Source organism: Quercus robur, chromosome 7 (assembly GCF_932294415.1).
Source record: "Quercus robur chromosome 7, dhQueRobu3.1, whole genome shotgun sequence".
Taxonomy (NCBI): Eukaryota; Viridiplantae; Streptophyta; class Magnoliopsida; order Fagales; family Fagaceae; genus Quercus; species Quercus robur.
In genome coordinates, this window is record NC_065540.1 from 38227870 (window position 1) to 38294924 (window position 67055).

Below are 67055 nucleotides of genomic sequence, written 5' to 3' on the forward strand. Positions count from 1 at the left end.
GCAATGCCCGACTTATAGCATCCAAAGCGACATTTCGGGGTCTCCGCCCTTCAGAGGAAACCGAGTCTCTGTCTACGTATTCTCGAGATTGATCCCTAGACCGATGGGAGCCAGACTGACGAGATGCTTCTCCATGACTACCCCTTACACTTGCTGACCCTTCAGCATGCTCTTCACAGTTTCTCGTTAGCGCCTACCTTGTACTTCTAACTCCAAATCCCTCACCATTCTACATAGGCTAGGCTATCATGACGCTCATGTTTGGAAGCACTTGACATTGATTGATATGTCTAGGACGATCCCTCCCCTGGACCAGCATGTTCTCCTTCCCATTTGTATCTTTGGTCTTCATCTCTCTTGTGCCTCCTTTCTCACCAACTGGAGGCCTAAGAAGACCCTCCAGAGCCGCTAGTAGCGTAACTTGTTGAATGCCTCTCAGACATCTTCCTCACTTGAACCTCAGCAGAACTACGGCTACGTAGGAGATTCTCATAGACGGCGCAAATTGTACATACCCAATTTTCGTTATTAGATCGGACTTAGGGTTGGGCACACAATTTACTTATATAGTGGGTAATGGGTTTCCTACTTTGGGTAGCTCCTAGCCAAGCTTTAAGAAAGAATTGCCTCGCATAGCCTAGCCTCCCTCTTTCCCTCCTTCTGCTCTCTCAAGCTACAGATGTGTTCTCTCTCTCTCTCTCTCTCTCTCTCTCTCTCTCTTCCTCTCTCTAGTATCCAACCCCATTACCTCATTGCTTTCTTTTATTTATAGCTTAAGGTTAGTGGGGGAATCATGATCACCTCTGATTCCGCTCGTGTGGGTGGCAAAGGCAGAATCAAAGGTAATCACGATTCCCTCACTAACCTTAAGCTATAAATAAAAGAAAGCAAGGAGGTAATTATGGTCCTATTGAGCTGCCGAGGAATTTCTGCCAAATTTTCAAGCACGATTCCCCATGGAAATCCCGAGCTACCAAGGCATTTCTACCCATCACACGAATACCTACCGACCATTCTACATGTGGATGGCCTTCACATGCTAAGCTTATGAATAATGAGCCGGTCATGACACTAGGCCTGGGCTTGACAATATTTATGGTCCTATTTTGGCCTGGGCCCAAGATAAATGGGCCTGTGGTAGTATGCCATACAATTACTATTGGAGAATATCCTTAGAGGGGTATGATTCCCTCGACTAGACCATGGTCATCTCTTGAAAAGAGGCAGAGGTTGTTTTCTAGGAGCTCTCACAATGATGAATGGGACCGAGAAACCATAACCCTACTTGAAATCCATGGAAAGAGTATAAGCTCGGATCCCACACTTGAGCTCAGTTTGGGAAGTTGGGTTCAAACAACCGAACATAGGGCAACATAGTAGCCATTGAGAGTGAGTTGAATTTTCCATTTTATATCTTACATGTTCTCTAGGTTGGGGATCCACTGGAAAATTTATTAATAATTTTCCCTTTATAATTGTTTAAAAGTATTTTCCCTCCCCCAACAAAACCCAAATATTGTACGAATTTATTAATAATTTTAGGCTAAAATATTATTTTAATTTCGTTTTCGTCCCTAACGGTTCATTTTTTATCCCTAAATTATTGAAAATGTTACACTTATTAATTTTCAATTATAAAAATTTATTATTTCATCTCTAAACTATTGTTAAAAAAAAATTTATTTTCGTTCTTATTGTTCCTAAATTATTGAAAAAATTTCTTAAAAAATTTTAGTAACAAATTTTTTTTTTTTTTTTTTAAAGTTTAGGGATGAAAAACGAAATTTATACAAAGTTTAGGGATAACAAATAGTATTTTAGCCATAATTTTAATTCATATCCAAATGTCAAATTGAAAAATTATTTTATGAAACTGTTTTATGAGACATTTATATGAATCCCGCATATTACGAGAAGGTCTCCCTTTTCCTTCTTTGCAAATCACCATTCAAAAAATTTCTCATTCCAAATGCTCCATTATGGACAGATATATTTTACTTAAAAACCAGGCATGTTAACCAAACCTTTAAAAGTTACCCACCGAAAATTTGAAAAATTTCAACAATCTTCTATTCATTTATCTTGTTTCCTTCACTTTTTCATTTATATGTCAAGTGACAATTAGATTTTATCCTTCTATGGGATTATATGATTGTTGACGAATCTTGATTCAATATTGTTGCAAGAAAATTCAAAAGCAAATGGTAGGACCAATTCAAGATAAAAGAAACTGAATGGCAATGTCCTTTTAAAAAACAATATAAGTCTTTAATTGAAAATGCCTAAGTATTTCATAAATAAAGACGTTGTTTGCACACCACAAAACATTTGCCAACACCTCCAAATCAAGCACATTTCCATAGCTTAGATTTCTCTAAAACTTTGAAGCCAGAAATAACTTCAAACAATGTGAACAAAAATAGCAAATGCCAAATTTGGGTCCGCTAAAAGAAATCCTTGCCATTTTTTGTTTAATAAATTTTTGTCTGAAAAACTTTTTATCTAATCTCAACTAAACCCATTTTCCATCACAATTTATAGGTGTAATTAAATATCAGAAGACTTGTGAAGAGAGGATGCAATTTGGCTGAATGAGCAAATTACAGATTCCTTCTAATGCTTACCATTGTACTCTAACAAACAAAAATAATACATACACTAGAAACGTCAACTCTGCATGATATCTTGAGCTTTTCTCGAGTTCAAGGCTGGATGATATGGTCTTTACCTCTTGTCCAGTTAATGGTTGTATATGGCCTATAAGTCAACAAATTTATTTTTCAGATAACTAGGCCTTTTAACAACAATAACAAAGCTTTAGTCCTAAAACTTGGGGCATGCTATGAATCCACAACAAATTAGTTAGGGTCGACCATATGTATTCTTTTTGTCAATTCTATTTTTATCTGAAGTCATATTTTTTGTTATTTCTTTAGTTGACAAATTGACATTTTTTTTTAATTACTTCTACTAATGTTATTTTTGTCTTTTTCTACCTTTTTTTATTCCCTCAACTTGGACAACTTGCTCTTTTAACTGGTGCATTGACACTCTCATTTGAACTTGTTCATACCATCTCAAATGACTCTCCTTCATTTTTTTCATCAATAAGAATTATCCATATCTTTAAACATATTTACTCATTTCAAATCTTATTTATTTTTTTTTGTATATTTCCACTTATTCATCTATAGCTTGGCCTTTTATTACAAGATCAAAAAAGTTCTTTTGCTCTATGAAGAAATAGTGCAAAACTAACAGGTGCATATACACGGGCACCCCCAACCCACACACAAGCACGGAGCAGTGACCGAGTGATCAATGGAATTCAATGGTAGCCATAGAACCATTTTTCAAACTCCCAATTTCACATCTCACCCTAACAAACAAGTGGTGGTTGTGTGAAAGAGTAAATTTACAACTAGTTTGACCCTTTTATATCCATTTGCTTTGGCATGGAGTGGTTTTAAGACCCCCTTCTTTTTTTTTTTTTTGCTGCAACTCTAAAATAGCAAATTGTAAGTGATTACCTATCACTTTCACATAAACTTTTTTTTTTCACCACTCATTACAATTGTGACAAACATAATTGTGGTCCTAGATTTTCTCTTTGGCATAAGATTGTTGCAGGTGACAGAACATCATATGTGGCAGACCAAACGACTATAAATAGAAAATTCTACACCACGCTCATGGTGATCATAATTCATAAGTGCCATAGAAGGATAATTGGCCTTTATGAAAATAGATGTTGCAGCCACATTGTATCAACAAAAATTAAGATGCTTCTCTGAAAGTCCAAATCAAATCACCAAGTTAAAATCATAGATAAAAGTAAAAAATGGCAGGCAGCAGTGTACAGAACTCAATAGTAGCATTAAAAAGAAATTATAATACCATAAGTTCCAGAAACTATGAATATCTCACATATAAAACTATAAAGTAAACTGAGTTGGTAATTGGTTTGTTTTCGCATATCCGTCAACCAGTTTAGATGTGATTTTTAAAATTCAAAGGAAAAAAAAAAAAAGTAGTTCCTAGGAAATTCTGCAAACGTTAAGAAACCAAAAATAATAATGTAGGTAGAATATTATTGCTTGTACTAATAAGCATTCATTTGGAAATTGCTTATTTCCAGTAGTTTATTTACAATTTATGAGACAAAAAGCTAAAAATTAGCTTATTTTCAAAAAATTGAAAATTAGATTATTTGAAATAAAACTGAGATAAAAAAATAGCGCGGAACCCACAAACATTAAATAATTTAAGCTAGCTTTTAAGACAGTTCTATGACTATCTCATTACATTACATAGCTTTCAAAGGGAAGAATAAATAGGGACACCTGGTAAGGTGGCACCAGCATCAACAATGAACAGGTTGCCCGAAACATATTCAGAAGAGTCATGTATTAAGTATCGAATAAGTGATGTCAATGCTGGATCTGCGGTGCCAGTGTCTCTTAAAGGGATAGATTTCATTGTCACATTATGCAGCCACTCTTTTTGCATAAGACCCTCAGTAATTTCAGACTTAAAAAGGCCAGGTGATATAGAATTCACTCTAATTTTGAATACACCCAATTCCACAGCCATGCCCTGTTATAAGTAGAACCAACATTATATGGAGAAATAGTGACAAGAAGAACAAAATTAACAAACACACGCATATATATATATATATGCAGCACTCTTATATAAAAGCAGTAGGGACAAAAGTTGAAAAAAATAAAAGACAAACTAGTCTGATAATTGATAAGAATACATTTCCTATGGGCAAAGGCTTAAAAAAGACTGGCTCCTACTATCTCCAAATAAGTTCAGAGTAGCATAGTTATGATATGTTCATCATATAGTTACAGAGAAAGGTAGCATCCTACTCTAAAATGACAACCCAAGTGATAGCATAGTGGTCAGGGATGATGCCTCAAGAAGTAGATGTCATCAGTCCGAAAGTACTCATATAAAAAATATAAATAAAAATAAAAGAAAAACAAACACACATCTAGGCAAACAGAGTAAATATTATACATCTGTCCCAACTTCATGAAAATGCAGTATGGTGGAGTTCGGAGATGGTAATTATATCTGTTTTGGCACTCAGTTCCAAAGGGGACTAATATGAGAAGCTTTAGAACTTGCAGTTGAAAGTGCCTGACCTGAAGGGAATTTCTAGTCTTCATTTGAGTGTCTACTCTCTAGGTGTCGCTCTTGGATTTTTTTTCCCCTTTTAAATGGTAAAAAAGAAGCATACTGATGAGTGCCTATCTGAAGCCCACTGACCTTCCTCTTGAAAAAAATTCTTTTTGGTGATATAATTTTTCCTCTTCTTTTTAATAAAATAGGAAATGTACTTAAGTTGACCTTTTCTTGAATCAAAAGAAGTAAGCTCCATTCATTTACCTATTGCTAAAATAATTGAAGCGAACTTTTTCTTTTTAGTGAGAGGTTTTCTTTCCTCTGTAGTGCATTCTTCTATGAAGATACTATGATTTTTCATCTTATAGTAATTATTATGTTTCCAAACAATTACAAAAAATGACAGTGGTATTACACCTATAATTTGGAAGAGTTGCATGGCAATCGACATTACCTTTGTCAAGACGTTTACGCCTGTCTTTGAGGCAGCATAGGCGTGCCCTCCGGGCAATTGCCCACGGTCAAGACCAGCAATTGAAGATATGTTTATGATTGATCCTCCCTGCTTCGCATCACGCATGTGCCTGCCGACGTATTTTGACACCAACCAGGTTCCTGTTAAGTTTGTTCTGATAGCCTGATTCCATTCCTCCTCGGACAAATCTAATGGAGATTGCACAGTACCTAATGTACATCACATAAGAGTTAGAAATATCTATCAACAATAACCTTCAACAATTAACTAACAAAAAACACGCAGATAGACATCCAGCTTACAGAACACTTTAAAAAGCTCATGAATTAAAAGACAAAGAAGCCCATGTTAACAATACACTCAAAAAACTCCAAGAAGCACAACTGGTCTTGTGAATAGAAGAATGAAAAGTGAAAACTCCAAGATATAAGTCTTAAATAACCAACTGTGGGATGGTCCAAGTCATCTAAAGCAGATTTGTCCATGTATGGATATTATTGCTTTACAAACCTGTGTCTGCCCCAAACATACACAAAGTTTACCTCTATGAGCAAGACAATGTAGTCAAATGTGAAAAGAAGGTGTTTAGAGAATAGGAAGCTAGAAGTAAAAGGGCTCAATTCTAGAGAGAAAAAGAATGATCAACAGTTGTGCCCTTACTAGTGACTATTGGATTAGATGATTACATTCACCATTTCCTAATAGCTTAAGTTTTTGGAAATGTTGGTATTTTATCACTGTATCAAAACAGGAGGTTTTGGGTTTAATCCATATTTCCACCTTGCTTCTTATTTAAAATATTTCCATGTGTTAGACCCTATTTAATAAGGATTGTTCAGGCCTACACGTGAAAGGAAGTGTTGGATTTAAATTAATAAATTTCAATTTCCTAATAGCTCAAGTTTTTGGGACAATCGGTAATTTATTATTGACAAACATGGGGCAACCTCTACTTTCATTTCAAACTAACAAAATAAGCCATCAGTACAAGAACACAGTCAGACAAACAGTCATTGGACTGCAAACACAGAAACAAAACACAAAATCTGCTTTCCTTGAGTACTGACAATGACAATCTACATTTACAAATATTTTTTATGTAATTGGGAAACTATTGATAATCTCCAAGTTCCAACACAAGCACAAACATCATCTCAATTGCCTTGAACAGCTCAGACTTCACTGGACCATTATAGATCCAGGCAATTTTTTGAAGTCAAAACATGGTAAACTAGTAGCAGAAAAGGCAAACATGCACAAATTCACAGTTCCACCATTCAACCCTCAAACACCCCAATGCGATCAACAAACATTGTATATAAGGATATGCTGGATAGCTAAAACTATTCTGCAATGTTGACTTTTGGCATTGTTGACTCACCAAAGAACTAAGTCACAAGTTAAAATTGAGTTTTAGGCAAATTACAGTAAACCCACCTGTAGTTTAGCCCGTTTGCACTTTATCTATCCGTGGTTTAAAACTTAACATTTTGCCCACTTGTGCTTAACTCTATTTGCTCCCCGTTACCCACCTTACCCTTAGACTTTAGAAAAACACCTTTTTATATAAAATTATAACATAACACAGATCAAAAGTTCTTTCCCTTAGAAAACTCCTCACGAAACCTAGAAACTTCGAAATCCCCTCTTTGAATCTGATCTTGTTACATTTTCTAGAAATTGTGATTTTTTCCCAGCTGCTGTTGGGAATGGGAGTTATTTTCAGGATCTCCTCAGGCGGATTTGAAGACCTCAATTGATACTACTGGAGATCTTACATGAATTCAAGTCAAAAGTCAGTTAAGTGGCACTCAATTTGGAGTGAAACCACCTGGGATTCCAATGCCTAAAACAATAAGGCTTGTTAATGATGGATACAAGTGCCCAGCACCAACTTGTAGTAGTAAGTACTTGATTGCTCTTGTTTCTTTTATGCCTCTAATTTCTGTTACCAATCTAAATTTATTATATATATTTCTGCAGAGACCTCGATGTATGTATGTTGTGCTAGGAACCCAAAATTTAGGGTCAAAGTTCTAAAAACAAAGTTCTTACCGCGCCAGAATGGAGATCTTACCATATCCTATGATGTTCTTCAAGCCTATGGAAAATAACTATATTGCCCAATTGACCATGGAGGGGATGAGAGGGGAATTTATAAGCACAGTGAAAGGAGCTTACACGCATAAAATGGACTATGCAGATTGCATTTATGGGGTGCCTGGAGAAATTTACACAGACATGGATTTTTCTGAAGTCATGAATTTTGAAAAGAAGCCAATCTCATCAGTGACTTGCCTCCCGAGAAAGCAAACGATACAATAGTCGGAAAAATACTCTATTGTTGCAGAAAAGGAAGTCTTTCTAGAAAACGTAACACGATTTCTAGAAAATTGAACAAGATCAGATTCAAAGATGGGATTTCGAAGTTTCTAGGTCCTGTTTGATACACGAGTTCAAATACATGTTTTCAGTTTTTAAACAATATTGTACGTGTTTCTACACATTTTTTCACTTACACATATTTTTAAAAAAACTGAAAACTGTTGTTTAAACACACGTATCAAATGGACCCCAAGTCTCATGAGAAGTTTTCTAATGAGAAGAACTTTTGATCTTTTTATGTTATAATTTTGTATAAAAATATGTTTTTCTATCGTTTAAAGGTGAGATGGATAATGGGAGCAAACGGAGTTAAGCATAAGTGGACAAAATGTTATTAAACTTTCAACTTTTGCAAAACACGATTTCAGTCTAAAATTTGAAATTTCAAAACTTATAAAAACACAATTTTCAGTAAAAATGCTATTTTTATTAATAATAAAATCGTTAAAGGGTTATTTATTTATTAACTTTTGTAACTTTTTAATATAATAATACCTTTTCAATATAATAGTCCCGCTTGATTTTTCCTTGGCCAGTACAATCGAGAACATGTTTCTAATTTTGAGTCCGTTTGGATGCAACTTATTTTTGTTGAAATTGAAAACTTAAAACTGAAAATACTATAGCAAAATAATTTTTAAATGTGTGAATAGTGTTGTGGAACCTGTGAATAATGCGTATACAGTATGTGAAAAGAAAAAAAAAAAAAAAAAAAAACATGCAAACATGAAAACGTGCCGATCCAAACACTCACTTATTAGTTTCTAAAATAAAACCCAAATATACAAAAAAAAGTTTTGTAATTTGAAGAAAACAAAATAAAAGGAAAAGTTGGGTTTGAAGATAGTAAGTAAAACCTCGAAATCCGGCATTGTTAATCAAGGCATGAATATGACCAAACACGTCCCAAGCCTTCTGAACAGACTTTTCGATGGTGGGTCCATCAGCGGTGAGGTCGAGCTCCACAGCCACGGCTCTTGGGTAGCTTGTCGAAGCCAAACCCGAAGCCGAACCCGATAGCTGATTGAGTTCATGACAGAGTGATTGGAGTCGATCGACACGTCGAGCCGCAGCAAGAATCTTGCAGCCAGCTTTAGCCAAGTTGATACAGAAGTCTCGACCAATGCCTGATGAAGCTCCAGTCACCATCACCACTTTTCCCTCCAGCCCTTCCCATGACTCCAACAACTTAGCCATTTTTTTTTTTTCTGACTCTTTTTCTTGCTTTGCTCTAAGGATTGAGTTTTGAATGTATAAGGAGAGTTGTGTTTACCGTTTTTAAGGAAAGAAGCTGGCAGTGTTGATCGAAAGATCGATGCAATGGGTGAGAGAGCGAGAGAAGAGGAAGCTGCTAAGGTAGGTGGTCGAGGACAGAATTAGTTAACTACTATTATAAGCATTAACTGATTTTGCTGGGTTTCTCTTATTTTGGGCAAGTCTAGTCAGCCTACCAAACCAATAGAAAACATAGTCCAGTCAGGTACAGCTTTTTTCAACTGGTTCTTGCTCTGTATCTCTTCTTATTTAGTTGGTGCGTTTGAAATCAGTTTATTCAGTTCAAATTGAATTTATTTTTTTATTTTCCTGAAAATACCATAAATAAAGTTAAAAGTTTGCTAAAAATAATACTAAAAAATACTAAAAACTACAATGAGATCTATAAATAGTTGATTTGTAAAAATGTTCTTTTTCTCCGCACACACAAAGGAAAAAAAAAAGGTTAGGTATAGCTTTAATATGAGAAAGTCCAACATTTTCGAAGAAAATATTGCTTATCTTTTTCTCCTATTTTGAATTGACTAATATAGTCAATTATCTAAAAAAGAAAAAAAGATTATCAAAAGATTGACCAATATAATTAATAAAATTAAAAAATTATGCAAAATGTGATTTTGTTACGGTGTTTATGTAAATTTACTATAACTAATCAAAACAGTTTTCTATTTATTTTTTTGTGATTCTCAAGTGAAGGAAGAGAATAAATAATAATTGTTGTATGTGAAGAGAGAAAACAATTTTAAAAAATTAAGAAAAATTAATATTTTAATCAAATAGATTATTAAACATGGATGTTTTGAAAAATGGTTTGCTAAAATAAAAAATGTTAGTTCTTATTTTAAAATAGACAATACTTTTTTTATAAGATAATGAAGTTAATTAGATTTTTAGTTTTCAATTAAATTCAAATATATCATTTGATTGACCCAATATGAATTGATGGTGTTTTCTTTTTAAGATTAATTAAATTAAATATAATTATTGGATTGAATTTAATTGAGAAACCTACTTTGAGTGTTCCATTTTACACCCTACAATCTATTACATGTTTTTTTTTTTTTTTTTTTCCTTATAGATTAACCATAGTATAAAATGAGAAAAATTATTCCATAAAAACGATTGAAAAAAGTAGACACGTGACATTGTATAATTGTTAGAGCAAAAAGTGAAATACTAAAATATGGGAAGAAGATTTTGTATTTACCCCATTATGATAAGAGTGGGTCCTTTTATTTTTATTTTTAATACGGAAAAGATAGAAAAGGGCAATAATGTGCTGTAAATTTTAGCATATATCCCTTCTTCTTTTTTTCATAAAGAAGAGTAAAGAAAAAAAAAAATAATATGGCATCAATTATTTTCTTGACATTAAATTTTATATAATAACATTGATGATATTTTAATAATATTTCATAAAATTTTTCACTCCTTGATAAGTTGTAACAAGCTATTAATGCATTTAAGGACATAATTTTATTTTTAAAATTTTCTAATATAGTTTGTTGTCATTGACACATGACATAAGTAATATCAATAATAAACTCACACGAAAGTATATTAATTTTAACAGTAATATATTGACATTTTTTTTGTGGTGTCCTATGTCTTGATTCTAATCCTCCTATCCCATTATCTACTTATAAAAAAAAATTACAATACCCACAAATTTTGCAAGCAAGTATTTGACTAGAATTATAAAAAGCAAATTCAGCATGAGATTCATATAGAAAATGTTTATTAATGAATCAAATTACAAATAATTAAAAAAAATTATAGAATGAGATTGATCAAGACTTCAAGGTTTATTTTCTAACTAAGACTAAATTTTAAGGTTTATTATGTACCTTTTTTTAATAAAATTTAAAAAAAAAAATTCTTTTGGGTTGGTGGGTGATTAAAGTAGTATAAAAAGTGAGCCAGCAAATGTGGAACTCTATAAATAATTTAATAGGTGGGTTGTTGGGACTTGGGTGGGAACTGGTACTAGTATGAAAGGGAACTCTATAAATCAAGTAGAGCATGATTAGGGGGACCGGACTAAAAAAGAGCATCATTAGGGGGACCGTACTATTTTAGTCCGGTCCAATTGAACCTGGGTGGTACACGGAACTTTCTTCTGTGTGCTTTCGTTGTCAAAGCCCAGTCAAGTCTAATTTTTAAATGTCTTAATGGGTAAAAAATCGGTAGAATAGGCAATGGTCGGGTTTGGGCCAAAAAATAATAATAATAATAATAATAAAACCCAAAATTTTCAATCCATTTTATATATCAAACCATATTAAAGTTTAGGAAGTTTATTCTAAACTCATCTCATTTATATTTGATAAACGGGTAAAATATAGTTAACACCTTTGAGGTTTGGGCTAATGCCAATTAAGTTCAAAATTTTTCAAAACTGACTAACTTAATTCTTAATTACCATAAGAGATGAGAGAAAAATAAGTAATGGTATAGGGTCCAAGGGAAAATTATTAGGTACTCTCGGAGTATCATAAATGCGTACTCTCCCTCATTTTACATGAATAATAGATCCTACCATGAATTTAATTAGTAAGACTTACCATCTATGTGAGAAGAGGGAGTACGCATTTATGGTACTCTGGAAGTACACAGTAATTTCTCAGCGTCCAAGATGGGTTTACCAATTTAAGGACCAAGTTCAATTAATCCAAACCTCAAAGGTGTTTAGAGATTCAAAAAAACAAAAAAATGAGGGATCAAAATTTTTAAATTCTAATATTTTAGAGATTCCAACGTTTAAGAAAACAAATGTATTATCCTAAATAAGAATAAAAATATAAGTATATTATAAATACAATATATTATAGTTTTTATTCATTTTCTTTTAGTAAAAATTTAAAAATTTAAAATTCACAACTTTATATGACAATTTCCTATTAAATGTCATCACTAAAAATTGCATATTAGTGATGATATTGTTTGTTGTCACTGATGATATGATAAAATATTAGTGACGACATTGTATTTTACATTTTTTTGGATTTTTCTTTAAAATTTACATTCTGAATTTTACATGGCTACCTAATGAGAAATAATAAACCACAATCCCACACATCACAAATTTTCAATCACAAATACTCATATAATCATAACAACTGCTCAATAAATAACTACTAATAAGGAAAAACAATACACAAGTTCAATATCATATACATAATTTAAATTCAAATCTACTCTCTCAAATATTAATCAAATAATAACAAATTTTTCAAAAAGATATACAACCAAGCTTGCAATGAAATGTATCTCCCCTCAACATCATCAGTAGCCCAAGACATGCGACATTTTAACTTGAAATAAAAAGAATAAACCAACATAAAGGTCAACTAAAGTAAATGACAAAAATGTGTACAAAATAGTTTTAATATCTAAGTAAAACTTTAACATTTTTAATTTTCAAAAATACCATAGCTAAGAAGATATGAAGGCTTTATGTACTTAACAAAACTTAACCTGCATCAAAACTCAACTTAATCTTCATCCCTAAGATCTCCAATAGATTCATCATTGCTAGATAAATCTTTTTCCTGATCTAAGCTTAAAACATCATCATCACTATATATTTCTTCTTCACAGTTGGAGTCTGTATCCCATTCCTCATTAGACAAGTCATCATTGATGAACATACTTTTATCAAGTTGTTCATATACATCATCAACAGCTATTAAGCCTCCCAAATCTATTACTAGCACATCATCTCTATGTAACATAGTTGAGTCTTCATCATTTTCTTGGGGAAAAAAATGACAACAACTAATATATATTGATAGAGAAAAATAATCATTGTAAAGAAATTAAAGTAAAAGAATTTAAAGCAAATGAAAAGTCATTAATACATACGAAATATCACTCATCTAAAAAACATATCAAGAAGTTAAAGCAAAAGAATTTAAATGGAGACACAAACAGATTGTTAATTAAACAAAAAAATAAATAGAAAAAAAGCCTAATTCTTTCTTCTACTTCCCAAGCCAAAAAGACAATAGTCTAGCATCATGGGAGAATCTTTCTTTTGGAGATTAATAGAAAGACAATAGACATGTTGAGTCCCAATATCCCAGACAAAAAAAGAAAGAAAAAAGAGACAATTAATCTACAATACACAATTCAATATACAATTTAAGTCCTTTATTATTCGTGGGTTCCAGTTAGCTCAACTGGTAAAGTCTTTGATAGTTGAATAAGTGATCTGGGGTTCATTTCCCATCTATACCAAAAACCGATTAGTATCTTAGTTTGATGATAAAGAGTTATCATTAGAAGTGGACGTCATAGGTTGAAACTTTCTAAAAAAAAGTACTTTATTGTTCATAGTATGCTACAAAAAAAGTGTAATCCATTATTACATGAGTTAGATATGTTCAAAAAAGCAAGAAATAATATAAAATTGGATTCTATACCATATTTTTATCTATAAATGTAGAAATCGACAAGAAGCTCAAAGTAATTCTCTATTAGTTCAACACACTCATACTAAAATAGATGGAAATGTTGTGAGGGAGGAATGACATGGGAAGTGGTTACATTTAGAACTCAAGAGTGAAAGAATAAAACTAATCCACTTTTTTCAAGTGATCTGTGTTTTTTATTTATTTCCCTCCAAATATTTAAGAAATTAAACTACTTCTCTCATCCCCTTGGTACATTTTGGCCACAAAGGAAATTATCGAAATACTCTAATGAAAGTGGCTTGCAGTTTTAATGAACATATTCATATATGGTTAAATGCATGTCTTTTCAGCCTATGAATTCACTTTATTTGTCACTTCAACAACCTATTGCACTACATCAAATTTAAACATTATTCTATTAGCATATTTAGTAGATTAGTAATAAAGAAAAAGTGATGTTAGAACCACAACTTATTGTACAATTTTTGCCACAACTCGCCACGAGTTGTGAGTCGTGGAGGTGTGGATTCACAATTTTTTTTCCTACCACTTACAACTTGTCATGTGACAAGTTGTGGCAAAGGTTTTGCAATAAATTGTGGAACTAGCAAATTTTTTTTTTTTTTAAAGAACTAGCTAGAAAATATTGTGAATTCACTATGCTTATCACTTCAACATCCTACAACACCACCTTCAAATTTAAACATTATACTATTTGCATATTTAGTAGATCAATATTAAAGAACTTGCTGGTGAATACTGTGAACATGATAATTAAATTAAACATGTAGCATTGCCAACTAATAGACACACTTGGAAATTGAATAAATCCATTATGTAATGTGCAGTACACATAAATTTTTTTTTTTTTTTTTTGAAAACAAACCGTTAATTGTTTTAGTATGCCATTTGGTGCACAAAAAAATAAACAAATACATTCGAGTAAACTATATCCTTTAAGCATTTCTTAAGTATCGAGAATCTACTTGATGTAGAATAGACAACACATGCCTTCCTGGAGCAGCAGGGGCACAGGAAATCACAACGCAAGATCAAAGGGGGGTACCAGTAGGGGACATCGGGGTGACAGTGTCAGAATTGCATGAAATTTGGTAGGTCAAAGGGAAACAGCATTCTAATCTAGATTCATGTGCTATGAACGTCGCTAAAATTTAGGCGAATTCCTTCATTAAGGCCCCGATAACAGTGTTTTTTGCTATTTATAGTAATATTTATTTTTCCTTAATAATTTTTAGTTTAAAAGTCAAAATAAGGTCCCTTCTATTTGGGGACGGCCCTTAAGGTCAGTAGTTTATGATTCTGCATTTAACTCAATTTTGCCATTTTTGGTAAATTTCAGTATTTTGTCACCTAATCACGTAATTAGTGTGAATTAGGGTTTTTAGACGTTTATCTCAGTATTTATATGTTTTGTAGCCGTCAGAAGGCAGATTAGACTATTATCAATAAACACAGACGTTTTGTCAAATTTTTTTTTTTTGGTAGATTCCAGTTTTATCTCCTTTTGGATTCAGGGAAACCCCTCGTGGATTCGAGGTTTACTACCAGAAACTAACAGTTTAGTTTCTGTTCCATCAAGAGAGCATCGTGTGTGCTTTTCTTCAGGCTTCTGCGACATCACTACTTCAGTATATCTTAATTACGAAAGTAATATTAAAAAAATCAAATATAAAAAACTATTCAGTTTCCATTAGATGTTAAACTTCACTTAAAAGAATCAATGAAAACATATTATGTTGCAACTATGTTTTAACTTTTAAGGGGTTCTAAATCTTAGCATAAAGGAATGCAGTACTGTAGCTACATCCTTAACTCCATCTTTGGTTTATCATATTACATAGTTATTAATTTATCATATTATATCTTTATTTATTTAATGACAAAAACAAAGAAGAAAAGTCATACCTCGGGCCCACTTGTAGGACTTGGAGCAATCCTTAATATCAAATCTGTAAAAAATTGAAAAACAAACCAACTTGATAAACTGATAAACACGAAGAAGAAGCAAAGAAGAAAGAAAAAAAAAATACAAACCAACTTGATAAACACGAAGAAGAATTAAAGAAGAAAGAAAAAATTTACATATTTATTAATTTATCATATTATATAATTATTAATTTAATGACAAAAACAAAGAAGAAGAGTCATACCTAGGGCCCGCTTGTAGGACTTCGAGCAAATCTTAATATCAAATTGGTAAAAATCTGAAAAGCAAACCAACTTGATAAACATGAAGAAGAATTAAGAAGAAAGAAAAAATGAAAAGCAAACAACTAACCGAGAGATAATGAGTGACCGAGAAAAAGATGGGAATGATGGACTTCAAATCCGTTATGTTAGGTAGAGTTCATTTTTTTTAAAACATCTCATGCGTTAGTGTGATAGAAACTATATCTATTGTGGCATTCGTTTGTCACAATAGGCCATATATTATGAGAGACTTACATTGCCTTCGTTGAAACACAATATTTTTTATTTTACTAATAAATTTTATTGGTAGGGATAAAATAATTTGTGGACTGACAAAATTGCCCATACTAATAAAATTGATTTTATTCATAAGAATGACCAAAATACCCCTAAACCTTTAAAATGACTAAAATACCCCTAAACCTAAAAAATAACCAAAATAACTAAAATACCATTGAAACCTCTAAAATGACCAAAATACTCCTGAAACCTCTTAAATGACAAAAAATACCCCTTAACTTGTAAAATGACCAAGATACTCCCGAAACTTCTAAAATGGCCAAAATACCTCTAAACCACTAGAATTAGAAAAAATACCATGAAATCACAAAATGACCAAAATACCCAAAAAATACTCTAAAATAATTAATATACCCCTTGAAATCGCTAAAATGACCACAAAAGAAAAAATGCCCTCAAATCCTTTAGAATAAGAAAAAAATATTCTGGAACCTCTAAAATGACAAAAATACCTCAAAATCAATAAAATGACCAAAATACCCCGAAACCTCTCAAATGACCAAAAATACCCTGAAGCCTCTAAAATGACAAAAAAAAAAAAAAAAAAAACCCACAAAAACCTAAAAAATGACCGAAAATACCTAGAAATTGGTAAAATTACCAAAATACCCCCCAAAATCTCTAAAATGACAATTTTGGTCCTTTAAGAAGTTTAGGAGTATTTTGGTTATTTTAGAAATTTCAGTATATTTTGGTCATTTTAGATATTTCAAGGGTATTTGGGTCATTTTAGGGAGATTCTGGCGTTTTACCCTTAATTTAAAAAAAAAATGGCAATATGCCCCTGTTTGCAAACTATATAGGAGCGTGCCCCTGTTTCGATACTCGATTATCTTAAAATCGAGTTCAATTAAATACTCGATTTGTAGAAAATCGAGTTATGTCCGATCAAACTTAAAAAAAAATATATAAAAAAAAAATTTGCATGAAACTTGAGTTTCAGGAAATCGAGTTCCATGCAAAAAAAAAAAATTTTATAAGTGTGATCGCCCCATATTTAGGGAGCCCTATAGTGCCGTTTTTAAGCCCTATAGTAACGTTTTTAAGCCCTATAACGGTGTTTTCCTGTAAATTTTTTTATAAGCGTGATTGACCCATATTCAGGGTGCCCTATAGTGGCGTTTTTAAGCCCTATAGTGACGTTTTAAAGCCTTATAACGGCGTTTTCCTGCAAAATTTTTTTATAGGTGTGATCGCCCTGTTCTAGGAGCCCTATAGTGGCGTTTTTAAGCCTTATAGTGACGTTTTAGAGCCCTATAGGGCGTTTTCCTGCAAATTTTTTTTTATTAGTCACCATACCAGGTTCAAGGGGCCCTATAGTGGCGTTTTTAAGCCCTATAGTGACGTTTTAAAGCCCTATAGTAGCGTTTTGGAACTCGACTTCCCTAAATTCAAGTTCCATGCTCTTTTTTTTTTTTTTTTTTTTTTTTTTTTTTTAGTTTTATTTAGCATAACTCGATTTTCTACGAATCGAGTATTTCATTGAAACTAGATTTTAAGGTAATCAAGTATCAAAACAGGGGCATATCCCTATATAGTTTCGAAATAGGGGCATATTGCTAAATTTTTAAAAAATTAAGGGCAAAAGGCTAGAATCTCCTCATTTTAGAGGTTTCGGGGTATTTTGGTCATTTTAGATATTTCGAGAGCATTTTTGGTTATTTTAGAGGTTTTGGGGTATTTGGGTCATTTTAGAGGTTTCGAGAGTATTTTGATCATTCTAGTTGTTTCAGGAGAATTTTGGTCAATTTAGAACATACTTGCCTAGCCTTGGGGGCATATAACTCATGATATCTTACATGTATAGATATTGATGGCTTTGATTTTAGACAAAAAAAAAAAAAAAATAGCTTTAGTTTAAAAACAATTTGAAAAATCCATGATTAGTAAGGTTAATGTCAAGATAAACTGAAAATCTAAAGTTTGATCTAGGGGAGCACCTACAAGTATCTTCCCTTTAAACATGAAATTTTGAAAATCAGTATTTTTTATGGAAAATATAATTTTAAAGGTAGTACTTTGAACTACTCCTATCACCCCCATGTGTGATCCAGGGGAAAACATAGCTTTAAAGGGAGTACTTTGGGGAACATAATTTAATGTGATGGTCAGATGAAGAGAACAAGGCTAACCAAATCTTCATGGGGCCACATGGCATGTGATCATCATGCTCTAATTCATATTTAAATCTTGATCATTTGATTTGAAGAGTATGGTCAAATATTGGTGTTAGCGAAATTTGAGAATATTTTTTTTTTATGAGAAACAAATTTGAGAATATTTGGATGGTTAAATTGAGAGAACAGAGCCAATCAAAGTTGTTTACCATGCAGGTATACGACACATGTCCATCATGCGCCAAAATTAGATCTGGAATCCAACTATTGGATTTGAAGAGTGTAATAAAAGGTTAACTATGGTAAATTATGGTCACAATAAGATGATTGGATTTAGAGAAAGGTGCAGACTTAATAGATGGTCCCGAGACTGTTGGATTTGGTGAAACTAGGTTGAGTGGGAGGGATTTTAGTGGGATATTGGGTATTGGCATAGTTGTTAGAAAGTCTAAAAGAAAAAAAATACTTTTACAAGATGATGAACATGTTAACATTGACTTAGATAGAGTTGATTAGGCAAGATGATGAAAAAAATTATTATTTTGGCTTATATATCTGTAGATACTCGATTTTGCACCCATGATTTAATTAAGGAAGATGACTGGAGTGACCATCCATGTACCCAAAAAAAAGTCATTCTTGCATCACATGCATCATTTTGCCTTTGTATTACATGCATTAATTCATTCATTGCATATCATAAAAATGATCTTGAGATTCTAACAGTCGCAACGGTGTTTTCGGTTTCCGAATCAGACCATCGGATCGAAAGATATCACATGATCAAGTTTGCACGGTCAACATGTATTGTGTCTAGGTAGAATCGACCGCACATGGTTAATTTAAATTAAGTCTGATTGGTTAAGCAATTAAAATTAATTAGATAATTTTGTGATTGGTTGATAATTAGTGTTTAAAATAGGGATGCATGCATCTGAATAAAATGGATGATTGGATAACAACAAAATTGGGGATAATCTAAACATTATCAAGATTTATTTTAAGGGATTTATCCATAAGATAATTGTTCTTCAAAAAGCCTGAATTATCTAGAAAAGAGATAAAAAAGAAAAAAAAAAAATCATAAATGGAGGTTGAAAACACATCTAGGTACAAGGACTAGCCAAAAAAAACCTAGAAGGAGAGACCAAATGGCACCCGAACTCGAAAGTGTGTTCATCCTCCAAGAGCCAATTCGGCACTTTTGGAGTGTCGAACGACACATTTGGGCACTCTAAAATTGCCGAATTTCCATCATGTGGGTTTTGGCCCAATGGCCTTCGGGTGACAATAAGGCACACCCTTTCGACCTTTTCGCAAAAGGATGCGTCCGAATTCAAACCCTAATCATCCGTACCTATTTTTAAGAGTCTTTTGGCCTCTATAAATAGAGACTAAACCTCATAATTCAGCTCCTTCTTTTTCCACGCTCTGAGAGGCACACGTTTTGGGCTCCCAAACAGCTCATATTTTCTGATCTCCTTTCTGATTTTCTTTGAAGCTAGGGTTTTTAGGTTTCAAAGATAACTGAATAGGTTTCTTTGAACCCTAAAACATCCTCTCAAGTAGAAGAGTGCTCATGCAAGAGGTTGTTTTCTAAACCCTTTTATTTTTATGCTTTTCTTATCATGATGATGTATGTTTAATTGTTTCAAATATTCATAATATGGTTTATAAAAACATGTTCTTGATTTCTTTATTGTTGGTATAATCTGTTTCTTAATTTTAAAGATCTGCATGCAGTCAACTATTTTTCTTCAAATAAAATGGATCTGCATCTTTCTTAGATGTAGATCTGAATTTTTCTTCAAATAAAACAGATTTGCATCTTTCTTAGATGCAAATCTGAATTTTTCTTCAAAATAAAACGGATCTGCATCTTTCTTAGATGCAGATTTGAATTTTTCTTTAAAATAAAAGGGATCTGCATATTCCTTAGATGCAGATCTAAATTTTCCTCACATCAAAACTGATTTGTATCTTTCTTAGGATACAAATCTAATTTTTCTTAAAACATATGCATATTTTTGAAATAAAGAAAGAGATCATGAATCGTTGTTTTGTTGTTTGTTTTGTTTGAGTCATGTAATATGAAATTATGTTGTGAATGAGATCATCTTCATAAAAAATATATCTTTTTCAAATATAGAAACAGATCTGATTTTTCTGTTACATAAAAAACCATTTTATTTCAAAATAGATCTGATCTTTTACAAAACTCAAAATCATTTTTTTTTATCTCTTAAAAAACATATATGTATATCTATAATTTTTTATTTATTTATTTTATAAAGTATTTGTGTATCTTACGATACATGATATAGAAAAATAAAAAAATTATTCATGATACAGTTCGCATTTTGATAACTATGGGCATTGGTCAGTATTTTGAGTGAAATCAAAAACAAGCCCTCCCTTGTCTCTTTGTTTTTTTTTTTTTTTTTTTTTTTTTTTTTTTTTTTTTATTTAATGGATTTGAGAGTATTTAATTACTTTGGCGGTTTCAAGGTTATTTTGGTCATTGTATAAGTTTGGGGGTATTTCGGTCATTTTAACGAGGTAAATGGTAATTTAATCATTTCAAATATTTTAAAGGAAATTATGTCATTTTAAATATTTTAAGAGGCATTTTGGAGGATTTGATTAAAAAAAAATCATATTATATCAAAATTATTTTGGCCACATATTAGTGACGACATTCTTTGTCGTCATTAAAAGATTCCTAATAGCGACGACCTAATTCGTCGCTAATATATAATCTACTTCCTTCCATTAATTCCCGCCACTTTTTGAGAGTGAAAATTTTTCCTTCCATTATATTTTGGTAGATATATTTGTGATGACATGTTGTGTCATTATTAACGACGATAGGTGTCGTCGTTAAAATAAATGTTATTTTAGCAACGCAAATGTCATCGCTATAAAATTTATTGTCGTCGCTAAAAGTTTCCCTCCATTTTCCAAAAGTAAATAAAATTCCCTCCACGTTGTTAGGGATGACTTATTAGCAACTACCTTAGTGTTGTTGCTATTATGCACTTATTAGCGATGGCCATATATTATCGTTGCTAATGTGTGCCTAATAGTGACGACTTTTTGGTGGTCGCAAAAACAATGGTCGCAAAAGGCCAAAATATTTTAGTGTAATAATATTCATATGTAATTGGTTTATTCCCTTTTTAGAAAATATGACATTTTTCACTAACATTTAAGCAAACACATATGTATACCTCTATGCATATATGTGTTTATATGATATATATGTATGTATGTATGTGTGTGTGTATATTTGAAAACCCCCCTCCCAAAGCATCAAATCCCAGCTCCACCCCTGCAAAGAATCGTGTTTATCTTATCAGGAGTCAATTCAAATGAGTCAGATCAAGTCGAGTTAACCTAAAACTTGATTATCTAAACTACTATTCAACAAAATTTAAGTATTAACCACTTTTACACAAACTTAAGTAATATCTTAAAAGAGAAAGATAGACACTCTTACTTTTTTTTATAGAAAAACCTACAATTTGTGTAAATGAAAAAAAAATACAGATATTTTAGTAATTTAAATTAATTACCGGGTTAAGTTTTGGTTATAATGGATTTAAAAATGCAACCCCAGGATCCATTTGTAAAATCCTAATGGATTCTATTAGCAGGTTAAGTTGAACAACCCACGAAACCCAGCTCATTACCATCCTCAGGATGGCTAAATTGTCATGTTAGGGAAGAAAACAGTTTATGGTAAGGCTACTTGTGAAGTATCTTTAAAAGGGTCTTTGATTGTGCACATACTTTCTCCATAACAACTTTCTAAAATGAGTCAAATGACTGAAATTCAGCTGTCAAATTACAGCAGGTATATTCAAAAGGAAATTACCATTAATGAACTTGTATTAAGAACTATAAGATAGTTGGGCATATACAACATTTCAATTATCAATGATAAAAAATTTAAGAAGTAGCTTATAATTGATGGGTTATGTTAGTGATGAGGAATATTAAGGAGAACTTATCCATGCAACTAAAAAGTATGCACCTGGTGAAGACAATTTATATGTCATCTTTGGAAGGGATGCACTCTCCATAGTACTTTTATTAATTGGTGTGAGGATCTAGAGTGCATGACATAGTCTATTATCTGTTGTAAAAGCAGAAGTTTTGACACCAATTTCTTGAAAATAGTGAAAATGTTAATATCTATTTGTTGTGTGTGTATCCAAATAACAATGGGCTTATGCAAAATAGAAATAAAAAGACAAAAGAAACAATCACACAAGGAACACAAAGATTGACGTGGTTCGACCTAAGCCTACATCCACGAGCGGTGCCAAGGAAAAATTTCACTAATAAAGGAGGAAGATTACAATAGTAGCACTCTCACTGGACCCAAGAAAAGTACACCAAAGAGCTATCTCACACAAAGAATAAAGAAAACTCTTCTAGAAGCCCTCAAAGTTGCGGCACTTTTAACACACAGAACGATAGCCGCATAAGTGACCAAGTGGTGTCAAATAACAATTCCAAGTTTAACTTGGATTTCCTAATACGGCTGGGTATTAGTTTGAGAGTAATCCAATCACAAGAGTCCTAATAGGACTTGGTCACTTATTCGTAGACCAACGGCAAGCCACACGTAACATTATCACCAATGTGTTTAGATATGAAATATCAATAAGGAAATATTTGAGGAAACTTATTAGTGCAAACTTATAAGTTAGCACCAAATGAAGCTATCTGGGGTCAAGCGAAACCAACTCCTACAAGTTATGACCATATCTAAGGATAATCTACTAAGGATCTGTTTGGATAGAACTTATTTTGCTGAAATTAAAAACTGAAAACTGAAAACACTGTAGCAAAATAATTTTTAAATGTGTAAATAGTATTGTAGGACCCATTTTTAATGAAAAAGTGACTGAAAAGTGAAATTTGTGAGTTCGTGAACAGTGCATCCGGGCATTGTTCATGGTTGACTTGGTCAAATAGTACGGTTGGAATAAAAAAAAAAAGAAAAAAGAAAAAAAAAGTCAAAAAACGCAAACACAGCCACTTAGAATTCGAATCCAAACTCCCTCTAAGTCTTACAGATGCCAATTTTGAAGTGAAAATCTTGTAATTTAATGACATTATCTGAATTTTGTAATGTCGCTAGCTTTAAGGGAAATGCTACGTCTACAAAATTTTAACAACAAATCTTAGATGGTAGGTTGTTACTAATGGGCAAGAAAGTAATTTCGGTAGTGAATTTAAATTAAAAACTTGTAACAACTTATCACCTAAGATCTGTTGTGAATGTAGCACTTCTCTTAGCCTTAATCAATCTAATTGATTTGTTAATCATTCTCCTAGAGTAAAAATCTACTATTGCTTCTTTAACTATAAAATCATGTTCATAAAGTTGTTAATGCCATGCCATAACTTCGGTCAAGAAATCGGCCCATTGGAAGATCCAAGCCCAATTAAAGCCCTAAATTTATAGGCCTTTGTAGGGTTACGTGTTTTTTTTATTTGTATTTATTCTTTTCCAAGATTGGTTGCAATAGACTTTACCGTGGAATAAAATCAAGGTATATAAAATATTAAATTGGTCCTTACTTGACAGTTAAATACGAGTATTTTCTATGCTGCGATTGTGGTCTATTTTTTTTTTTTTTTTTGAGTATAAACTGCAGAGCGATTGTGGTCTATTATTCTTTATATTCATTTCAATTAATTATAGCAAATAGATCCTTGCCGTCTGAATGACGTGGAATAGGTTTTTTTTTTTTGGTAATAATTTTATATATATATAAAAAAAAAAATTCCTTGCCATTTTTTGTTTAATAAAATAATTTTTGAATTTTTTTTTTTTGGGAGAAACAAACACTCATACAAGGGAGAGGGAAACAAGTTCTAACAAAAAGGTACACTACAACTCCACTCAAAAGTCAAGGTAACTTTTAACAGAGGGTAGGACAAATTATACTACTCACAATACACTCTCTCTTAAGCAGTGTAGAACAATTACCCATACCCAGAATGGATGTTTGGTTTACTGGGATATACCTCTGATGTAATGCATATTACCATGATGTGGCATTAAAATTTTTGGTTTATTTTATTTTTTCTAACATTACTATAATTTAAAATTACAAAATATATCACATCATCTTAATCTTATCACTTTTCTAAACAATATAATATTGTATTCTTGTATTGAAATTACATTCATGTAATATTACAATAATATAATATTATGGCGTACTATCATACCACGGCAATCCAACCGCCCCTTATGGTGATCATAAATAACTGCCATAGATAGAAAATTCTGCACAGGATAAAAAACCCACAAAAAAAAAAAAGGACAATTCTATCTCATTACATTGCATGGCTTTCAAAGGGAAGAGTAAATAGGGACACCTGGTAAGGTGGCACCAGCATCAACAATGAACAGGTTGCCCGAAGCATATTCAGAAGAGTCATGTATTAAGTATCGAATAAGTGATGTCAATGCTGGATCTGCGGTGCCCATTTCTCTTAAAGGGACGGTTTTCCTTACCACTTTAGGCAGCCAATCTCTTTGCATAAGACCTTGAGTAATTTCAGATTTGAAAATGCCAGGTGATATAGAATTCACTCTAATTTTGTATACACCCAATTCCAGGGCCATGATCTGTTATAAGTAGAACCATCATTATACGGAAAAATAGTGACAAGAAGAACAAAATCAACACAACACACACACACACATATATTATGCAGCACTCTTATATAAAAGTAGGAGGCACAAAAGTTGAAATAAAAGACAAACTAGTCTAAGTCTGATAATTGATTAGAATACATTTCCTATGGGCAAAGACTTAAAAGAGACTGACTCTTAGCTCCAAATAAGTGCAGTGTATTCCATAAATATTAAATTTTTGATGTGTTCATCATATAGTTACAGAAAAAGACATCTAGGCAAACAGTCAGCGGACATAATACACCTGTCCCAATTTCATGAAAATACAGTATGATGGTAATTATGTCTCTTCTGACACTCAATTCCAAAGTGGATTAATGTGAAAATCTTTAGGACTCGCAGTTGAAAATGCCTGACCCGAAGAGAATCTCTAGTCTTCATTTGTGTGTCTACTATCTAGCTGCCTCTCTTGGAAATTGGTTCTGTAATCTTTTATTTTTTTGTCTCCAAATGGTAAAAAAGAAGCATACATTTGTTTACCTACTGTTGAAATAATTGAAGTGAACTTTTTCTTTTTCTATTACGATTACGATTTTTCATCTTATAGTAATTATTTTGTTTCCAAACAATTATAAAACATGACAATGGTATTACCCCTATATTTTGGAAGAGTTGGATGGCAATCAACATTACCTTTGTCAAGGTGTTTAGGCCTGCCTTTGAAGAACCATAGGCCACACCTCCAGGCGATTGCCCACGGTCGAGAGCAGCAATAGAAGATATGTTTATGATTGATCCTCCTTGCTCTGCATCGCGCATGCGTATGCCGATGTATTTTGACACCAACCAGGTTCCTGTTAAATTTGTTTTGATAACCTTATTCCACTCCTCCTCAGACAATTCTAATGGAGATCTTATAGTACCTAATGTACATCACATAAGAGTTTGAAATATCTATCAACAATAACCTTCAACAATCAAATAACAAAAACAGACAGGTTGGCATCCAATGTTAACAATCAGAACGACCCACTCGATTCCTACATGACAAAGTAAGATCGAACATATTCCTACGTACCTCGAAATCCGGCATTATTGACCAGGGCGTGGATATGGCCAAACACATCCCAAGCCTTCTGTACAGACTTCTCGATGGTGGGTCCATCGGCAGTGAGGTCGAGCTCCACAGCCACAGCTCTTGGGGAGCTTGAAGAAGAAGAAGAAGAGAGGTGATTGATTTGATGACAGAGTGATTGGAGTCGATCGACACGTCGAGCAGCGGCAATGATCTTGCAGCCAGCTTTAGCGAGGTCAAGACAGAAGCCAAGACCAAGGCCTGAGGAAGCTCCAGTCACCATCACCACTTTTCCCTCTAGGTCTCCCCATTCCTCCAACGCCAATGCTGCCATTTCTGTGACTCTGTTGGTTTTCTCTAGTTATCAGTTATCACCAAACTCTGTTGGTTTTCTCTAGTTTTAATACTGAATGGTTTGAGATTTATATAAGCATTAGAAGAATTTCCTTATTACCGTTTTAAGAGAGAGAATTGATGTAACTGGCCAGCTTTTTGGTGCCAAAACCAACAACTTCTAGTACCTCGAAAAGGAAAATACCAAGGACATAAAAAATAAAAAATAAAAAATAAAAAAGGAAAGAGAAAGGAAATTACATTTGTAGTTTCCTCAAAAAATACTTTATCTACCTGTGATTTAAAAGTTGACATTGAGCTCATCTGAGATTAGCTTTGTTTGTCTCCTGTTATCCACCTTTATTAAAAGTAAATTTTTATTTTTGTTACCTTTTTATATTTCTTTCCTTTTAAAACATAAAAAATTAAAAAAATCAAGGGAAAAGAAAATCTAAAAATTAGGTTTTGTAAAAATTAAAATCCAACTTTTACATATTCTTTTCATATAGATCAACTTTTAGATATTTTATTTTAATACATTAAAAATTGAAATCGTGTGATTCGTCACCTGAATCAGAGAATGAAAAAAAAACTTGGAATAACCTCTCTGTGACTGTTCTGTGCGAGTCTTGAAGAATGATTTCAAACAGTCCCTTACTTCATGAAGTAAGGGACTGTTTGAAATCTGCTAATTTTGCTAAAATTATTATTATTATTTTTTTTGTTAAAAGTACGATAGATAAAGGTAAATGTTAGTTGAAATAGTACAGTGAGACTCATAAATAGTATTGTGAGACTCATAAATAGTACCAAAAAGTACAATGAAATCCATGAATAATAGTAAAAATAAACTGAATAATAAAATAAATTAGTAAAAAATAAACTAGCTAAACAAATGCCAATAGTTATGCTGTGAACATGTAGCTAGATGTTGATACTAATAATAAAACTTTGATGTTCTTTTAATTGTTTTAACTTTTGTACTCTGTCGGCTTAATTTCTGAAAGGATATCAAGACGAAGTAACAGCTGACGACCAAGAAGAGAAAGGATGGAAATACATTCATGGTGATGTTTTCCGGTTCCCAAAGTACAAATCCTTGTTTGCTGCTGCCCTTGGTTTTGGCAGCCAGTTATTCACTCCGTAAGGATCTTTTTATTTTTATATTTTATTCAAATTCATGAAGCTTAGTGCATTTGCCAATAGATGTTTGTGCTGCCCTTGGTTTTGGCAGCCAGTTGTTCACTCCGTAAGGATCTTTTAATTTTTATATTTTATTCAAATTCATGAAGCTTAGTGAGTTTGCCAACAGATGTTTGTGCGTTTTGCGTTTTATTTTTGGTCCCACATGAAGCAAAAAATTGAAACAGAACTCAAATTAAAATAGAACTTTTATTCAACTAAACTCCGTAAAGATCTTTTTATTTTTATATTTTATTCAAATTCATGAAGCTTAGTGCGTTTGCCAACAGATGTTTGTGCGTTTTGTGTTTTTTTTTTTTTTTTGGGTCCCACATGAAGCAAAAAATTGAACCAGAACTCAAATTAAAATAGAACTCTTATTCAACTAAAATACTAAAAGAGTAAATATCTGAAACATATATTTAAATGGAGAGATAAGAATAAAATAGTGTTTGGGTTGTGGTGGGTTTTTCACTCTACAGGATTTTTGTATGGTTATCTTGTGTAAGTTTGGATCCACGTCTTTGTTTTACTTTTGTGTTTTGCGTTTTGTTTTGTTTTTTTTTTTTTTTTTTTTTTTTACACGCATTTCAGGGGACAAGCGCAACAGTAGAGTACTGTTCAGTACTGTTTGGCCCCGTTTTTTTTACTTTTTTGTCAATCAGTGGGTCTGTGCACTGTTCATGGACCCATAAATTTCATTTTTTATCAATTTTTTCATTAAAAATGGGTCCCACAGCACTATTCACACATTTAAAAATTATTTTGCTACAGTGTTTTCAGTTTTCAGTTTCAGCAAAATAAGTTCTATCCAAACACACCCCTTATCTAGAGATCTTAAGTGAGATATTTAAAGACCCACAAAAGTTGTCAACGTTCATTTCATTTCCTACAAATTAGGACATGAACGTTAAAGTCTCTAACATTTATTTAAACGTTAAAATCAAATCTCTTATCCACCTTACTGCCCTCACTCACAACTAATTATCTCTGAGAAATCTCAACTGCATATTTGACCATGTCAAACCCCATACAGCCAATCATGGTCAAAACATGCAATTCCATTATTCAAACAATTTTATTAATAATAATCATCTTATATACAATATTGTGTCAGGTAATTTCTTTTGAGAAGTACACACGTACACATTGTGGGTTATTTAACCACGCAGTTCAATATCCATATTGTGGGCTATTTGGCCACACAATCCAACATCTCCCACCTGGCCAAATAATTTGAGATGTACAATGTTAGGACATATTTGATTCACTTGTTAGGAACATATGTTACTATTTTATGTAATTGACTTATCATTTGACAAAACGCACTTTATTTGTATTTGGGTAGATCTAGGATGCGTTTAATACTTCAAGAAACTGTGTTTCAAGATCAAGTGTTGAAGACATGCAAGTCTGTCCAAGATTCAAGCTGAAGAAGTGTTATTCATTAAATCTCGACAGCTAGCTTGACAGCTAGCTATCCATCAAGAGAAACACTGGAATACATTTTACAACAAGAGTTTTCTTGTCTTTTTCTTCACTCTCTCTTGCCTCTTCAGAATTACAAGAGTCCTATTTATAGACCTTAGAGCTTGCAGATAATATACAATATTCATATCAGGACAAGTAGGGGCTGCCTTATGGATTTACAAGTGTCCAGAGCATAGTGGCATGGTTGGATTTTCATCTTCCTCCGGATAAGCTTGCCATGGGATAAGAGCAATAATAGAGACCTTGAGTGCTGGGCTGGCAAACTGTGATGCCCCAATTTGATTGATTGTGTGATGTGTGTGGGTGTGTGATGAGTCCCACATCGGGTATTTACTAGGTTGAGTTGGGCTATATTAACAACTACAAGGAGCCTCAATTGTGACTAGTCCTTTTGAGGTATAGCGCAGATGTGACTAGCGCTTTTCCTTGGGTTGTTACATATGGTATCAGAGCCGGCCTAGTAACCCCGTGTGGGCTTGGAAACACTACCTCACAAAGTGGGCCCTAACGAGGACGTTAGGGATTTAAGTGGGGGAGATTGTGATGCCCCAATTTGATTGATTGTGTGATGTGTGTGGGTGTGTGATGAGTCCCACATCGGGTATTTACTGGGTTGAGTTGGGCTATATTAACAACTACAAGGAGCCTCAATTGTGACTAATCCTTTTGAGGTATAGCGCAAATGTGGCTAGCGTTTTTCCTTGGGTCGTTACACGAACAAGTGTCAAGTGAGGTGGGGGCATATCTGCATTGGTGATCTTATTCAAGTATCTTTCTGACAAGGAGGAGATATGGTACTATTGGGAACTATTGGGAGGATTACGTCTGAAGATGTTTCTAGGACTTTTGACTGTCTTTTTTTTTTTTTTTTTGTTAAAGATATCTAGTCCCATCCATCTCTTCCTTAGAACCATTCTTCATTAACATCTTCATCAGGATGCTGTTCCAGCCCCGTGGCTTGACAGCTGCTCGACAGCACCTTGACAGACAGTTATCTGTTGAGTTTTATGAAAAACAAAATTCCAGTTCTGTTTTGACTCTAATCCGTGATTATGTGTTTGGGCCTTCTTTTCTTTTAACCCTAGACATATAAAAGGATTATTTTAAGGGCCGTCAAAGTGTACACAAGTTGCATAAGTGTTGAGCAAAGTTTGTTCAAGCAATTTGTAACCGGAGACAAAGTTTTGCCCTAGTTCATCATTCTTGTGAAGAAGTTGCTGTGTATGTGCACCGTAGGGTTTTGTGACCAAGCATCTTCTTGATCTTCATCGTTGGGATAAACTAAAGAACTTTGCAACCAACAACCTTCTTTAGTTGGTGATTAAAGTCGCGTACTGGGATCCGCGTATTGGTTAATCACGTACTTGGGAGCCATGCATCGAAAATGGGAAATTGTCACTACAGAACAAGTCCAATTGGGTATTGGGGTAAGGGTTCAACTGTAGGTTGGTATAAGGTACTGAGATTCCTTTACTTGTAACTGCTTGTTGTGATAATAGTGGAATTTCGGGAGTGGTGACCTAAAAATCACCCAATGGGGGTTTTTGCTGTTAGGTTTTCCCCATTCGTAAACAAATCATTGTGTCATTTATTTTCCACTGCATAATTATTTTATTGGTGATTTGTTTGTGCTACCACGCGTTTGCATGTTAATTTACTTAATTGATTCACTTGGCTAAATTAATTGGTTAATTTATTACAAGGGGTCAATTTGTTTTTTGCCTATCATACAATAATTATTCAATAACTCCCATAGTACGGACATGTCCCTTGAAACTTTCTGTAGCAGATGCCTTTGTCAACGAATCCACCACCATCTCCTTTGTTGATGCATATTCTACAAGAATTTCATTTTTCTGTACCACATCAAAAATATAATAATAATGATGTTCAATATGTTTACCTCTTGTACCAAGCTCACCACTTTTTATGGTGCATATTCAATGTGAACCCCGTCAAGGATAACGAGACCCAACAATGAAAGGGAACCCAAGATCGTTCTATGAACAGATTCAAATGGGAGATCTCGACCCGTTGTTTATGACAAACAAGAACCTCGGTATAAGGAAGACGCCACAAACGGTGGTGGAAACTCCGTTTAATAAGTCGAGATGAACGCCACGGGAATTCCCGATAAGTTCGAGTAGTTTTTCAAAGAACCAAAGAGAATAAACCTCACAAGTTTTATCAATAATATCTGAAAAACGTTTACAGACTTAGATGACTATTTAAGGGCTTCTTAAAACTTGACAGACAAGAAAATATATTCTAAAATAACTCCTAATTGATACCTAACCATATTAGGAATAAAGTTTGACCTAAAATGCATTAAATGCACCTAAAAAAGAGGAAATAAATCACCTAAACCTAGAATAACGTTTTTTACATAGATCCAAAATATTTCATGCCAATTCTTAGCCTTGACCGGATCCTTCTAGAACTTGAATCACGGTGACGATTTTTTGTTGCCCACGTGGATCATGCTCAATGGGCCTCCACGAATTTGCTTGAGCCCATAACTCTTGGATGAGTCCGTTAAGTACATCCTTGAACTTCTTTGCTTGTGCTCTCGTAACCAGCCCAATTGGTACTTAAACGAGATCCTTCGACGCGGTGCCTTGATCTCCATCATTCCCTTCCTCTTGAAAAGGATTTGCCCTCAAATCATCACCTACATCAAAAGGACTCAAATCAGTAACATTAAAAGTGGCACTTACATTATACTTACCAGGTAAATCTAGCTTGTAAGCATTGTCATTAATACGCTCGAGGACTTGGAAGAGACCATCTCCTCTTGGGAGCAATTTGGAACATCTTTTCGCCGGGAATCTTTCTTTTCTCATATGCAGCCAAACCCAATCTCCGGGTTCAAAAACCAGTTTGCAACGTCCCTTGTTGGCTTGTGTGGCATATTGCTCTGTTCTTCGCTCAATGTTGAGTCTTGCTTTCTCATGAATATGCTTCACAAAGTCAGCTTTCTTTTTGCCATCTAAATTAACATGCTCTATCAAAGGTAAAGGAGATAAATCCAATGGAGTTAAAGGATTAAACCCATACACAATTTCAAATGGCGAAAATTTGGTAGCAGAATGAACAGCTCTATTATATGCAAACTCAACATGTGGTAAACATTCTTCCCATGTTTTGATGTTCTTTCTAATGATTGCCCTCAATAGAGTAGACAAAGTCCTATATACTATTTCAGTTTGACCATCAGTTTGTGGATGACAAGTAGTGGAAAACAATAGCTTAGTACGTAGCTTACACCACAAAGTCTTCCAAAAATAGCTCAAGAACTTAGCATCTCTTTCCGAAACAATTGTCCTAGGCATGCCATGTAATCTCACAATCTCTCTAAAGAACAAATCAGCAACATGTGAAGCGTCATCCGTTTTGTGACATGGAATAAAATGTGCCATTTTAGAAAATCTATCCATGACCACAAAAATTGAATCTCTTCCACGTTTAGTCCTAGGCAGTCCTAACACAAAATCCATTGAAATATCAATCCAAGGCTCACTAGGAATTGGTAAAGGAGTATACAAACCGTTGGGCTACACTTTGGATTTAGCTTGCCTACATGTGACACATCTACCACAAATCCGTTCGACATCTCGTTTCATGTGAGGCCAATAGAAGTGTTCCTGCAAAATAGATAAAGTCTTTGCAACTCCAAAATGTCCCATTAATCCCCCACCATGTGATTCCTGCACTAATAACTCCCTTATAGAACAATTAGGCACGCATAGCTTATTTTCTCGAAATAGGAATCCATCAAGCTTAAAGAACTTACCAGAGGCGATTTTCTCACAAGCTCGATATTCCTCACAAAATTTGTGGTCTTCAGCATATAATTCTTTAATGTGTTCAAAACCAAGCAATTTTGCATCAAGTGTGGAGAGTAAGGCATACTTGCGAGAAAGTGCATCGGCGATTACATTCTCCTTCCTTGCTTGTACCGAATGACATATGGAAACATCTCTATGAACTCCACCCATCGCGCATGCCTTTTGTTTAGCTTGTGTTGACCCTTCAAGTGTTTCAAGGACTCATAATCAGTGTGAATCACGAACTCCTTAGGCCATAGGTAGTGTTGCCACATCTCTAAAGCCCGAACCAATGCATACAACTCCTTGTCATAAGTTGGGTAGTTTAAGGCTGCCCCGCTGAGTTTCTCGCTAAAGTAAGCAATTGGTCGTCCTTCTTGCATAAGAACGGCTTCTATACCAATACCTGAAGCATCACATTCAATTTCAAACGTTTTAGAAAAGTTGGGTAAAGATAACAAAGGTGCGTTAGTCAGCTTCTCTTTGATTAATTGAAATGCCTTCTCTTGTTCTTCTCCCCACTGAAATCCAACGTTCTTCTTGATCACTTCAGTAAGCGGTGCGGCTAAGCTACTGAAGTCCTTCACGAACCGCCGGTAGAAACTAGCAAGTCCATGAAAACTACGAACATTACCTACACTTGTGGGACTCGGCCAATCTTGGATTGCACGTACCTTCTCTTCATCAACCTGTATACCTTGTGCACTAACAACAAATCCCAAAAATACAAGCTTATCGGTGAAAAAAGTGCACTTCTTTAAATTAGCAAACAACCTTTCTTTCCTTAGCACATCTAAAACAGATTTCAAATGTACTACATGATCGTCTATGTTTTTGCTATAAATGAGTATATCATCAAAATAGACAACAACAAATCTGTCTATAAATGCATGCAAAACATGGTTCATAAGTCTCATAAAAGTGCTCGGAGCATTAGTCAAACCAAAAGGCATAACTGACCATTCATACAAACCATATTTTGTTTTAAAGGCTGTTTTCCATTCATCTCCTTCTTTTATCCTAATTTGATGATAACCACCTTTTAAATCAATCTTAGAAAATATGCAAGAACCATGCAACTCATCTAACATATCATCTAAACTTGGGATAGGATGACGATACTTTACCGTTATGTTGTTGATGGCTTGGCAATCAACGCACATTCTCCACGTCCCATCCTTCTTAGGTACAAGTAAGATCGAAACTGCACATGGGCTCATGCTCTCCCTCACGTGCCCTTTCTCCAACAATTCACTTACCTGCCGTTGAAGCTCCTTTGTTTCCTCGAGATTGCTCCTATAAGTTGGTCGGTTTGGAATGGTTGCACCGGGAACAAAATCAATTTGATGTTCAATTCCTTGGCTTGGAAGTAACCCATGTAGTGTTTCCTCGGGGAAGACATTCTCGTATTCCTGCAAAAGAGAAACAATAGAACTAGGCAAAGCAAGGTCAAGTTCGTTAGTATTTAAAAGTGCCTCTTTGTACAAAAGTACAATCATCGGCTTATTTGAAAACATTGCTCGCTTGATCTCGCTCACTTTTGAATGGAAATTCTTTTGTTTTCTCTCTAATTTTCTCTCAAGGGCCAAACTTTGATTTTCTTTTTCTCCCTCATTTTTCTCGGCCTCTCTCTAATTTTCACTCTTTTTCTTTTGCTCACTCTCTTTCTTTTGATCACTCTCCTTTTGTAATCTTACTTGATCCTCGTATACTTGCTGCGGTGTCAATGGTACAAGAGTGATTGATCGTTGATTAAGTACAAAAGAGTACTTGTTCGTAAAGCCATCATACTTCACTTGCCTATCGAACTGCCATGGACGCCCTAGCAATAAGTGTCCCGCCTGCATCGGTACTACATCACACAACACTTCATCTTCGTATTTACCGATTCGAAATGCAACTAACACTTGCTTGTTCACCCTGATCTCACCACTATCATTTAGCCATTGCAACTTGTACGGTCTAGGGTGCTTTACCATGGGCAATCCCAATTTTTCCATCATAATTATGCTTGCAACATTAGTACAACTACCACCATCAATAATCACACTACATACCTTGTCTTTAACGTAGCACCTAGTGTGAAAGATGTTCTCCCACTGTATTTCATCAATTCCTTTTGCTTGCAAGCTCAATGCTCTCCTCGCCACCAATGTCAATGCGCCAGGGGCTAAGTACTCCTCCTCGGAAACATCCTCTAATGGCAGCATGTCATCGATGTCGGAATCTTCATCATCGGTCACAATTTCACCATTGGCTTGCAACACCATGACTTGCTTGTTTAGACATTGACTTGCTATGTGGCCCCTGCCTTAACATCTAAAACATTTAATATCATGATTCCTAGAGGTAGAGGCTTTGGTTTTACCTTGAGGAACGTGGCTGGTGGTCGCGGACTTGGGCTCGGGTTTGGGCGTTTGTGACTTGTCCAGCGGCTTAGCATGACTCGATTTCCAAGAGGTAGAACTAGAGTTATGGCCTGCACGTGTCCCATTCCCTCTCTTGAGTTGTTGTTCCACTTTGATAGCCATTTGCACCATATCTTCCAATTCCATATAATGCTGCATCTCTACCTTATCATGGATCTCCCGATTTAAGCCAAGCAAAAATCTAGCCATTGTAGCCTCCCGATCCTCCTCTACATTAGCGCGGATCATAGCAATCTCCATCTCCTTGTAGTAATCCTCTACGCTTCGACTCCCTTGTTTAAGACCTTGTAGCTTTTTGTACAACTCTCGGTAGTAGTAACTTGGAACGAATCGCTTTCTCATCACTACTTTCATCTCCTCCCATGTGTCTATTGGGTGTTCTCTATTCCGCCTCCTGTTTATCACAAGCTGATCCCACCAAGTAATAGCATATTCAGAAAATTCAATCACGGCTAATTTTACCTTCTTTGTCTCGGAGTAATTGTGGCAATCAAATACGAACTCCATCTTCTTCTCCCACTCAAGATATGCCTCAGGATCAGACCTACCTTGAAAGGATGGAATCTTCATCTTAATACCACCCAAGTTGTTATCTTCGCGATTCCTAGCTTCTCTAAATCTTCCTCCAGGTCTCCTATTGCTAACAATGGAATCCTGATCTTCTTCTTCATCAAAACCAGACCCATAACGCTCTTCATCCTCCTCCCTCGGTGGAACTCTTTCCTTTCTACGCAAATTACGACCGTTTTGTGGTTACTCCTCACGTCTATTCTCCATCTGATCTATCCGTTCGTGAACCTGTACCATCTCCATCTTCATCACACGCCTTATCTCACTCATCATGGCCTCCAAAAACATTTTCGGATCAGCCAATTTTGTATCATCTTCGGCAATGCTCTTACCACTATCGTGAGACATGATTGCTACAAAACAAAGGTTAGTAGAAAGAAAAAAAATGGAACCTCACGAATCACTCCCTTACCTGTTTACACTCAAGAATGTGGATCACTCTCCACTCGTGTTTCACTCAAAATAATATAGCTTTTACCCTCTGATGTTCTCACCACTTTTGCCTTTTTCCACTCGATAATTCTCTTTCAGTTCTTTTGAAACTAAACAAATAACTCAAAATTTTCAGCAACAATTCACCAAGAACTAATCAAGGAATCTCAGATTTGAACGTAAGGAATATGGAAATTTTCAGATTAGAATTAGAAGGAATATGGCAGTTTTGGAATTTTGGAAGCACAAAATAGTGATTTTCTTTTTTTTTTTTTTAATTTTTATGATCAGCAACTAGCTTTTGAGAATAATGAAATAAGATTTCGAAATAACTAAGAGATGTGAGACCAGACCAATAGTTTAGACATCAACAAGACAAACAAAGATTTGAACAGATAGGGTAAAGGAAATTCAGCTAAGAAGAGATAAATATATTAAAGGATAGGCAAACCTGAACTAGAAACCTTGCTCTGATACCAAATGATGTGAACCCCGTCAAGGATAACGAGACCCAACAACAAAAGGGAACCCAAGATCGTTCTATGGACAGATTCAAATGGGAGACCTCGACCTGTTGTTTATGGCAAACAAGAACCTCGGTATAAGGAAGACACCACAAACGGTGGTGGAAACTCCGTTTGATAAGTCGAGATGAACGCCACGGGAATTCCCGATAAGTTCGAGTAGTTCTTCAAAGAACCAAAGAGAATAAACCTCACAAATTTTATCAATAATATTTGAAAAACGTTTACAGACTTAGATGACTATTTAAGGGCTCCTTAAAACTTGACAGACAAGAAAATATATTCTAAAATAACTCCTAATTGATACCTAACCATATTAGGAATAAAGTTTGACCTAAAAAGCATTAAATGCACCTAAAAACAAGGAAATAAATCACCTAAACCTAGAATAACGTTTTTTACATAGACCCAAAATATTTCATGCCAATTCTTAGCCTTGACTGGATCCTTCTAGAACTTGAATCACGATGACGATTTTTTGTTGCCCACGTGGATAATGCTTAATGGGCCTCCACGAATTTGCTTCAGCCCATAACTCTTGGATGAGTCCGTTAAGTACATCCTTGAACTTCTTTGCTTGTGCTCTCATAACCGGCCCAATTGGTACTTGAACGAGATCCTTCGACGCGGTGCCTTAATCTCCATCAATATTACAGCTTGGTTATCATAAATAACTTTTATAGGCTCATCTAGTATTTCTTTTATATTTAAACTTTTAAGAAAGCCTTTTATCCAGACAGCTTCTAATATAGCAGTACTACATGCTATATATTCTGCTTCCATAGCGATTTTAGCTACACAACTTTGTTTTTTACTACACCAAGAAATAGCTCCTCCTTAAAGGAGGAATATGTAACCTGATTTGCATTTCCCATCATTTGTGTCACCAGAGAAATCAACATCTGAATATCCAATAACTTTCAAATGTCTTTCACTATAAGTCATTTTATAACTTTTTGTAACTTTAATATATCTTAAAATTCTTTTAACAACTGCCCAATGGGCCTCGCTTGGATTACTTTGAAATCTACTCACAAGGCTTACAGCAAAGCTTAGGTCATGTCTAGTACATAGCATAGCATACATTATGCTACCAACAACTTGAGCATAAGGTCTATGCTCCATTTTTCTTTTCTCTTCATCATTTATAGGACACATTTTCTTAGACAATTTGGTTTGTTTATGTATACGAGTATCAATTGGATTTGAACTATCCATATAAAATATTTTAAAAATTTTATCAATGTATTATTCTTGAGATAATTGAAGTATTCTTGATTTTCTATCTCTCATAATTTGAATTCTTAACACATAGGAAGCTTCTCCCAAATCTTTCATTTCAAATTGGGATTTTAGAAAATCTTTAACTTCACATATAGATTCAATATGATTACCAGCAATCAAAATATCATCAACATACAAAGATAAAATTATAAAATCACTCCCACTATTCCAATGATATACACAATGATCATAATCATTATCTCTAAAACCAAATTTAACAATTGCATTATGAAAAGTGTAAAACCATACAATGATTTCTTAAGCTTATACACTTTATTTTCTTGACCCTTAACTTTATAACCATCGGGTTGTTGCATAAAATTTCTTCTTTTAGTTCTCCATTTAGAAAAGTAGTTTTAACATCCATTTGATATAATTCTAAATCTAAGGTAGCAACAATGGACATTAAAATTCTAATGGAAGTGAATTTAGCAACAGGAGAATATGTTTCCTTATAGTCTATACCAGGTTTTTGTGTGAATCATTTTGCCACTAATCTAGCTTTATATTTTTCAATACTACCATCACACTTAAACTTTCTCTTTAATATCCATTTACAACCAATTGCTTTCCTATTTTTAGGCAATTCCACTAATTCCCACACATCATTTTTAATTATTGAATCTAATTCTTCCTTAATAGCTTCTTTCCATTTCAATGAATCTGGGGCAGACATCTTTAATTGTTAAAGGGTCTTCAACATCCCCTTCACTTATAAAAGTGAAAGAATCTTTTAATTTAGTAGGGGGATTTCTTTCTCTTTGAATCCTACTAAGTGTATCATGAAGATTTTCACTATTAGGAACAATAACATATTCATTATTAACCACTTCCTTCTCCTTAGAAATTTCAAATAATTCTACTAATTTATTGGGATCTCTTGTATCAATTTCTTCTTCTAAGAATCTTGCATCTCTACTTTCAGTTACACTAATAGTTCCATCACTATGGTGAATAACAAATCTATACCCCTTAGAATTTTCAAGATATCCAATAAATGTACCTTTGATAGTTTTACTATCTAACTTACTTCTTAAATGTGATGGGATTAATATATGAGCTGAAGAACCCCAAAACTTTAAATTTTGTAGATTGGGTTTTCTTCCAATCCATAATTCAAGCGGTGTTCTACTATGAATTTTTGTAGGAACTAGATTAAGCAAGAACATAGCAGTTACAATAGCTTCTCCCCAAAAAATAGAACCTAATGTAGAATGGCTTAACATGGACCTTACCATGTCCAACAAGGTTCTATTACATCTTTCGGCAACACCATTTTGTTGTGGTGTATAGCTCATAGTAAGTTGATGTATTATTCCATTTTCTTTCAAAAAATCACTAAATGGATTTGACATATACTCTCCCCCACAATCTGATCTTAGTATCTTAATATTTCTTCCTAATTGATTTTCAACTTCCTTTTTGTACTCTTGAAAATTTTCAAAAACTTCAGATTTTTTATGCATCAAGTATATGTGTCCATATCGAGAAAAATCATCTATGAATGTGACAAAATATAACATACCCCTATGAGTTTTAATATTAAATGGACCACATACATCAGAATGTACAATAGCTAATAATTCATTGGATATTTGTCCCTTGGGAAAAGGAAGTCTAGCTATTTTACTAGATATGCAAGGTTCACAAGTAGGAAAAACAATGTTCATGTTTGGAATTAATCCCATATTAATCATCCTTTTCATTTTATTTTTATTAATGTGTCCTAATCTCATATGCCATATATAAGGATCATCCATACATAAACAAGCATTATCATAAGCATAAGAATGATTAATAGACATATCAAAGTAAGCAAAAGAACCAACTATTGCTTTATTATTAGCAAAAGAAATGTCATTAAGACGATACAAACCACCCATCTTAATACCCCACATTAAGATTCTACCATGTTTTCCAATTGACACTTTTCCAGAACAAAAACGAATCTCAAAACCTTTTTCATCCAAGCAAGGGATAGAAATGAGATTACATCTCATGGTGGGTGCAAAAAGTACATCTGACAGATAGAGGTTTCTTTCTCTAGGTATCATGATCTTCACAATTCCAATGCCTAACACATCACAATATGTGTTATTGCCCATGTATACATGATGATCACCGGCTTTAACCTCTTTCATGTCAACAAAGAAATCTCTCGTCTTTGCCACATGGCGTGACGATGTAGAGTCTACCCACCATGCTCCGGAGTCAACATTAGTTAACAGAGATTCAGATACCACATAAATTATATCCTTGGAACCTCCATAATTAGGTTTGTTATTGTTTTTATTTTCATGACAGTTAGCTTGATAATGACCAATTTTTCCACACTTAAAACACTTTCCCATACCCCTTTTATTATTATCATTGTTCTTGAAATTCTTTCCTTTGCCTATGAAATTTTTAGAAAAGTTTTTCTTGTCATTTTTAGGAGTTTCATTCTTTGGTGGTTGACTAGTGGAAGCAATTGTTAAGAGAGATTTAGATGTATTCTTTTTATTTTTTCTGCCCGCTTTTATCCCCAAAAGAGTTGGTAAGTTTTTCATGTTCACAGGGGTTGCAGAATAGTTTAGAGCTACCACTACAGAATCCCATGAGTCAGGCAAACTATGCAAAATAGTAGACACTTTCATCTTTTCAGGAATTGGATTTCCTAAGATAGCTAGCTCTTTTGCAATTACTGACATGTTCAATGACATTATCACTTTCATTCATCATGGTTCCATTAAATCTCTCAATTAAAAGTTGAATGTATGTTTCAGAAGATGCATGATATGCTTCAGTAATAGCATCAAACATGGTTTTAGCATGTGTATATTCTTCAAAAAGAATTTCAATGTCAAGTTCCATGAATGTAAGCAAAATATTTCTAGCAGTTTTATCATCTTCTAAATGTTTTTCAGACATTCTTTTTGCAGCAGTATTAGAATTTTCAGGTGGTGGAGTTGGAATGCCAATATCAATAACATACTCAACCTTGTCTTGAAAGAATATGTGACGGATACGACGTTTCCAAACAGAATGATTAGCCCCATTTAATTTTTCAGTTTTGCTTAATTTTTGACTTACAGCTTTACTAGTCATGATCAATCAATAAGAAATAAAAGGATTTTAGTTTAGAAAGCTAACCGTGATGGAGAAACCCAGAAAATAAATTTGTGTGTACCAAATCTGTACTGATGTCTGCTCCAACACTCCCTTTTTAGCCCAACCAAGCTTTCACGTTAAATGAAAAAAAAAAAAATCCTGGAGTAATTTCAATGGCCTTCCACCATGTAGCAAGAGTCCCACCCAATCACAAAATCTACTTGTCCATGGCAATGCAACCTTTTCTCTCTAACAAACTTCTTCTTCACAATAATAGCAATACTCCAAAAAACATTGATGAGATTTTCTTCCTTCGTAGGCCCGTGGAGTAAAGCAAATACCCAAATGAAAAGAAGTTGGATTCAAAAAATAAAATACTTGCACGGCTACACTGGGAAAATGGACTTGCTTCAAAGCTCTGATACCAATGAAGCAAAAAATTGAAATAGAACTCTTATTCAACTAAAAGTCTAAAACACTAAAAGAGTAAATATCTGAAATGTATATTTAAATGGAGAGATAAAAGTGAAATAGTGTTTGGGCTACAATGGGTTTTTCACTCTACAGGATTTTTGTGTGATTATCTTATCTAGAGATCTCAAGTGGGATATTTAAAGACCCACAAAAGTTGTCAACGTTCATTTCAATTCCTACAAATTAGGACATGAACGTTAAAGTCTCTAACGTTTATTTAAACATTAAAATCAGATCTCTTATCCACATCATTGCCCCCACTCACAACTCATTATCCCTGAGAAATCTCAACTACATATTCGACCATGTCAAACCCCACACAGCCAATCATGGCCAAACATGCAATTCCATTATTCAAACAATTTTATTAATAATAATCATCTCATATACAATATTGTGTAAGGTAATTTCTTTTGAGAATTACACATGTATACATTGTGGGTTATTTAACCACACAGTTCAACATCCATATTGTGGGCTATTTGGCCATACAATCCAACACCACGGCACCGTTTATGGACCAGCCAACTTGTGAAAAACGCAGCAATAGTGTTTTGCCTTTTAAAAATGATTTTGCTACAGTGTTTTCAGCAATAAGTTTTTAGTTTTCAGCAAAATAAGCAGTATCTAAACAAACCCTTAGTTTATGATATCACTGTTTGTATATCCAGCATGGTCTTCATTTTTATGCTTGCGTTGGTTGGTGTATTTTATCCATACAACCGAGGAGCTTTGTTTACTGCAATGATAGTTATATATGGACTCACGTCTGGGATTGCAAGATACACAACATCCTCTTTCTATTGTCAGCTTGAAGAAAAGAACTGGGTTAGTCTAGATGAATTTTGTTTATGAATTTAGCTTAGGCCGTGGTGCTTCTTAGAGTAAGACACAGTGAACTTAACTGATTTTTTTCCATTCTCTGGTTCAGGTGAGAAAACACATAATTTCAATTTTTAATGTGTTAAAATAAAAGATCTAAAAGTTGATATATATGAAAAGAATATGTAAAAGTTAGGTTTTAATTTTTACAAAACGTAGCTTTTAGATCTTCTTTTCCCTTCATTTTTTTTTTGTTTTTTATGTTTTGCGAGGAGAGAGACATAAAAATGTAACAAAAATACAAATTTAACCCTGTTTTTAACAGAGGTAGGTAACGGGAGATAAACAAAGCTAACTTTAGGTGGGTAAAGTGCTAATTTTTAAACCACAAGTAGGCAAAGTGTTTTTTGGGAAAATCACAGGTGGGTAAAGTGTAATTAATAAATAAATAAATAAATAAATAAAATATAATAAAAAAAACCAGCTTTAGAAAAAGTGGTATTGAAAGTAATATACAGTCCATCAATGTCTATTTCATACGATAGTTGTAGCAAAAATTACGGTAATTTATGTTAGATCATATCAGCAGCAGGCGGTGGGTCCCATCAGGTCAGGAATATAGTGCAGAAGGACCCACTAACATGAGAAAAAACCCCCTCATCATGAAAACCCCACTAAGGGGAGGCTATGAATAGAGAAAGAGGGATAAGGATCAAGGGTTGAAAATTTTAGGGGGAGTGAAACACAGGAGCAATGAGAAAAGACTTAACTCAGGAGAAAGGGAATCCTATTCGGATTACAGTGTAGAGGCTCGGCTATGCAACCATAGCCTCGAATGGGCTAGTATCAAAGAAGTTTAGGGTCAAAGACAACAGTTTACCTCTTTCAGCAACCTTTCGAGCCATTTCTTGGACCTCCCATTGTGGGGTAAGCCTAACCCAGAGTATAAGTAAATTAGGGGTCTAGACCCAAAAGCCCAGGTTCGTGGAAAAAGACCACCACAGTGGGTATTTAGTATTTATCATTCACCATGTTTACTATTCTCATTACATCCATCACTATTACATATATCATTATTGTCTCACTGGGAATATCTTATTTAGCCAAAACAATTTTTTTTTTTTTTTTTTTTTTTACTGAAAGTATTGTAGATAAAGCTTGAAAGTTCAAAAACGTGTACAAAAACACTTTTGAACGTTTAGACCCCCAAAAACCAACTTAATCAACACAAGCAATATGTTAAACAACTAGTGTGCGGAAACTTAACATATGCTATAATATGGAATTGGTTAAACAACTATCTAAGCCACAACAAAATAAACCACAGCAGATAATGTAAAGGCAAAGATAGAGAGGAAGGAAGATGCAAACACACAGATAACACCCGATGTGTTATCAAAGAGGAAACCGAAGACCTCGGCGAAAAACCTCTCCGCCGCCCTCCAAGCGGTAATCAATCCACTAGAAAATACAGTTGGGATACAAGGACAGCAATAGACCCTCCAAGCCTAATCTACCCAATGCACCTAAGCCCTCCAAGCTTCTTGCTCCAACGAGGTTGCGCCGAACCTTTTTCTTTTCTAGCTTTCCGGATTCCGCTACTACACCGTAGCATCAACCAATGAAGATTGGCTCCTTCCTAACTGCTTCCCAGAACTCCAAACGTCTGTCTCACAGAGATGATAATGGTGAGAACCAGGTTTGGTATAATGCCTCTCAAGGATTTGACAATGGAGAGGAAGAGAGTGAGGGAATTTGATGAGACTCTAAGGTAGAGATTGTGGGTGAAACAATCTGGTTTTTCTTTAGGGTTTCTCTCTCAAAATTCTCTCTGGAAGCTCTCTTTCAATCGTGGGTTAAAAGGGTATTTATACTGGAGTGAAGAGGAATGCGAAACGTCAGGTTTTTCCAAAATAGGGGTGGCTCGCGGCTTGACCTCGCGGCTTGACCAAGTCGCGAGATCCAGTCGCGAGTTAACCGTATGGCCAGTTGTCCTGTTTTGTCCTGTAGTGCTCCAGCTAGCATGACTGTTCATCTTCCAGCATGCTTGGCACGTGTGCATCTTCTGGCGGGTTGAAGCCGCGAGTCCACCCGCGAGTCCCAGCCGCGACACTCTGTTTTCTTGCACACTCTTGAGCAAACATCACTCTATCTCACTCACTACCCTTACAACAATCCCACCTAAATACAGGGTTACTAAATGCTGAATTACAAGCAAATTTGGCACGGAATAAAGCCAATTAGATGGTTGAATAAATTCAACCTTACAATCTCCCCCTTTGGCTATTCCGTGACAAAACCCTAAAATAGACTCTAGACTTAACATGTGAGTTGGGAACAGTTGAACAAAACTCACTCACACCTAACTCTAGAAGCTGTGAAGCACTTGAATCATATGAACATAAACTCCTGAAACACAACAATACACCATGATCATTGTAAGCAGAAAATTATAAATGCATATGAAACAGGCAATATGAGATCAAGCAAAAATGGAGTTAATAAACAAACCATGGCTTGATCAACCAAGTGAACACCACAAGGTAGTGATCACAGTGCTCATTCACACTTGGAATGAACCCAAGGACATACAAGTTAACAAGCACAAGGCAAGACACTTGTATGTTCAACACTCAACCAATGCATAGCTCACATGGCATATGCATCTAGGAACAATCCTACAAGGGCACAAGAGTGACAGTACATAGACCAAAATGCAGAACATTTAGATTAAGTACTGATTTCAACATAGCATAAAGGCTGCACTTAAGCATGGTACATACCATAAAGCCTACAAACTATGCATAAAACATAAACCCTAAAAGCTTACAAAAGCACATGGGTACAGACACATTATATTGAATAAAAACTTAAACAATATAAACTAAAAGTGCATAAAGTTTCTCCCCTTCAAAGTGATTAAAGTTTCTCCCCTTCAAAGTGATGAGAAGCTGAGATGCACTTGGAACATATTTATACTTGTACCCTGAAACACTTGCACAAACCACATTAGACCCTCAAGGTAAAGCAAGTAATAAATGACAAGTATAGAAATGACTACAATGATCACATAGCAAAGCAAATGATCATCTGAACATGCATTCAATGAAGTATAATAACATAGGGATATGTGCATGTCCAAAGCACAAACATGATGCAATGAGAACACCAAAGCATAACACAAAGCACCATAAAGCCAACAAGAAAACAAACAGAACAAGGTTTTCTAGTTAACACAATGTCTTCTCCCCCTTGGTATATGCATCTCCCCTATGGAATATCTCTCCCCCTACAAATGTGCATGAGAAATAGAATTTCTCCCCCTAAGGATGTGCACAAGAGTCATATAGAAAAGATAAAATACTCCGAAACATTCTCTAGAGTATACTCTCCCCCTTTTTGTCAGGAATAGACAAAGGGTCAAGAAGAAACGAGGGCAAGAGATGAAGGTATGAACAATGCTAATGATGCATGAGGGGTGCAAGATGAATGAGAAAATGAAGCTCAAACCTAAGACAAAGTAACATGCTACAAAGCATAAGGTAAGCATGACATGCTAGGATGAAACAGCAAGGTCAAGACCAATGCATGACAAGGGTAGCAAAGGTGTGTGCAAGAGGTGGCTAAGTGCAATGCATGATCAATGCATGAAAAATGCACATGTGGGGCAAAGTGTGTTAAAATACACAACCAATGAACCAAACATGTTCCTAATGAGGAAACATGAGAAACCCCAAATTTTGGTACTCATCGGAGTCCAAACAAGCGAGAAAATGTCTAAGAGGCATTTTATCAAACACCTAGCATGCACACTATAAACAAAAATGTGAAACAATGCATGAACATCATGAAAACCACCCTTAATACATGTTCTTACTGCCACAAGGGGCCAACATCCAATGCATATCAACAAAAGAAACCAATCCCATGAAGAAAATTGACAAAAAATAAGTTTTCCCAACCCCTATGATGAAAATCCCAACCAAGAGCACAAAACTCTCCAAAACATAATCTAAGGATCAAAATCAATGAAAAGAGTTTATAATTACCTTAGAGATGTTAATGGATTGAAAAACCATTCAAATTGGTTGGGTTTTGATGTAAAAATATTGAAAGAGGGGTTTTAGAGAGGATGGGAGAGGTTTAAAACAAGTTTCCCACGAAAAAGCTCTTTAAAAAGCTGATTCTGGGCGACTCGCGACTGGCGAATCGCGAGCCAAGTCGCGAGTGAGCCGCGAAACCTCTCTGTCTGAACTCGCGGCTTAGACTCGCGGCTTGCAAGCCGCCAAACCGACCAGCCAAAACTGGCAGCTTGCTGGCAGCTCACGCAAGTAGCCAAAATGAGTGGCCAAAAAAAAAAACTGACACTTGTTTTTCAAACCAGAACATGTTTAAACATTGAAAAACAAAGTAAGCACTAAACATAAACTCAAAGAGTGATAAAAATCACTTCCAAAAACATATAAAATGATCAAAAATCTTTTTGGATTGAACCATATATGATTGAGCACACACACATCACATTTAGACAAGTACAATCTAACAAATGAATAAGACATTCATTGAACATAAGGCAAGTGTGTTATGTGTGTGTATCAAATGTGGAATAGTCCTTAGTCTAGAATGAAGCTTCAATGATCAATTCAATCAAGTCATACACAACTAGTACTAAGTCAAGTGGTATATCTCAATTATAGAAGTGAACATATATGACCTCCCACAAGAAAATGATTACATAAGATTGAAGCTTTTCATTTGGCTTCTTACAATTCATATCATTTGATCATTTTGAATCAATACAACTCATTTTGAGCAATACATCTCATTTTTGAGATTGATGCCTGAAATTTTTGATATTTCAATTTGATGAACAAGCCTTTGGCTTTTTGGGCATCATACATTTTCATATAAGTCGCTTTCCCTTTTTCCTAGTCGAATACTAGTATGTGCGACGGCTTTTGCAGCTCATTATCTCTTTTCATTTTGAGATTTACATTTATTGAGCTCTTTAAGCAATAAAGATAAAAGAGTGGGAAGAGATATAAGCACAAGTCTACGCATGTATCAAAACCAACATGAATATTGACAAATCATTCATGACAAGCTTGAAGATCGATTTACAACAATCACACAAAGATGTCAAGATTTTTCCCACAAAGATATAAGTGCAAAAATAACAAGCTAAGCTCAAAAATGCACAAAGCCATTTGTACAAAGGTACAAGGCCAAACTCACATGTGATATGTGCTCAAACATATAAGATCAAACTTTTTGAATTTTTCACTTTTTATGTGGTTTTGGATTTTTACTCACACAAAATAGAAACATAAAAGTAAGATAAAAAACGAAACAATGCATACAAATAAATGCAAGATGCACAAAATGCATGAAGATATGACATTTAATGCATGAAGGGTCCTACAAAGATCGAAAGAATTAGATCAAGGACCAAAAGAGCAAAAGCTCAACCATAGGAACCCTTCCTCATCCAAACGAAACGATTGTTTGGAATGAGTGTCTCAAGAGAAGCGAGACGAGGGTTGGAAGAATGAGAACCGGAGATGCACATAGTCAAGGAGTTAAGAGCATTAAACATTTTCTTTAACAACATGCTATTTTCACTCAAATCCAGTTTACTCTTTTTAGCACAACTTCCAAAAAGCTCAAGTTTCTCTTTTCTTTTGATTCTCTTAAGAGCTTGAAACTTAGAGCAATGAGGTCTTAGATGACCAAAGGCACCACAATGGTGACAAATAATGTGTTTAGGTCCACTAGGCTTTTTGGGAATGGATCTAGCAACATGGTTTTGTTCCCTCTTCAACTTATGACATTGAGGTCTTATATGACCAATCACACCACAATGGTGGCAAGTTGGAACAAACTTAGATCCATCCAAAGCCTTAGGTTGAGACCTAAACGAAGGCTTTGACTTAACAGCCTTTCTCTCCACCTTTTGATTTCTTTTATGTGGAGGAATGTACACCGGTTTGTCCTTTAAGGTAGAACACACACTAGGCACAAAATCGGGTACCACAACATGATTGCAACAAACATTATCATCCTTTTTAACAGTAGGTTCAGCAATCAAACACTTGGCATGCATCTTAAGAGATTCATTTTCACATTTAAGATCATCAACAAGTTTGTTAGACAAAACAAGTTTAGCATCCAAGTCCATATTCAAACATTCAAACTCTTTCAGCTTTTCAAGAGAAATTTCAGCAAGTTTTTTATATTTCTCAACCAATTTGTTGGATTCATTGAGCTTAGCAATCAAATCATCCTTTTCACAAAATAACTTGCTCAAATTCTTTTGAAACTTCTTAGCATTTTTCTTGAAGAGTTTGTCAACATCACCCATAGATTCAAATAACATGTCATCACACTTATGAGGATTAACACTCATAGAGGCATTTTCACAAACACGTGGCATGTTACATTCATCACCAACCAAATCATGCAAAGAGTCATACAAAGCACAATCCATGGCAAATAAACACAAGGAGTCAAGGATCACACTTAGGTATTTAAACCACAACAAGTGTACCCGCTCTGATACCAATTGAAAGTTCAAAAACGTGTACAAAAACACTTTTGAACGTTTAAACCCCCAAAAACCAACTTAATCAACACAAGCAATATGTTAAACAACTAGTGTACGGAAACTTAACATATGCTATAATATGGAATTGGTTAAACAACTATCTAAGCCACAACAAAATAAACCACAGCAGATAATGTAAAGGCAGAGATAGAGAGGAAGGAAGATGCAAACACACAGATAACACCCGATGTGTTATCGAAGAGGAAACCGAAGACCTCGGCGAAAAACCTCTCCGCCGCCCTCCAAGCGGTAATCAATCCACTAGAAAATACAGTTGGGATACAAGGACAGCAATAGACCCTCCAAGCCTAATCTACCCAATGCACCTAAGCCCTCCAAGCTTCTTGCTCCAACGAGGTTGCGCCAAACCTTTTTCTTTTCTAGCTTTCCGGATTCCGCTACTACACCGTAGCATCAACCAATGAAGATTGGCTCCTTCCTAACTGCTTCCCAGAACTCCTTCTTAGCATTTTTCTTGAAGAGTTTGTCAACATCACCCATAGATTCAAATAACATGTCATCACACTTATGAGGATTAACACTCATAGAGGCATTTTCACAAACATGTGGCATGTTACATTCATCACCAACCAAATCATGCAAAGAGTCATACAAAGCACAATCCATGGCAAATAAACACAAGGGGTCAAGGATCACACTTAGGTATTTAAACCACAACAAGTGTACCCGCTCTGATACCAATTGAAAGTTCAAAAACGTGTACAAAAACACTTTTGAACGTTTAAACCCCCAAAAACCAACTTAATCAACACAAGCAATATGTTAAACAACTAGTGTGCGGAAACTTAATATATGCTATAATATGGAATTGGTTAAACAACTATCTAAGCCACAACAAAATAAACCACAGCAGATAATGTAAAGGCAGAGATAGAGAGGAAGGAAGATGCAAACACACAGATAACACCCGATGTGTTATCGAAGAGGAAACCGAAGACCTCGGCGAAAAACCTCTCCGCCGCCCTCCAAGCGGTAATCAATCCACTAGAAAATACAGTTGGGATACAAGGACAGCAATAGACCCTCCAAGCCTAATCTACCCAATGCACCTAAGCCCTCCAAGCTTCTTGCTCCAACGAGGTTGCGCCAAACCTTTTTCTTTTCTAGCTTTCCGGATTCCGCTACTACACCGTAGCATCAACCAATGAAGATTGGCTCCTTCCTAACTGCTTCCCAGAACTCCAAATGTCTGTCTCACAGAGATGATAATGGTGAGAACCAGGTTTGGTATAATGCCTCTCAAGGATTTGACAATGGAGAGGAAGAGAGTGAGGGAATTTGATGAGACTCTAAGGTAGAGATTGTGGGTGAAACAATCTGGTTTTTCTTTAGGGTTTCTCTCTCAAAATTCTCTCTGGAAGCTCTCTTTCAATCGTGGGTTAAAAGGGTATTTATACTGGAGTGAAGAGGAATGCGAAACGTCAGGTTTTTCCAAAACAGGGGTGGCTCGCGGCTTGACCTCGCGGCTTGACCAAGTCGCGAGATCCAGTCGCGAGTTAACCGTATGGCCAGTTGTCCTGTTTTGTCCTGTAGTGCTCCAGCTAGCATGACTGTTTATCTTCCAGCATGCTTGGCACGTGTGCATCTTCTGGCGGGTTGAAGCCGCGAGTCCACCCGCGAGTCCCAGCCGCGACACTCTGTTTTCTTGCACACTCTTGAGCAAACATCACTCTATCTCACTCACTACCCTTACAACAATCCCACCTAAATACAGGGTTACTAAATGCTGAATTACAAGCAAATTTGGCACGGAATAAAGCCAATTAGATGGTTGAATAAATTCAACCTTACAAAGCTAAAAGTTAGCTGAAATAGTACAGTAAGACCCATGAATAGTACCAAAAAGTGTGATGAGACTCATAAATAGTACCAAAAATAAGCTAAATATTAGCAAAAATAAGCTAAATAAAAAATAAATAAAAAGTCTTTTTCATCCAATGCCAAACACAACCTACTACTTATCGTGTAACATTATTTTCTCTCTACTACTCATTATTTGTCACATTGTACATTATCTGTCGCATTGTACAGTCTAGGCTTGTCCACAGGTCAGTCCGGGTCGGGTTTGTGCCTAACCCTGAACTGACCCGATTACTTCGAGTCTACCATTTCTGGACCCACCGCCGACCGGTAAAAGGGGTCGGTTCGGGTGGTCGGACCTCCCTGGAGACCATTCGGTTCTTGATCAAGGTTGAAAGTTGCAAAATGATGCAGGAATTTGATGAAATCCACCGGATTTGTACCAAATCGGGCCGGATATGCTAAGATCTGGCTGGATCTCGACGAGATCTGGCTAAATCTCGACGAGATCTGGCCATTTCTCGACTGATCGGACTAAAACCATCGGCAAAAAGGCTCCCATCAATGGAAAACGACGACTTTTTCTGGTGTAATACAGTCGGATCTGTTTTTTTGGGTTTTCATGTTTAGACCCGTTAACTGACCCGTCGGTCTCGGGTTCTGGGGGCAACGACCCGCTGCCGACCCATCATCGGCATCAGGTCGGCCGGTTCTTGGATCAAGTCGGCCAGGTTGGCTGGATGGGTTGGTTGGCGGATTGGTTTGGACACCCCTAGTACAGTCTTACCAAATGAATGAAAGTGAATGATACAAGCAAAAACGTGATAGAAAGAAAAAGTTGGAAGCTAAAGGCTAACATGTGTTAGCAACTTTTCTTTGCAAATCTTAATTCATGTCTAGTCAAGTATAGGTACAGCTTTCTTTATGACGAGAAAGCCCCACATTTTATGAGAAAGTTAACATTTTTTTATAACTTTATTTGTATTAAGATTTGGTGGGTATTTTCTTCTTTAAAAAAAAAAAAAAAAGATTAGGTGGGTATCTAGTATTTACCTACTTTTTTCTAACAATTTTTTTTTACTTTATTAACTATTTAACTTCTTTTAATATCTTTAATTTAATAGTTGTGATTGAAAATCACTTTTTACAACTCTTAAAAAGTGATTGATTACATTTGCAATGCACCTGATACATTTATTTTTTCCCATTATTAGCATTTAGGTATAGTAAATTGACATCTCCTCATACACAAAATACTTGGGAGTTTAGGAGGGAAAGAGTTCGAACTGCGGGATTAGCAGCATATTGTAATTATCTCTAAAAAAAATGTAGTAAATTGATTAGGCTTTTTTATGATTAAATTTAAATATATGGCTTTTACTAACCGATAAAAAATTATTGGTATTTTCTTTTTTAAGGACAATTAATATAATATAATTGTAAGTTTTAATTTAAATTTGGGAATATACTTAAAAAATTGTACTTAAGTTTTACGTTTTTACCCAACCAAAAAATGAACCTTTTATAAAAATAAAAAAAAAATAAAATTTATGCTTAAATGAAACATACCCCAAATTTTTAGAAAATTAAATTTACCAATGAAAAAATAAAGAAAGAAAATGGGGTTTGAGCATACTAATAATACAAGTGAAAGAAGCAGAGGACAAGAAAACTGCATGGTGGAGACGTTATCAATTAACTGGTTTTGTTTGCTTTTTATGTTTAGTCAAATAATTGCTAACGAAGTTTTTTATTGTTGTTATTATTATTTCGATAAGTAGATAATGAGGGATAGGGATTTGAACCAAAATATGAGATGCCACAAATATGTTCATATTATGTTAATATATTCTCAAATGAGTTTATTATTAACACCACTTATATTAGTGTGAGTTTGGATAGCACTGAGAATTCAATTTTCAGTTGCGTTTGGTGTTTCGTGTGGGTCCCATGCACTATTCATGGGACCCACAAGTACAGATTTCAGCAAAATTTCCTTTAAAACTGGATCTCACGACACTATTTACACATTTAAAAATTATTTTGCTACAGTGTTTTTAATTTTCAGTTTTCAGCAATAAACGGTATCCAAATTGACTCTTAGTGCGTTTCAAGTATGCCCAGGGAATAAATGACAACGTTTTAGTTTGTGTTATTAGGCTTCTCACTTTAAATACTTACATGAGTTTACATACTTACACTCTTCTTCTCTTTCCCAATACGACAATACACTCTAACATGTATAATTGTGTATGGTTTACTGCTATGGATTTTTTTTTTTTTTTTTTTTTTTTTTTGTCTAGTAATTGGTATTTGTAATACTTGTTTTGTTTCACAGGTTTTTGTTTTGTTTTAGAAGCTACTGAGTTACAGACTATGTAGTCTATGACTCTGTGTCATACTGTCATGTCATGGATAAGCAATAAGCATCATTTTCTTGCAAGGAAAAAAAAACAAAAACAAAGCTTTGGGCTGGCCCAAATTTGCCTAGCATGTGTTGATTAGGATAAGCCAGTCTAAAATAAATAAATAAATAACTAGTCCAACAGTTTAAAATTTGGCCCAAAAAAAAAAAAAAAAATCAGTTTTGGACTTGGCCAATCCAGTCCAAAACCAACTAGTCATACCTTGTACACCACACCAAATTGCATATTTGACCACAAAATTGAGGTGCGGTACAGTGATGGTTTTGGCCAAACCGCACAAGAAAGTGTGATGCTAAAAATAACCCAAAATTGCACCAAATCGTTAACTCAACTGGTAAAGTTTCTAATGGTTGAATAAGAGACCTGAGGGTCAATCCCCGTCTACACCAAAAACTGATTGATGTCTTAGTCTGATGATAAAGAACTATCATTAGAAGCGGACATCATAGGTTGAAACTCTCTCAAAAAAATGCACCCACTCTTTTCCTAATGGGGGTAAATACAAATTCTTTATCCTATTTTTAGTGTTTCATAACCGTATGTCATGTCTATTTTTACTTTTTTTTATGGAATAATTTTTCATTTCAAACTTTGGTTACTTTAGAAATGAAATATTGATAAGGAATATTTGAGAAAACTTAATAGTGCAAATCTATAAGGTAGCACCAAATGAAGCTATTTGGGGCCAAGTGAAACCAACTCCTACAAGTTATGACCATATCTTAGGTTAATCTATTTAGTGTTACGAATGCCAATTTTGAAGTGAAAATCTTGTAATTTAATGATATTATCTGAATTTTGTAATGTCGCTAGCGATAAGAGAAATGTTATGTGCAGTGGCGGAGCCAAGATTTCAAGTCAGGAGGGGCAAAATTAAAAAACAAGATTGAAGGTAAAATTAATCTAAGAAATATTAATCGATACTAATTACAAAATAAATCGGTTCAAAAAATAAATAAACAACTATATGCCAAAGTCATTGTCATACATAATCTAATATAAAATTTTACTTTAATTCATTTTTTTCATTTCTAATTAAATTTACTCAATTGCAAAATCTACTTCGATACAAGCTCATTTAGAATTTGACCTAGACATATTACTATGAAGTTGTATATGTTCCTCAATGCCATGAATGCTTTTAAAATGTTATGTAGACATTTGAGTTTATAGCAAAAACTCAGTTTTTTTTTTTTTTTTCCTTCTTTTAGATCAGTAAAAACTCAAGTTGAGACTAAAAATGGTTGATTACAAGAGAAAAAAAATTGTAAATAAGAGGCGGACTGGTGAGGTGCTACAGTTTGGTATCTCTATATTTTTTTTCCCAGACCTATTCAATGAAGTTGTGTACAAAACCAATGTACTAGTAGGCGGGACCCATTATTTAATAAAAGTGCTACTTCAGTGCTTTGTGAATGTAAAATTGTCTTCTTGTTGACAAGTTAGCTTTACATATATAGTAAAAACTAAAAAGTTGTTTCTGTCAGGAGGGGCAAATAACCTTTTACTACGTTTATTAATAGTTTACTACTAATACAAAGAATTTTTGAGAAGGTCAAGGGGGGCAGCTGTCCCCCTCCTCCCTTTGTCTCTGGTTATGTCCACAACATTTTCACAACAAATGTTAAGTGATAGGTTATTACTAGTAGACAATAAAGTAATTTCAGTAGTGAATTTAACTTAAAAACTTGTAACAACTTGCCACCTAAGATTTGTTGTGAATGTAACACTTCTCCAAGCCTTAATCATTCTAATAGATTTGTTAGTCATTCTACTAGAGTAAAAATCTACTATTGCTTCTTCAACTATAAATCATGTTCTTAAAGTTGTTAATGCCATGCCATAACTTGGGTCAAGAAATCGGCCCATTAGAAGATCCAAGCCCACAAATCCCTAAATCTATAGGTCTTTTTGTATTTATTCTCTTCCAAGATTGGTTGCAATAGATTTTACCATGGAATAAAATCAAGGTATATAAAATATTAAATTGGTCCTTACTTGACAAAGTTTTTTTTTTTTTTTTTTTTTTTTTTTGAGTAACTACTTGACAAAGTTAAATGGGAGTATTTTCTATGCAGCGATTGTTGTCTATTATTCTTTGGGTAATTTTACCGTACTCCCCTTTTTTTAAGGGGGTATGGTACCCACTAGTGGGCAACCTGCTATACCAGGTTACCAAAACATCACATTTGATAGTACCATTCTCACATTGTGCAATACCAACATCACATGTGACTATATTTTTGTCACATTTGGTGGGTCCTTATTTTTTCTCACATTCGATGGTATCATTCTTACATTGTGTAGTATCAACATCACATGTAACTATACTTTTGTCACATTCGGTGGTTTCCTTTTTTTTTTTTTTTTTTTTTTTCTCACATTTGATGGTACCATTCTCACATTGTGCAATACCAACATCACATGTGACTGTATTTTTGTCATCTTCGGTGGTTCCCTTATTTTTTTCATATTTAATGGTACCATCTTCACATTGTGTAGTACCAACATCACATGTGACTATACTTTTCTCACATTCAGTAGTTCCCTTATTGTTTTCTCACATTTGCACATTGTGCAATACCAACATCACATGTGATTGTATTTTTGTCATATTCGGTGGTTCCCTTATTTTTTCATATTTAATGGTACCATCTTCACATTGTGTAGTACCAACATCACATGTGACTATACTTTTCTCACATTCAGTAGTTCCCTTATTGTTTTCTCACATTTGATGGTATCATTCTCATATTATGTAGTACCAACATCACATGTGATTATACTTTTGTCACATTTGGTGGTTCATTTATTTTTTTTCTTACATTTGATGGTACCAACATCACATATGACTGTATTTTTATCACATTTAGTAGTTCTTTTTTTTTTCTCGCATTTGATGGTACCATCCTCACATTGTGTAGTACCAATATCACATGTAACTGTACTTTTGTCACTTACGGTGGTTCCCTTATTTTTTTCTCACATTCAATGGTATCATCCTCACATTGTGCAGTACCAACATCACATATGACTGTACTTTTGTCACATTCGGTGATTCCCTTATTTTTTTTCTCACATTTGATGGTATCATTCTCACATTGTGCAGTACAAACATCATATGTGATTGTACTTTTGTCACATTCGGTGGTTCCCTTATTTTTTTCTCACATTTGATGGTACCATCCTCACATTGTGCAGTATCAACATCATATGTAATTGTACTTTTGTCACATTCGGTAGTTCCCTTTTTTTTTTCTTTTTTTTTTTTTCTCACATTTGATGGTACCATCCTCACATTGTGCAGTACAAACATCACATGTGACTGTACTTTTGTCACATTTGTGGTTCCCTTATTTTTTTTCTCACATTTGATGGTACCATCCTCACATTGTGTAGTACCAACATCACATGTGACTGTACTTTTGTCACATTCGGTGATTTCCTTATTTTTTCTTACATTTAATGGTTTCATTGTCACATTGGACAGTACAAACTTCACATTTGGCCGTACTTTTGCCACATTCGGTTGTACTAGTATTTTGTTTTTCTCACATTTGATAATATCACCCTTAAATTGAGTAGAACCAACATCATATGTAACTGTACTTTTGTCAAATTCAATGGTTCCCTTTTTTTTTTTTTTTTTTTTTTCTCACATTTGATGGTTCCATTGTCATATTGGGCAGTACTAACATCTTATTTTACCGTACTTTTCTCACATTTGGTGGTACTTTAATTTTTACTCACATTTGATAGTTCTATCGTCACATTGGGCAGTACTAACTTCACATTTGACTGTACTTTTGCCACATTTGGTTGTACTGGTATTATTTGTTTTTCTTACATTTGATAATACCACCCTCAAATGTGAGGATGGTACCGAAATATCCTTAGAACCTAAAAAATAACTGAAATAACCTTAAAACCTAAAAAATGGCTAAAATACCCTTAGAACAAAAAAAAAATGAGCGTAATGTCCTCATTATCTAGAGAATGTTTGAAATACCCTTAGAAACTTAAAAAATGACCAAAATACAACTAAAAAAATGACTGAAATAATCCTGAAATCAATTAAAGGACCGAAATACTCTCGAAACATAAAAATAACCAAAATACCCCAAATTTTCTCTAAATTGACCAAAATATCCCCAATTAATTAAAATTATCTTCCAGTTAACACTATTAATAATTTTTTTAAAAAATAAAATAAAATTTTGATTATTTACTTCTACTAATTTTTGTTTTTATTTTTTCATACTTTTTTGCCAAGCATCTAGTATGAGTTGCGTGACCTGTCATCATCAATAACATGATTACATTATGCTTCCAAAATAAAAGGCCATACTTGGATACCTAAATTTGGATTTAGATTTGGATTTAAGAACAATAAAATGTTTTTTCCAATTATTATTTTTCTTAAACCTTATACATTTTAATTTTAGTAACATTTTTTAATAAATACATGAGGTAATGAAAAAGCTATTGATAATTAATTGCCAAGATGATGACTAAAAATTTGTCATCATAGCCAACTAAAATGTTCTATATCAACAGAAAGAGAGAACCCAAATGCATGACTTTTTCCACAACATTTAAAATCTCAAATTAAAAAATCGTTTCGAAGTTCTTAACAACTAAAAGGTTCTTTTACACAAAATTCAAAAGAACAAAATGGCACTCAAAATATTTTTTTCAATAATTACTTTTTAAAAACCTTTTGCATTTTAATTTTAGTAACATTTTTAATACATACATGCAACAAACAAAGAAGCCATTGGTTGACTCCTCATATTTTGCAACATAAGCTTTAGAACCTCAACAAATTTCCACATCACCAATATTATTTATTTAAGTTTTATCAACAAAAAAAAAAAACGCGTCTCTCCCTTTTTCATTTTCGCATAGCTCAAACGCTGAGCCTTCACCTCCCACCTCTCTCCCTGATGTAGAGGCCTTCACCTCTCACCTTTCTCTTCCTGTGTTCGCTCTCCATTGTTTTCATAAGCAGTAGTTTGTGGACAAATAATCACAGACAAGATTCACATTGCAAATCCTTCCATTCGTAAGTAGATTTGAATTTATTTTCATTAACTTAGCCAAGCAAGATACAATTTTGAGTACACTTTGTACTTTTGAAAGTATAACCATCACAAAAAGGATTGTTGTCCTTGCTTAATTGACTTGCATTTCTCCCAGGTTGATGCTTAGGCCAGTAAACTTTGACCATTTGAACATATAACCATCACATGAAGTACATTGGTTGCATTTCTCCCAAGTCTTTGCTACCATCTTTCTTTACAACTCTAGTTATTTTGGAGAATACAAATCTTACAATTCCAATTGAATGTCAAGGCTACAACTTGTAACACACATGATCTCATAAATCTATTTCAAAAAAAAAAAAAAAAAACTACAAAGAAAAGTCCATTAGAAATACATACCAATTATGTTCATTAGAAATAAAAAGAGAGAAGTTCATTAGAAATGCTTTTAATCTTTGAACCAAAAGGTCTTGAAAATATATCTTTCATTAAACATCCTGGATGGCATTTCACCTTGGACCTTACTAGTGGTGAGAAATCAAGGTATTCTATTCTATCCCATGTGTGAGTCACTTTCCCAAGCATATAACAATAATAGAGGAATTGTTCTTAAAAGATAGCATTCATCCATAGTTCTTCAGACTGCACATGTTCATGTTCTTATAAGCTCCACTTTATTCTATTTCACGTCCTCTTGGTTACAACTTCCCAAATTAGCAATACAAACAGTATATAATGTGAAAATTTTAATTTCATGACCATAAAATATTTGAAGCAATAGTAGAGCTCTATGCACATTAAAACCTAAAAAAAGACCTTAATGCCTTGAAAACCTAAAAATGACAATAAAAATGTTATACAACCACTCTATTTGCTTGATTTGAAACCCATTGATTTTAAAATGAATAGATTTTAAAAAGCCTTGATTTGAAATCCATTGGTTTTTAAATTCCTTATTTGGGTCTTTTTATACAATGAATGATTTGAAATTCCTTTGTTTGGATACCTAAAATTGGATTTGGATTTAGATTTGGACTTAAAATCAATAAAATAATTTTCCCAATTATTATTTTTCTTAAACTTTCTACATTTTAATTTTAGTAACATTTTTTAGTAATGAAGAAGCCATTGATAATCCAATTACCAAGATGATGACTAAAAATCTGTCATCTCAACCAACTATTTTTTTTTTTTTTTTTTTGCCAACTATTGACAACTAAAATGTTCAATATCAACACAAAGAGAGAACCCAAATGCATGAGTTTTTTCACAACATTTAAAACTCAAACTAAAAAATTGTTTCAAAGTTCTTAACTGCTAAAAAGTTATATATCATGGTGCGAACACAAGGTACAATCCTCCAATTATACACATTTATGGGAGGAAGAGCAAAAAGAAGACGGCCCGACTTGTGGCCTTATGGATGGAGCCTATTAGTAATTGGGCTTAAGATTGAGCAAGCCTGAGCATTTAATAATTAGGGTTTTTTTTATGCATCTTATTGTTAGTGAATGCTCGAAAATGTGTTAAAAACACAAGAGTTGTTTAGACCCCTAATTCAAAATTACGGCTCGATAGATTTTACTCTAACTTATACTAAGTGCGGAATAGAGTAAATGCGAGCGGATAAACAAATAAACTACTCTGAGCCATATTCAATAAACCACAGCAGTAATATGAAAGCTAAAAGAGTAGGGAAGAAGAATGCAAACACAAGATAACACGTCGATATGTTATCGAAGGGGAAACCGAAGAACTCGGCGAAAAAACCTCTCTGCTGCCCTCCAAGCGGTAATCGATCCACTAGACAATCAGTTGGGATACATGGGTTAACAAGAAACCCTCCAAGCCGAATCTACCCGATGCACCTAAACCCTCCAAGCTCTTACTCCAACAAGGCTTCTCGGAATCATGTCTTGTCTAGCTTTTCGGATTCCACAATACATCCGATTGCACGTGCCAAAGCCTGGCTTCTTCCAATGCTTCCCAGCAACACCAAAACCTCACTGAACACTCTTAAAGGGTGTGGTAAGTGTTTGGGCTATCAACCTCTCAATGGAATGGAAATGGAGAGGTAGGAGTTGAGGAAAATCCACAAGCAATTTGTGTAGAGAATTGTGGGTATAACAATCTCTAACTCTCAAGGTTTGTGGCTAGGGTTTTCTTTCAGAAGCACTCCTCAACATCTGTGAGTAATGTGGGTATAAATAGTGTAGGCACAGAAAGTGTGTATCAAAAATGAGAGTCTGGCAAAACAGAATGTTTCACTGGTATCTCACGGGAAGGCCTTACCCGCGAGACACTCGCGAAACACAGCTGTCTCCATCCTATCCTGACTCTTCGCATTCCAGTCATGTGCAAGGCACATGCATCACTTCACGGGATGCTTACTTGCGAGCTACCCACGAAAACACTTCAGTCTTCAATTTGCCTTAAGTCTTCACACACTCTCTCTCACACACACAACCCTTACAAATAAATCCCACACGAAATATAGGGTACAAAAGATTGAATAGAATTACAATCAAATTTGGTACGGAATTAAAGCCAACAAAACACATAGTTGTAAATTACAACTTTACAGTTAGCTATTTAAGCACTTTTTCTGATTATTGCAAGACAGTTTTTAAGAATTATTAAAATATTGTGTTTCTTTTTACACTAGTGCCAACTCCAGTTTGCTTGGTGCTAACTCCAAGCAACCCTTAGGTGCTGACTCCTAGGGTTTATTCTTGATTCTATGGTTGTTTAATTGTTCTGTTGAAATAGTGTGGTTGTCCTTCGTCATATCAAGAGAGATGATAAAGTATCCAAAATATGTGTTTTTTACACAAAATTCAAAACAAAGAGGCCATTGATACACCAATTGACAAGATAATAACTAAATATCTTCCATCATAGCCAACTAAAAAAATATCTTTCCAACTCTTGCCAACTAAAATATTTTAGAGAGAGAGTACCCAAAATACATAGGTGTTTTTTTAACAACATTCAAAATCTCAAACTAAAAAACTGTTTCGAAGTGGATCTTTTCTACCCTTTTTTCTTTGGCAAAACTCAATTGCATAACTTATTGATAACAAATGTTGACATGTTGTTGTGCAATAGGAGAATTCATCACTTTTCTCCTTCCTCAATCATAACTTCAACTGCATCATCCATATATTTTGCACCAACACCAATAGCTCTATCCCTCCCACACAAGATCTCAATGTCCTTCAATTTCAATAACTTTGTTTTTATATCACATGCTTTTGTATTTTTCTAAGGAAAAAAAAAAGAAGCAATGAGTTAACTTTTTTTTTTTTTTTTGATAGAGCAATGAGTTAACTTAAATAAAATAAATTGGACAATAAAACAAAGGAAAGGGGAAAAAATAAAATAAAAAGCAGGACATTATATGATGATTGTATTAGTGATAAACTTATATTTAATAGTAGTTGTACTCTGGTTAGTAATATATTATAAACCCGGTTTAAAACACTAATGTTACTATTTTCATGTGTGTTCTAATAAGTATTACTATTTACTCAACAAATAATAATAATAATAATAATAGCTAACAATCTATACCGACAACATGATAAGCACATCAAAAGACAATATTAAGCACATCAAAAGACAAGTTCATATATAAGTGTGTGCATAATAGTTTTTTTCATTGAAGTTACTTGGAGAGACTAGATTTCTTCAGTTTTAGCAACTAGATAGCAAGGTGCTAATCCTACCAGTAAACTGTTAAATACACCAAATAGCATCATTAAACCATTAAACTACAATAATTGAATATAGAAGACTACAATGCAATTCGCTCAAGTTTCGAAAAATATTTAAAAGATTCTAGATTATGAAACTTGACTGAATAATGAAAAAGTTAAAACAAAATGAGTAATGCTATTTTCAGTGGGTTTCTCACTTGTAAGATAATCCTCTTTCAAGCAAAGTTTTCACTAGGAAATGAATATCATGGGAAAGGAAGGGTAAAAAGGTCTAAGCAATAATACCCTATGAATTTTAAAAATTATAGAAATCAATACATTACATGCAGTAGATAGAGTATGTTAATCCTACAATCACTTCACAAGGTACAAGTCTGCATGAATGTCCTCAATGTCCTCTCTTGCTGACTTAGAAGTCAATGTGAAAGATATATCAATCCCTGCAATCACTTTGAGTAGGCCTTGTACCACAACAGCCAAGTGAGCACTAGTACCAGAAATGAGCCAAAAATTTTCATTCCTCCACCACTCTTCTAATCCAATACCAGCCCATTGCACCTCAAAGGGTAGCAAGTGAGATAAGGCATATGGTTATGATAAACACGTAGACCAAGAAGGTCACACTTAGAGTTTGCACAATGAAGTGGCCAGAGAAAAGTGAGAGTGCAAGGAGGAAACAATAGACAATGAGGAATCCATACCAATATTAAGGTAAGCCATGCGTTGGAGAAATTTGAGTTGCCTAGAGTCTAGCTAAGGATTGTTTCTAGAGAAGAAAATCTACCACTATTAACAAGCTATAGCCAATACATATAGTACTAAAAATTAACTTTCATTCATTCACAAGTCACAACCATTCACAAAAAATATATATATTCAACCTAATTTCAGTTTGGATAAAAAAATCTAAAACAAAAGCTCAATTGACAGAAGTAAAATTTTCCTGTTAAGAAAATACATGATCGAAGTAGAATAATCATGCACAGCTCAGACAAAACACAAGCAGCCACCTAGCTTAGACAAACAAAATACTTCTGAGAACCAAGTAACCATTGTAAATGGAGAAAGATATCAAAGTCATCTTAGTCAATAAATCACACATAGCTCACAAATTCATTTCATCAAACACTGAATTTGCATTTTCAATTAATCCAACATTGAACTCTAAAAACATTTTAAAAAAAAAAATCCAACAATTCCTTAACACAAATAAACCAACCCATTTCTCTAAATCTCATATATAACTCCCAAAAAAAAAAAAAAATCAACAACATTGCCATTCCTAAGTCCCAGCTTTACCAATAAATAAAGACCTAGATAGACAAATCCAAACCAAACCCACACAACCCAAATACAAACATAAAAACAAAATAAAAACAAAAAAAAACAAAACAAAACAAAATGGAGACAAAGCCACAAACAATAACTCATAGAAATACAGAAATCCATAGACAATCCCATAAAACCCCATTGATATTTTGTGAATTCAGATTTAGTACTAAAGGAAAAGGTAGATATAGAGGTTTAAGAGAATGCGAAGAGTTGAGAGAGACATCTTGGAGTGAAACATAAATTACATGTAAGTAATTAAATTTGTTTAGTGACTACACTTAGTATTCGTTTGGATACGAATGAAAACTCACGTGTCTGCGTTTTTGCCTCTCTTTTTTTTTCTTTTTCTTTTTTTTTTACCAGCGCCTCTTGCAATGTTCATGGAAAATGAACAGTGCATTAACGCTCTGTTTGTTTCACTGGAAAACCTTCTGTAAAGATAGTTTTCCACATTTTCCAGTGTTTGGTAGCACAAAAAAACCTGATCAATGGAAAACTGTCTTTGGTCAACGGAAAACTCTAATAAAAATAAGGCTTATTTTCTATAAGCTGTTTTCCATTTTTTTTTTTTTTGGAAAACAATCTCTCTCTCATGCGTTGCATCTCCTATAAATATTATCTTTGTCTGTAGCCATGGGAAACATAATTTTTTGGCACCTTCTCTCTCTCATGGTAAGTTTTCTCACTTTTTCTCTCTTCCCTTTACTTTTTCTCTCCTCACACCCTCACCGTCACTAACTCTGGTCTCTCCTCTTCCCATAGATCTCTCTCTTTAACTGTCTCTCTTCTCTCTTTTCTCCATGTTTCTCTTCCCCTCTGTAACACAATTCTCTGATTAGATTTTTCTTTACTTCACTAATCGATCAATAGCTCCGACTTGCAAAGGAGAACAAATTTGCAGCGGAGAACAAATTTGCAGCGGTAATTATTTCATTCCTCTCTACCAAAATCTCAATTCTTTGATTTGAATTTCAAGCTCGATTTTCTTTTTTCTCTAAGAAATTTTCGGTTTGATGGATTCTAGGCAGAAGTTACTTCTTATTCGTACATAAAGTGCAAAAAAATAAAATAAAATAAAAATAATAGAAGAAGAAGAAGAAAGAATGAAAGAAGTAAAAGATGAAAATTTTAAACATAGTACCTATATTGCTCTAAATTGCTTTTACATGGGACAATCTTTATCGTGGACTAATAATATTGTTATATAATGAATGATAATTGTTTAGGAGAATTGCATTTGTTGGCAAATACATTTTTTGTTGGCAGATACTATGTAGTGATGATATATTATGCAGTACATTATGTAAATACATAATTTAGAGTAATATTGAAGACTTGTGGTTGACCATAATAGACAAATGGTTGATATGTGTGTGTGTACATACGTTACTGTCTATATATATGAGCAAGATGAGCGGTAGAGATCGTGAAAATTTGACAACTAATTAATTTTGATTGTATCTATTGTCAAAATTTTAGATTAATTAGTATGAAAACCAAATTCATTCTTGATTTTTTATTTATAATGATTACATTAGTTAGTTTACATAATATACAGATTTTAAATTATACAAGAAATATTTTTAAAAAACTGCATACCAAACACCAGAAAACATTCTCAAGTGCATTTTCAAGGTCGTTACGAAACACTGGAAAACAAAACAGTTTTTTAGAAAATGCTCTTTGGAAAATGAACCATTTTCCAGAAAACGTTAATGCTGAAACAAACAGAGCGTAAGGCAAATGTACAGTGTTTGGGGATTGAACAGTAACCAAAAACTATTTTTTATTGTTTTCAGCCATAAGTTTTTAATTTTCAGCAAAATATGCAGTATCCAAACACACCCGTGTCAATTAGTACCAAATAGGAGGAAATTCCAAATCAACTTTCTAAACAAAGTTAGCAAACAACACCCAAATCTCCTAAAAAAAAAAAAAAAAAAACCTAAATCAATTGATAAGCTCAACTTGGATTAGTAACGGTGAATAAAAATTAAGACAACTTACATATATCTCATGCATTGATAGTTAAACGGCTGAAATTGAAGAACCTAGCTTCTTTGGTGGGTTAGCCATTTGGGTTCTTGTGGTTGGTTTGGCCGGGGATGGAATTGAATAACTCTATTTCTTCTTTCGTGGGCCATCCATAGGGTTTTGTTTAGTAGCCACTGGGTTTCTTGTGGTTGGTTTGGAAGAGAAGAAGTGAGATGAAATAAGCAAGAGATGAGATAGAAGCATAGAAGAAGAGCAAAAAGAAGCGAGAAGCGTAGGAGAAGAGTCTGATTTGTTTTTTTGTTTCTGATTTTTTGTTTATATATGTTACCTGTTTTACCGGTTACTAGTATCCACTTAAAATAAATGAATGGTCAAGATCAAAACACAATTGAATTAATGGTTTAGATTTAAGTGGGTATCATATCCCAAAAAAATGAAGAGGTATAGTTCATTTCAATTAATCATAGCAAATACATCCTTGCCCTCTGAATGATGTGTAACAGTTTTTTTTTTTTTTGTAATAATTTAATAAATGTAACAAAAAACTAAACAAATCTATATAATCTATATATATATATATATATAAAACCGAAATCTTTAAACCTCCCACAATTTTCCACATCAGCATAATATTAAAAAAAAAATGAAACCAACAAAAAAACGTAATAAACCCGATATTTGGAGGCTTTCCCTTTCACGATGCTCTGCCTTATGCTCTGTCTTTCCCTTTCACGATGCTCTACCATCTCTTGCCTACCTTCCTCTGCCAGCTCCTCCTTTACCAGCTCCTCCTCAATCAGACCGACGGCAAACCAAAAGCAAAGCATCGCATCGCATCTAAAGACCAACCATTCCCACAAACCACCAGACAATTTCTTCCTCGGAATCGATCTCCTTCATCAAACCACCAATTTGACACAAACCACCCACATCCGACCTCTACAACCCAGAAACGACGACCCATTTGCTGTGGGTCTCATCAAGCCTATGGCCACAGATTCCTCAATCAAAACCCACCATACCCACCATGCCCACCATACCCACAAACCCACAGACATCTTCTTCCTCAGAACAGAGGTTGAGCTCCTTCCTCAAACCACCCATCTTCTTCCTCAGAACAGAGGTCGAGCTCCTTCCTCAGACCACCCATTTGTAAACTTAGAAATTAAAGAAAGTTTTCTTCATTGGGCCCTCCCACAAATTATAGAATCTCCTCCTTTAAGCTCAGAATATTGAACAAACCCAGTAAGAGTAAACCCCCTTAAAAAATAACAATAAAAAGAAGAAGAAAAAAAATTGTCTACCCCATTAAAGCACCACCTTGCCTTGCCATGCACTCCTAAACCAGTCCAACTGGTGGTACAACTTTCTCACTCTATCTTCGTTTTCGCTCTCGCTCTATTGTTCTATCTGCTATCACTGCCATATAGCAGTTCACAAATAACATTTACATATTTGACTGACTAAAAGTAAAACCTTTGGTTGAATGTATTGTAAATTGTGATGTGAACTTTTTTTTTTGTTGCTAAATTGTGATGGTAAACTAGCTGTACAACATTTCACACATTATATAAAAGTATATAACAATTTTATTTTTGTTTA

The 67055-nt window shown here is 34.3% G+C and overlaps 2 protein-coding genes and 1 pseudogene across 2 annotated transcripts; all 3 read right to left on the reverse strand.

The window, feature by feature from the left end:
• Positions 1-4071: 4071 nt before the first annotated feature.
• Positions 4072-9481, reverse strand: LOC126693335 (uncharacterized). Its single transcript, XM_050389279.1, has 3 exons — positions 8854-9481; positions 5591-5820; positions 4072-4596 (listed from the first exon to the last, which is right to left on the reverse strand). The coding sequence occupies exons 1-3, from the start codon at positions 9191-9193 to the stop codon at positions 4318-4320; spliced, it is 849 nt and encodes a 282-aa protein (XP_050245236.1). The 5' UTR covers positions 9194-9481; the 3' UTR covers positions 4072-4317.
• A 14996-nt stretch (positions 9482-24477) lies between these two features.
• LOC126693336 (uncharacterized) lies at positions 24478-26462 on the reverse strand. Its single transcript, XM_050389280.1, has 3 exons — positions 26057-26462; positions 25672-25901; positions 24478-24969 (listed from the first exon to the last, which is right to left on the reverse strand). The coding sequence occupies exons 1-3, from the start codon at positions 26385-26387 to the stop codon at positions 24691-24693; spliced, it is 840 nt and encodes a 279-aa protein (XP_050245237.1). The 5' UTR covers positions 26388-26462; the 3' UTR covers positions 24478-24690.
• A 4333-nt stretch (positions 26463-30795) lies between these two features.
• LOC126691350 (uncharacterized) lies at positions 30796-35804 on the reverse strand (annotated as a pseudogene).
• Between the last annotated feature and the right edge of the window lie 31251 nt (positions 35805-67055).

Excerpts from the sequence above, each read along its gene's own strand:
- LOC126693335 (XM_050389279.1), bottom strand. The coding sequence starts at position 9,193 with ATGGCTAAGTTGTTGGAGTCATGGGAAGGGCTGGAGGGAAAAGTGGTG. Across the intron at positions 5,821-8,853 it reads TAACAATGCCGGATTTCGAG|GTACTGTGCAATCTCCATTA; the intron begins GTTTTACTTACT and ends GATGTACATTAG. Across the intron at positions 4,597-5,590 it reads GCGTAAACGTCTTGACAAAG|GGCATGGCTGTGGAATTGGG; the intron begins GTAATGTCGATT and ends TACTTATAACAG.
- LOC126693336 (XM_050389280.1), bottom strand. The coding sequence starts at position 26,387 with ATGGCAGCATTGGCGTTGGAGGAATGGGGAGACCTAGAGGGAAAAGTG. Across the intron at positions 25,902-26,056 it reads CAATAATGCCGGATTTCGAG|GTACTATAAGATCTCCATTA; the intron begins GTACGTAGGAAT and ends GATGTACATTAG. Across the intron at positions 24,970-25,671 it reads GCCTAAACACCTTGACAAAG|ATCATGGCCCTGGAATTGGG; the intron begins GTAATGTTGATT and ends TACTTATAACAG.